This window comes from Hypomesus nipponensis, chromosome 13 (assembly GCF_054491055.1).
Source record: "Hypomesus nipponensis isolate SF chromosome 13, ASM5449105v1, whole genome shotgun sequence".
Lineage (NCBI taxonomy): Eukaryota > Metazoa > Chordata > Actinopteri > Osmeriformes > Osmeridae > Hypomesus > Hypomesus nipponensis.
In genome coordinates, this window is record NC_140373.1 from 5,396,381 (window position 1) to 5,465,690 (window position 69,310).

The following is a 69,310-nucleotide window of genomic DNA, read 5'->3' on the forward strand; positions in this document are numbered from 1 at the left end:
TTAATCTTCTCACCTAACTCAATAAAACAGCATGGAATAAAAAGGGCTTACTGGGTTGAGATAGTGGGCAGGATCATTTACACAGTGTACACAGGCAGGTCAAAGCCCAGGTAAGGTCTCAAAGCCCTGCCCTGCACAGTAGAATAATAATTACACACAGCACATTGGGAGGTATTGAGTTCACATAATGATGTGGACCTCAGTGTTGACCACCAATAGAGCCAGATGAGTGATGGACATCTTTGAGGTAAAAACTGAAACGTACTAACGGTAGAAAATATCAAATATTACAGCAGATATTACAGCTGTGATAGTTTGGGGAAAGCAATCAAATCCAGGGTTTCAGTAAGACTTTGCAGTGGTGAAAAACATTAGGAAGTCATTATCGTGAAGACATCAACTACAGTAACTGCTATTGAGTTTTACAAAATGCTGTGGTTTGGTTGCCGTAACTCTGACGAGAGCCCCATTCCAGGGTGCTGATAGGCCGAGATCATGAGATGCATGGTTCCAGTCTGTCAGTGACAGGACTTCAATACCCCCTCCCCCATCTCCCCCAGTCATGCAATCGATGCTCAACACAGATACTGTGATAAAAGGAGCAAGCGAGTGAATAAAAAGAAACAAATGTTAGGTTGAGAGAGGGAGGGAGGGAGGGAGGGAGGGAGGGAGGGAGGGAGGGAGGGAGGGAGGGAGGGAGGGAGGGAGGGAGGGAGGGAGGGAGGGAGGGAGGGAGGGAGGGAGGGAGGGAGGGAGGGAGGGAGGGAGGGAGGGAGGGAGGGAGGGAGGGAGGGAGGGAAGGAGGGAAGGAGGAGGAGAGACGGAGGAAGAGAGTGATGATGGCATGCTGTTGGAATGAAGCATAGTCCCACTCTTCTTATCCATCCAGGGGGAGGAGAGAAGCGAATATCATGCTGAGACCAAACATAAAAATCAGATGGGAGACGGAGTGCAAAAAATCATCAACCCCCGAAAACAATTGAAACATGAACTGTCTGTCTTTATGGTTCAAGAACAATGTCCAGCATTTTTTTTTCTCTCTCCTAACCACAGAACTACAAGGCACTTACCCTGTCTCTCTCTATCTTTCTCTTTCCATTTTTTTCTTCCCTTTCTCACTCTTTCTTTCTCTCTCACACATACACACACACATACACACACACACATAAAACAACAACACACAGGCTCTTTTCTCCAAGGGCCAGTTGTGCATTAGACATGAAAGGATGCAGGGGGCCAGGCGAGTGTGTCTTTTTATCAGGTGGGGGAGCAGCAGGGAGGGGGTGGTGTAAGATTTATTTGCTGCTGTCGGAAAACTTTGACCCCAAAGTTGTAAATCTGTCAAAGGAGTCTAGCCAGCCCAACAGGAAACATGAAGAGGAAAGGAAGGGGGGGGCACACCCATGGCTCAACCATTTCAAAAGAGCCAGTTTGGTGTGGTGGTGAGGGGGTGTTTACAATCCTGCAACTGATCCCTCACAGCCAGAGAATCTTTCCCTCCTCTTCTACCTCCTCCTCCTCTTTCTCCTCCTCTTTCTCCTCCTCTTTCTCCTCCTCTTTCTCCTCCTCTTTCTCCTCCTTCTCCTACTCCTCTAGGACCATTCCAGGCATGTCTGTTTTCAGAGCTGTCCACTCCCACGACTGATTTATGACACACACATATACACACACATACACACACACACAAACATACAAGCACACACACAAACAGATGTCCATGGAAGTATGTACAAACATACAGTCAGATATATTACATACTTTTGTCAAAAGGATTCCAAAATAAGTCATGAACCAGAATACATGGCACAGACAACATTCAGAAAAGTTACCTCCATTTCCTTCTCTATTGACTAAACTTTGTTAACTAGCGACATTTTTACTAGCAACTAGCAAACTAGCAATTTTGTGTCAATCACTAGTAGCACAATAATCAACCCTCTACATTTGCTTCAAGTGCATTCAAACCTGCAGGTCAAGTGGACTCTCCTAATTAGTGTGAGGGTAAGCACCATCAGTATTTGAGAGTGAATGCCAGAGGGGCCTGGTGATTGGACACACTATTGGGGTATAAAGGGCCTTTTATTGGGTCCATGCCCTCAGAAACCCCCACCTTGGCATCGAGTGGCTTTCACAGGACTGCCCTGGTTACAGCTCAATTAGCCACCTCAGCAGTGACGCTTCAGCAAAGGACTCAAAAAAGGTTTCAACCTCAAACACAGGTGCACAGGATCATGAGGATGGTATATGGTTCTCTCATTTTGGAGCTGGTTCTTACACCTGTGAGAACCAGCTGAATGCTAAATGTGAATGCAAGACCAAATGTTGAGAGTCAAACCGCCTAACCTCCTTTTGGCAAGACCTTTGAATGAGACGTTATACTTCATCCATTGTTCTGCTGTAGTGAACTACACCCTTACACAAGCACATCTTTGTGTCCCAAATCACAGGAGTGGAGTAAACTATTGTGTAATGCAGAAATACAAAAGAGCTTTTCTCAATGTTGTCATTCCAAGTCTTTACCATCACTGTATCACTGATACCACATCGCACTGAAAGCTTTTTTCAGACCTTTCAAATAATTGAACACCTGTGGTGTGTCAAAGACTGACTATATGGGGCTTCTTACACTGAATAAAACCAAAGATGGTCATTTGTCATTTGTATGACGATCCTTTTAGTTTTGAATAAATGTATTTTTTTTACCCAAGCCAAGTAATAAAGTCCAACCACACTTAGTGAAGAGAAAAGAAACAAAGCTTTGAAATTTGAGTCATATTAAAAGGTCTATGCAACTAAAGGCCGATTTAAATGTCAAACAGGATCATTCGCCGCATGTCTTAATGTGCTATGTGTGTTACCTTCATTCATAGTAGGATGGACAGGATGTGTGAAGTTCGCCTGTCACACACACACACACACACCCACTCACTATGGTGTAAACTTCTCACATTACTGTGGGTGTGGGCTCCTTCATGCCTTGATCGACTTCAGGATAGAGATGTGTGAAGCCTCAGTCACGCAAGGCTACTGCGGCGGCTCTGTGTGTAGTGTGTGTGTGGGTAGTGTGTGCGTCGTGTTTATCATATATAGAGTGTGTGTGTGTGTGTGTATGTGTGTGTGCCGGAGGCCCTGCAGCTATATCACAGGGACCGGAAATGGGCCATCTGAAGTCAGTGTTGAGTGAAGTGTGTGAGAGTGTGTGATGTGCAGTCTGCATGAATTTGCGTGTGAGTGTGACACAACCTCCGAGGTTGTCGCTAGCCTATAACAGTTTAACATGACACTCACTCAAACCAAACAGAAAAATAAATGATCGTAGAAACCTAACAAGTTTACAAAGGGCAGCAACTCGTACAATGCAATATAGTGTACACTGATACAATTAAATCTAAAGCATTTTTAAATACCACAGCCATTTCTTTAATAGAATAGAAAGCCATGTATTAGCTTAACCAGGATACCAGTCATTCAGTTGGGTTGCACTAAAACCCAGTTCCTTAGGCATGCTGGGTGGTATAGACGAGTGGAGGGAAGGAGGACGAGGAATTGACAAGTTTGCAGAACTTGTTGTGGTGACAGATACATTGGTATCAAAAAAAAAGGGGGAAATGAAAGCTGGATGCCTCAGATGTTAAAGTTGCATCGATGTTGGTGATAGAAAGGAAATAAAGTGCTGGTAGATATCCTCTCTCTGTGTGAGTCACTGTTAGAACAACAGTCATGGACTGTTGGTATCACAAGTGTTGTAGTTTACAGCAGAGGAGATACTTTTGTTTAAGAACCAATGTATGTCGCTCTTCCAATTACCGTCCTTAATGCACTCAAATGTGTGACAAATTGAATGGCAAAAAGCCTCACTTTTACAGATTTGTTTTGAATTATTTACCATCATGGCTAAACACTTACACAGCATCCATTTTTAAAGAATGTAAAAATGTCATCGTTGCCTTCTAGTTTGGGGTTGAATTTCGTCAAGAAGGTCGAGGTTGTGTTTGGATGGGGCTCAAAACCCCCTGTTACCCCACCCCTCCCTCTCTCCTTCTCTCCCACTCTCCTTCTCGTCCCACTCTCCTTCTCTCCCTCTCTCCTTCTCTCCCTCTCTCCTTCTCTCCCTCTCTCCTTCTCGCCCTCTCTCCTTCTGTCCCTCTCTCCCTCTCTCCTTCTCTCCCTCTCTCCTTCTCGCCCTCTCTCCTTCTCTCCCTCTCTCCTTCTCTCCCTCTCTCCTTCTCGCCCTGTCTCCCTCTCTCCATCCCACCCCAGTCTCATAGACTCCCACTGTAAGCCCTAAGCTCCACTATGAAATCAACATTGGGTTTGCAGGAAATGAGAGATCTCCACAGGAGATAGCACAGGGAGGGCAGAAGGGGGGAGGAAGAGGAGGAGACAGGAGAAAATAACGGACAGAACAGGGCATTACTTTTCTGTGTGTTGGAACATAATCGTTGTCGCCCAAACGGCCTCTTGTTTCTCTCTCTATTCATGCGTTGGGCTTATTGTTTTTGGTACAACGACTGGTAAGGCCAGAATGTGGACGACAAAGCCATTTTACTAGAAGCTGTTTTTATTTTTACATGTTCAGCATAAACTCATTTGACCCTGCCAACTCATGCAACTTCACATAGTGTTCCACTGTGGGTCTATACTTTGCACACTGTGTACTATTTCCATAATGTCAATATTTCTTCCTAAATGTTTTCCCTAGAAATACACAATAACTTGTTGACAACCTTTTCCAAAGTTGCTGGTGAGGTACTTCGAAGGGCATTGTGTCACCTTGACAACAACATGCAGTGTTTCGACTCTCAACACACACACACACACACACACACACACTGCTGGTGTAGAAGGAGGGGTACCAATGAGGGGTTCAGTTAATAGCTTTTAAATTTCCACTGAGTGAGTGACTTACAACTGTGGAAGACTGCAGCTGTTTCTGATTTGAGTGAACAAAGAAGAGGGGAGGGAGCGATCTGAGGAACTGCTGCACCGGACCGGGCTTCACTCATTTAATGGGCCCAAATCTCTCAGGAATGACACAGATGTGTGTGTGTGTTTGTGTGTGTGTGTGTTTGTGTGTATGTTGAGGGGGTGGGGGTGGGGGGCAGCAACAGGATCCTGTGTTGGATGTGCACAGGCATAGGTTATGGCTGCAGAGAGAAAAAAGATGGAGAGGAATTACTGCTCCAGAGAGCTGAATGATAGCGAAGGTCAGCTCATTTGAGGATGAGGGGAGAGGAGGAGTTCAGGAGTTTCAGATTGCACTGATTTAATGCTGGGAGCAAGGGAAAGACGGATAAGACAAGAGCTCAATTCAGTCAATGAGGGTTTGGATCAAATCTCATGTTCAGCGAGGGAAATCAGTCTGCAGGCATCTGCCTTTTGTAACTCAGACTGTGGAAATTCAAGAGGCAAAGCAACACTACTGGATATCTTCTGATATATTGCATGGAGCCCCACCCCTGAAGCCCAACGTTTTATTTCCTGCTGCTATTGAACGCAGCCCTTCTCAGAGGCCCCTGCTGCACTGCAGCTTTGTTAAACATAGCAGGTCGGGATCACATGACCTGGGTCTGGGCCGGAGCGTCTGACTTAGCCAGGGTCTGGAGTGGGCCTCGTCTGGGGAGCACAGCAAGACCGGGGTGTCAGAGCACAGCTGAGCTGGGTGGGGTCATTGCTCTAGAAGAAATAGAAATGTGTGTGTTTGGGTGTGTGTGTGTGTGTGTGTGTTTGGGTGTGTGTGTGTGTGTGTGTGTGTGTGTGTGTTTGTGTGTGTGTGTGTGTGTGTGTGTGTGTGAGAGAGAGACAGATTGAGAGACAGACAGGGAGAAAAAAAAGAGAGCAAGAAAATGATAAAGAGAAGCAAAAAAAAAAAAGGGAACAAAAAGTCTGAGAAAACTAACTAAATAAGAAAAACAGAAAACAAAAGATTGTCTCTGGCTTGATACCTGTGATGTCCTTCTCCCAGTCTCTTCTCCAGCGTCCACACTGACTACCCCTCCCCCACATTCTCTGGTCCTTCCCCCATTTCATCCCTCCCTCGTTCCTTGACAGAGTAACCTCTTGTTTCTTGCAGGTCCGTGCTGCTCTGTCACCTCCGGTCAGCCTTGGAGGCTCTCCAGTGAGGACCTGTCTGCTGCTCCTGTCTGAGCGATGGGAGCTGACACACAGATGGAACACACTTATTCCTGTAGCCTTCAAAATGAGAGAGGGAACCAGCACAAACAACCTCCCTCATTCAGCCTTGCCATTTCCTCCGACCTGGTTGGCTTGAGTGGCCATCTCTCTCTCTCTCGCATTCTCTCTCTTACTCCTCACTTTGTGTCCTTATATTCTCTCTTTCCTCCGTCTCTCTCTCCTCACTTTGTGTCCTTATATTCTCTCTTTCCTCCGCCTCTCTCTCTCTCTCTCTCCATTTCCCTCTCTCTGAGATTGCTTGGCCCTCGCCCTATTTTTCCCAGTGGTTCCCAGGAGGTCTGTCTGGCTTTCTAGGAGGCCTGTCAGACTAATAGATTTCACTTTTTCTCTCTCATTCTCATCTGCGTGCAACACTCAAATGCCTCCCCCATTTAATTTGGGTGGTGCTTCTTGCAGCGAAGTTGTTTCAGGGGGGGGGGGGGGGGATGTGTCTGTCTGACGCTGGCCAGCTGTTCCACAGAGGCACAGTTGCACACTTCCACACATCAGTTTGCCTCAGCACAGTGGTGGAGGCTTCTAGACATCTAACCATGCTGTTGCTGTATTCAACACGTACACTGTACACGACACACTGTCCATATATGCACAAAACATGGAATATTCTATATGTGAGTGACAGTAATATTTGACTCAATATTGGGCTCAATACGAGTCAATACTGTCTGTCTGGCCTGTTTTCAGAGTGATCCCATAGGACCCTGGCCAGCCTGGCCCCTCCCTTTCCCTGCTCAGCCCTCATGTCACATCATATTTCCCAGAGATCCCTGGGAAAAGGGCAGAGGCACTCCGCATGACTCAGTACAGGTCGCTGACAGCCAAGCGGGACCACGCACTAAAGGTTACCCTGAGAGGGGGCCTAGGGGACAACGTGTCACACACACACACACACACACACACACACACACACGCACAATAATATGACAAGACATCCATTCCTTGCTTGTCATCTGCATATGCCATGAACTCTTTGAATGTTTAATAAGTATGAACAACCTCTAGGCATGTGGAGCCGTATACCTGGACAGCCTTTCTCTCTCAAACATACAAACACACACTCCATGTTCGTTATTGGCCTGCTTTACTTTCAACTCCAAGCCATACAATCCTTTGTTTTGAATCCAATACTTTCTAGAAGCCTCAAGCCCCCTTAAGGAGAAACAGGGCATGACCTAGCAACAGCGAAGTCAATGACGCCACCTAATGGTTGACATTCAGAGTCCTTCTGCAAAGTTGTGAACAGGTTAACAAAATGGTACAGGATTATCTGACTCCATGCTACAAAAAGAGTTAGATCATACATCCCCTGTATGCATAAAATATGAAAGTACCATACAGTAACAATCGTCTAGTGCATCATGTCCATTTAGTCATCTGCATGCAAAGGCTGGGTCTGCCCGAGACTCTTCCTCTTCTCCAACCTTAACTGCATATCAGATGTTCTTAATTCCACTCAGCTTTCTTCCCATGATGCTCCAGGATGATTTTGTACTTCACATGCTTCCTGATTTATTCGAGTTGCCCTCAGCCAGTAAATAGTCTCTTACACGTCCAGTTAAGCAGGGCACTCAGGACATTGTTTAATGGAGGGTGCAGGGCTGGGTGTGAGGAGGACTCCTACGAGCCCTCCAGGCCTGGAGCATGACCGCTGGTCTGGAGACCAGCCAACGCAGGGTCTTTCCCTCATTCTCTTAGGTTCTCAGTAGGTTGAACGGGATGGACCAGAGCAGAAATGAAGAAATCTGGTCCTGTCATACACTTGTCGACTGTTTTGTAGGTACTCTATTCAGTTAGGTTTGAATATATTTCAGACTTCAGACTGCAAACAGTGTGTCATCTTAAAACATCCTCATATTAAGTAGCTGTAATAAGAAAGTAGATCCCAAGAAAAACGGTGGCATTAAAAAGCAGCTATGTCACTGTCCTGTGAGCTAGCCAGAGTCAACCACTGGGACACTTTACACTTAAGCTTTACCCAAGCAAACGTCAAGGTACTGGTCAGATTACACAGATCACAAAGATTTTCCTACATTCAATTTAATAAGTACAAAATAATTTAATGTGACAGAAAACCAAACTACGATAAAACGGTCGATCTATGTAAAACAAATGGGCAGAAAAACCAACGTTATGCTGCATAAAAATGCATAATGAATCTTTCAACATTGTCTATACCCATGAGCAACATCCTATCAGGTCCTTGAATCGCACATTGCACTTGAAAAAACGACGTAATATAGAAAAATATAATGCTTTAGCGAAGACCTCTCGAAGCTCAGTGATCCACACCACTTCTGCATGGAGCACTCTCCCCCAGGACAGAGAGCACAGAACAGAGAGACGGACGAAGGGGGAGGGGTGGAGAAAGGAGGCGGGGGGGGGGGTGAAAGACTGAGAGGAGGAGAGGGTGGGGGGAGAGATAAAGAGGGTACATGGTGAGCTACAGAGCGATGGGACAGAGTGTGAGACGGTGAAGCAAAGAAGGAAGAAAAAAGGAATATAGGAGAGGGGAATATGGCGGAGCATACAGTCGATCATTTAATGGAAAGGTCAAGAGAGCGGGACTGCCTTCTACAACTCTGCTACAGGGATCCTACCCTTTACCAGCACATCTTCTGGTTATATTAGGTACCAGGCCAGGCTGACCTATTCATTCACTTCACTTTGTTTTTGAAGTGTTCTGCAGCGCTTGTTAGTTGCGGCCAATGTTGACCAATCTGGATTGATGTGATTTCAGATAATCACCCATACATTTTATTGTATTTGACTTCTATTTTGACCTATGACACATGTTTATATCTCTGGACTTTGTTTTTAACACGCAATAATATACTCCAGTCATGCTATTGTTCCAGGACTTAAATATCTTGGCTCGTCTCTTTTAATGCACACAGGAAAGCTGTCTGGTATTTTCGGTCCACGTTGGTAATTTACCTTCCATGTCACGTCCCAGTAGAACTGCTTGCTGTCAGGGACAGTGGTCAGAGGTCAAATTGTGACAACCTCTAATGTCAAATGACTTTTACCTTCATCTCCCTGTCACCTTCACTCAGTGTAAACCCACCCAGCGAGCCAGAACAAAAACAAGAAAAAAAACAAGAATGATCTGAGACAATGAGGGCTAAGTATGGATCTATATGATAGATTGCAATGCACAGTATACTCTATGGTGAACTTGGACAGGCAAAGAGGGAGGATAGGGTAAGATTTGGTGGGGTGGAGGACTATGGTGGTGATGGTGGAAGGGGGGTGGGGGTGGTTCTGTCTCCGAGCAGAAGATGTGGAGTGATAGAGGAAGGCAACCAATGGGAGGTGGGCGCGGCGGCGAGGAGGACGGTGGGTGGGCGAGAGCGGCTGTGCTGGTATTTCTGCCCTGTCACATCGCGTTAGCGTGCAGCCCAGCGCGACCGCCGAGCACACCGCACTGGACAGCTCTGCACACTGGGCTTGCCGCGTGCACACGCACCAACACACAAGGACACTTGAATGCACATCTGAAAACACACAAACACTCACAGCTTCAGTGCGCACACACACACACACACACACAGAGAGATGCTCCCATGTGTACTAGCAAGGACGTCTAAAGGATTGCAAGAGGCATCTTGACAGAAACCAGTGACAGTGTACACAATTTCAAACTCCCAAGTTACATTTTCTGCATCCTATGGGAAAACTTGTGGTTCATTAACCTTCGTTCACATGGCTTTACAGTAAACACAGAGTAGATAATGAGAGAAAAATATCTGGCCAAAGGGAGAATCGGACCAGAACAAATCCACATACTGACTGCATGATGCTAAAAGTGAACAACAACAATCTACACCAAACACATTATACGGAGCACAAAGGCTCCAGATGACGACCCTTGTGGCCAGGCCCAATCTCTCACAGGGACAGTCACATCATTGAAGATGGCAATGCTTTCGTGTTTGGAAGTCAGGCCTGCTCCTCGTCAAAGTACACAGCATGGCTTTGTAGTGGAGCCAAAAGGCTTGACACGACATCTTGTCTGAGAACCGTGAGTTAGCGAGTGGAGCGGGGCGGGGTGACGCCACATTCACATAGCTCATTCCTCCGGCTGGGAAAAGAGCGGAGGAGAGAAAGTGGGCTGAAAGTAAACAAGGGAGTTTGCCAGAGGAAGCTAAGTGACGATGCAACATTTACACAAAAGACCTTGGGTGGGAAGCGAGGGATGGAAGGGGACGGGATGGAACGCGGAAGGGAGTGGAGGGGATACAGTGGAGAGGTGTGATGTGCAGTGACCCGTACCCTTTGGTGACGCTATGGACCAGGGGCTACGCCTCACTGAGCCCCACTGAGCCGGGCCGAGCCGCCCTGGGCCGTGTTGCTCGCTGGCTGCCTGTGTGACTGGACAGGGTGAGGAAGGTCAGGCAGGAAGGCTGAGGCCACACTAGGCTCTGAAAATGTTTGCTGTGGTCACATTCAGCACCTGCGATGCACTGGCCCTCCACAGAATACATGCGAGTAACATACAAATGAACCAAGTCAAATGGGGCTTTCTGCGCCATCAAAGTCCAGTGCACCATAATGTTCTTTGCCTGTTTTACATGCTGTTTAGAAGAAAACTTCTGTTAAACAGTGTTTGGGCTGTGTTCTGTTAACTGATTTGATTTAGCTGAGGAACAATAACAAATTAATCCTTCCATTTCCAAAGCATACAGAAGAATATCGCCCATAGAAAGTACAGGACATACTTTTGAAGCAATGCCAGGGTCCTATTAAGGCCCTTTTTACAACAGTGGAAGGTGAAGTTAAACAAGACTGAAGATGTCCTTTGCATCCCGTTGTGAGGGCACTGTGTATACTTTGCACTTAAAAGGATGACCTTGCCAGCTAACACTAAAGCATGACATGACAGAACATGAGACACATGCAGAGCTGTGAGATGGATGTTAAACCGTGGCAACTGTCAGTCAGAATGCCTAGGGCCTTGGAGAGAGAACAGCGACACAGGTGTGATGGACTGGGCCCTGAGGTGTCTGTCCAGGGGCCAAGAGACCAAGGGAGGAAGGGAGATATGTTCACTCTCTCCTCTACTTCCCTTCAATTTGTGTAAAAAACTACACAGAACAGATGACCTACATTCAGTTGCACACACACACACACACACACACACACACACACACACCGCACAAACATAGGAGTCTCTGAGGATTCCAAACTGAGAGAGATGGGAGAGGGAGAGATAGAGTTATAGAAAGAGGGAGAAAGAGACGAACAGAGAGAAAAAGTTTGGACGGATAATCCCCATCTTTCCACTTCTCTCTCTCCAGTGAGGGAGTGGTTATATAAAAGACATCTATAATTCTGTTCCATGAACATCAAAGACCAGGCGCCGCCTTGCAATCTGCATATATGCTGCATCCAGGGAACACGAAGAAGAGGGGAGGGGAGAGGTGTGGAGGGGAAGAGAAGGAAGGAGAGATGTTGGAGGCAGAAATACTTTCGAGACAGAGAAACTTCGAAGGACTGACTGCATGCATTTACTTGAAATATCTGAGAAAAAACCCGGTACCATTTTACATGACAGTAGAACGCAGACCAGTGCAACGTATTCAATGCAATTCAACCAGTCCACTGGATAAATCTAAGCAATGTAGTTTTTGGTATTACATAAAACAGCTTGATTATTATACAACCAAAAGTTGAAGATGACAACTATGACCAAGTACAACATTTTAAGCAGCTAGAATACTTACTTAATCTACAAAACTGTTTTATTTTAATTTTATTTTTTATCATGATTAGGCTATGTTGTAAAGTGTTATGCTGTAAGTGTTGTAATGTTGTAAATAAACTATATTATAAGGCCAACCAACAGTAATGTTGCCAGGGTTATGAGACGCTATAAGACGTAACTTGGCTATGATAATGCTATTGCTCAACAAGGCAAATCCTGATAAAAGATGAGACAAGCTGTAACCATGAAGTATCACGGGCAGAGGGTATTTAAATAGAAGTAGGCCTGTGTGTATGCTTCATACATGCAGTAATGCCTAAGATATCAACCAGTGAGAGAACCCGTGTTCTACACTTTTGAGCCTTGTATTGAATAAATGGTGGAGGGATGCCCCCCTGTGGAAAGAATGGTCATAGTGAGAAGTGCGCATTACAGTGTCATATGTGGAAGCAAATCAGTCACATAATGTTTTTAAAAGGCATTGAATACTTAGTATTGAAATTCAAACTCCACCAAATTTGTTGGTTTAGAATTCACCTCTTTAAAACTGAAATGTTAATTTGTAAAAAAACAAAAAATCTGATCCAAAAATGCAAGGTTTGGAAATTCAGGTTGCTCAAATTTGAACAGTACAATTCTGATCCCAATTTTTATTTATTAAGCTTCAGAAATTCAAATGAACATTATTCAAGCTGCTGAAATTCGAATGGTGAAATTCAGATCTCAAAAAGCCGAGCCGAAAAGGTTTGAGGTTCTGAGGCTGATGCATTTCCTGGCAAGACACAATACAGGCCTGCCCAGAACTGCAGCCCCCGTGTAATTTCTGCTCTGTATATCCCAGCATCAAAAGATTCTTACTGTACATTGAAGGGACTAGTATGAGTAAACAGAGTACATTTCATGCATGTGGGACTTTCTTAGTCAGAGTTAGCAGGGGGTGCATTGCCTGTCAAGTCAAAATACTATGAAAGCAAAAAAGTTTTGAGCCCCCCAAAAATTTGGCAAAAATATTTGAGGCAAAGAACATTTTTTTAAATTTTTTATCCAACTTGTTATACATGATAATCACAGTAAAATACATTACCAGCATCACTGTATTGCTTTATAAATGGCCAGACTGTAATGTACAGGGGGGGAAACACTTTCCTTGGGCCTCCAGGGAAATCTGTTCCCCCTGTGTTCTCAGTGTAAAAGACTGATTTATAGATGAAGCTTGTTACACATAATGATCACAGTAACATACATCACTGTATTGGCTTCTAAATGTCCAGATTGTAATATACAGGGGGGATCCAATTTCCTCGGAACTCCAGGGAAATCTCTTCCTTTTACACTGTTTTCTCAGTGTAAAAAAAAGTCCCAGAATGCTGCAGCAGTACTGCGCAGCATGAGTGTCTATCAATATCAGGGTTGACGGGAGCACTGTGACCTTTCACACTGAGAGCACCTTACTGTTCTGGTATCGTGGGCTCTTTTGTCCCATCTTCCTGGAACTGCTGCTGCGCCCTCCCTCAGACATCGTCCTCATTCTCGGTTTCTCCTCCATCTCCACCTCTTCCTGTTTCAGGTTATGGGCGTTCTGACAGTGGCAAGCCCCCTTCTGTAACTGCGTGGTGGGACAGAACCACTTCACCGAGGCGTAGATCAACTCGGCGAGGCTGGAAACGGCCGAAACGACTCCGATGACAAAGTAGAAGCAGAGGAAGATGGTCTTCTCGGCGGGACGAGAAGTGAAGCAGTCCACGGTGTAGGGGCAGGGGAATCGGCTGCAGGGGAACTGGGCCTCCACCGTGAAGCCGTAGAGGTACCACTGGCCCAACAGCATCCCCAGCTCGGCCACCATGCGGAAGGCCACGTTGATGATGTAGAGCCTCCTCAGATGGAGATCCTCCTCCTGGGTGCTGCTGTTCTGCCCGGTGGGGTGAGGGCTGGTGGTCCTCTTGTTGTGGTGGTGCATGGCGTACATGAGGAAGAGTAGCGAAGGTGTGGAGATGAGAACGATGTGGAAGACCCAGAAGCGGTACTGGGAGATGGGGAAGGCCATGTCGTAACAGACTTGCTTGCAGCCCGGCTGAAGGGTGTTACAGGCAAACTCAGCCTGTTCGTCCTCGAAGAGGTCGCTGGCGACGGTGCCCAGGATGAGCATACGGAACACCAGCATGAGCAGGAGCCAGAAGCGCCCCAGCATGGGAGAGTGAACCTGGAGGGCGTCAAAGAGGCCCCCGAGGAAGCCCCACTCACCCATGGCGTGAGTAGCTGGGATCACCTCTGGGGTCAGGAAACCTCGGGCCGTCTGTCTGTTTCACAAGATGTTCTCTCTCTTAGTCCATTTCAGCTTATCCCCAAGAAACAGTTGGACACCACATGCCTGTTCAAAGCTAACTTGTCTCTCCCTAGATGATTGTACTTACTCTTAAACTAATTCAGGACAATTCTAAGATAGCATATTGCACAGTGTAAAACATCTATTTACACATTTCTAAACACGACATTTAACCAATTAGTTTATTTCTGCCCAATTATAAACATGACATTAAAGACAGAATATGATCAAATAAAAATGCTAGCGATGTAACTATTTAAAACCTTGTCCATTAATGATTACATACTTGTGAATACAGGAACGGTCATCCAAATCCATGTAACTCTTAGTACCCCTAGGCCAATCAATTGCCTCTTTTCCATCTATGTCCTTCAGTGACAGAAAACCACAAAGCTTTGACCATTACCGATCAACAAGACATGGTTACAACACACACCACATCGATACACAACCCATAACCTACTCAAGTAACTACCTAACCAGAGATACCTCTCAGCCAACAGGGCATGTCGATGCCTGCTAAACCAGTGGAGCTGGTTTATCTAGTCATAACTCAGCCAAAAATCATTTTACATCCCAAATATCTGATTCTAACACCACTGAGATAGACACTGCTGACAGCACGGTAAATCCATTTGTTTTTTCCCCTCCAACACCAAGATTTCTTCAGTCACAAGAAACGGGTCATCAGCTTGTCCGAGTGTCCATGCATGCCTGTGCACTCACTGGCTGCGTTTAGAGACTGGTCTTGGTGGGTCTAGGGTGGCAACAGCAAGGAAATTCCTACCATGTCCTAATCGGGGCTATCAAAGTCCCAGACAGAAGTCATGTTTACTCTAGCTGGCATGTTCTTGATGAGGTACTTGAAAGCGCTTCCCTAATGACAGGAAGGTTCTGTCTGTAAGTCAAAACTCCAATCAGACAATCAGGAAAAGCTCACATGGGAACACCCATGCGAACATAAAAACACAAGTAACTAAAAGAATCATAGGTGCATTGTATGTAGGTTGGCAGGGTCAGATAATTAGTGTTGCTCGCACAAAATAATTAGAAATATTCCATGTTAGTCAGACTAAATTGAATATAACCTCATTACAAAGGGTGTGTCTGCGATGTCATTACATGTATCCTCTCACAACTGATACTTATCAGCAGTTTGGCACCAGCTCAGTTTGATGAAGATATCTCACTGTAACTTAGACTAGATCATTACCTGGAGTTAGCAGTTTAGCAATTAATCACAATATACAACAAAAGGGTATGCATTTTGTTCCGCAAAAAAAACCTAAAAAACACAGGAGTTCAACATGTGTCAATCACATTTAAGGTCAGTTCTCTTTAAGCAAAAGTTCCTCTTCCCCATTATCTTATTGTTATTAAGCTTATTAGCTCATTAGCTTATATTCTTTATAGAACTTATACTTTATAGAATATAAGCTCATTAGCGTATATTCAACAGTTGTATCTATAAATGTGAACTGCACCCAGAAACACAGCTCATTAGAGGTTGTGTAACTAATCAACTATAATGTAATTTGCCCAAAAGTTAAATGTTAATACACTTTCCTTTCTTGAAAGTCAATGACACAAAGTAGTAATAAATCTTTGACAGAACTTGAGCTAGACAAACATACTTTATTTTTCAAACACAACATCCAATAAAATATTTACAAGACAACACGAATGACAAGCAAGAGAAGTTAGAAAGCCTTATAAAACTAGTCAGAACTCTCCACTGAAACTGGATAACATGGTAGAGATTCTATTTGTAAATAGCAGAGTGCCGTTTTCAAGATGTAAAAAACTATATTTAAAACTGAGGAAAAAAACTCAAACAGAACTTCCTTGTGGGGACACTGACCACACAAGACACTGATTGAGATGAGAGTAGCTCTCTAAAATCCAAACTCTTCGTCAGAATCTGAGTCAATTTTGTAGGTGGCTGGCTTCCTAGCACGAGCTGGCTTACTTCTGGGTGCAGCACTTGCAATTTCGATGTCTGAAACATGGAAGCTATCCTCATCCTCCCACGTCTTGGCTTTCTGAAGAAGGAAACAGAGTATTATTCAATATTATTAGTAGTCAAGTAAACAAATATTGTTTGTTTGTCTGAGATTAGATCTTTTTAGAAGATAAAAACAGTTCTTAGGGGTTGATATTGACAGACTAATAATCAGATTGTCTGTACATACCAGGACAAAGTGAATATGAATCAACGTCTAAAACTGAAATATTAGTGTGGTCTCCCTGACTGACCTTGCTTGTGGTGGTCTTTTTGGCCTTGAGGCGAGACATGAGGTCGCCCGAGCTGCTGTCAGAGTTGTCGCTGTCCTGTTTGCGTTTCCGGGCAGCCGCCTGGGGCTTGGCCTCTTCCTCAGAGTCACTCGTGTCCAGAGAGGGGGCCTTCTTGGCGGCAGTCTTCGACATAGGCTTGGCCTTTGAAAGAGCATCCAGGATGGACGGCTGCTTGGCGCCTGTAAGGAAGACGGGACAAGCAAGACGCCAGGATCAGGAGGAGTTACTGGCTTCACTCCTCCATGAACTCCAAACACGACGAGTACACACGAGAGCAGGGCTTAGTTGGTGGCTCCATCGCTTAGTGCTGCTCAACGTAGGGAACGCATTTGGATATTTATTGCGAAACGCTCATCCAAACAAATCTACGCGTGGCACTGCATGTGCCCTAAGACCGGATGACTTTAAACATCATCCAGTGCCCGGTTCTCAAGATATGTCAGGCCACAGACACACACACACACACACACACACACACACACGAGATGCCGATAAACAACATCTAGAACATAAACAGAATGGTATGTGCCAGATCCCATCAAAAAAGTAACTGTGATACTGGAGCAGAATGTTGTTGTACCTGTGGTCTTCTTCCTGGGTGCAGCAGTCTTTTTGGCAGCCGCTGCAGGCTTCTTTGGGGCAGCCTCTTTGTCCTTGGGAGCTGCCTTGGGCTTGGATGGAAGCTTGGATGGAGGCTTGGACACCACCGGGGCCTCATCTGACTGGGCTACAACACACAACAGTATCATGAGCTAGGCTAGTCTCCTAAAATAACACCAAGCAAACACTGCAACACAGAGCAGTATCATGAGCTAGACTAGTCTCCTAAGATAATACCAAGCAAACCACGTCATGTAGGTTCATTTGAGCAGTAACTTACAGTTGGAGTTACTTTCAGCTTCCTTGACTGTTGACTTCACCACTTTCTTCCTGTAAAAGAGATCATGAAGTGAATGCATTTTTGCACTACTAGTAAATGTGTACATAAAAAAAGGGATATTTAATGCTGAACCACTTTTTTTCCCCCCAGGTTGCACTACTCATTCCCATGCGCCAGGTAAGCTCAGGTCTGCTTTGAACCAGGTGTGTTGGAGAGACTCACGTTGGTTTAGGTGCTTTGAGGTGAGGGGCTGGGGAGTCCACATCACTGTCAAAGGCTGCACTGGGCTCTGGGACAAAACTGTCATCATCATCATCATCCCTGATGGCAGCTGCCTTCCTCTTGGGGGCGCTGTCAAACTCATCCTCACTGCTGGACAGGCTGTACTTCACTGCACCTTGGGGAGTTGAGGGGTAAATGGTTATGTCTGCGCCATCTGAGTCCAATTCAAAATGAAATGCATAAAAATAGCTGGTGGAGGAAATAGGAAAAGTCAACAAGGTCAGTAATCAAGCTATTTGTGATCCGAGACGAAGATTAATGGGAGGGAAGGAAATTGGTCAGGAAAGGATGGCTGGCTTCATCTGCCGTTTCACAAGTCCTGTGTAACAGAGGTTTTCTAGTGAAGCAGGATATAGGACCAAAAGGCCAAAGCAGACAGCGTTTCAATCAGCCGATGTGGTCTGAGATGGTGAGACTCACTTTTGGTTTTGCGCTCGACCTTCTCCCTGGGAGCGAGGACGGGCCTCGCTCCTGCCTCGTCCTCCATCTCTGAGGCCGAGTCATCAGACCAGGGGTTCTTCTTCACCTTGCTCTCCGTGGGTTTGAACTGCAGAGTCGTCTGTTTACCCGACTTTGCGGCTGCTGGCCAGAGGACCATATTGACATTAACGCAGGGTTCAGTTGCTTCAAGACAAGATCCACTTCATGACTACAGGCAAATCGGTTTGTTTTTGGCAATCCTCATATTGTATAGAGCTATATTTTATGACAGTTTTGAAGCATGCATTGTCATTATGAATGAATACAATGTATTTAAAAAAATATAGAAAAAAACATCCAACGTTTTATAAAATGTCAGGAGACTCGGGGTGGGGCCATCTCTGTAAGACAGAAGAACCCAGACGTGGCCTAACCTTTCTCCTTGGCAGGAGCCTTGGGCTTCTTGGTGATCCTTGTCGCCAGGCTGGCCTCCTCCCCGTTCTCCTCTCCCTCGTCCATGAACTCCATCTTCTTCACCACCTCCTCCTAGACACAGGACATGCAACATCCTTCAAGTCTTCCCGTTCAACAATTTGAAAGAATTTGATCCAAACATGAGCCATTTTTTAAATAAAACATATATTGTTAAGTTGTGTTTACATATATTGTATTCATTTGAATCGTGACATCCAATACTATGCATCATGATGAAGCCCTGTTGGTCTGACATAAAAATGGCCGCCCGACTGACCTTGATCTTCTTCCCTTTGGCCTTCTTGCTGGCGTCGGCCTTCATGGCGCTGGTGATGCGTGGGATGACCCGGCGTCCCTGTGGCGTGGGCAGAGTCTCCTGCTTCACCTTCACTCCCTTGCCCCGGCCCGTCTTGCCCTTAGTTTGGAGCACGGGGCCAGTGTCCTTCTCGCTTTCCTCCACGCGCTGAAGATAAACATGACAAAACACAAATTAAATCAGCGATGACTAGAGCAGTGTCATGGAGGGGGCTGTGTCGTGGAGGGGGGAGGCTGTGTCTTGGAGGGGGGGGGGGTCGTGGAGGGAGGGGCTTTGTCATGGAGGAGGGGGCTGTGTCGAGGAGGGGGGGCTGTGTCGTGGAGGGGGGGGCTGTGTCGTGGAGGGAGGGGCTTTGTCATGGAGGAGGGGGCTGTGTCGAGGAGGGGGGGCTGTGTCGTGGAGGGGGGGGCTGTGTCGTGGAGGGAGGGGCTTTGTCATGGAGGAAGGGGCTGTGTCGAGGAGGAGGGGGGGCTGTGTTGTGGAGGAGGGGCTGTGCTGTGGAGGAGGGGCTGTGTTGTGGAGGAGGGGCTGTGCTGTGGAGGAGGGGGCTGTGTCACCTCCATCTCCTCAGTAAAGAGCGTGAGATCCTCCTTCCACAGGTCAGCTGGGTTCTTCTTCTTAAGTGTGTTTAGCTCAGTCATCTACAGAGAAAACAAACACAAACAGGACATACAGAGCCAAATGAGCTCTCTCTTTCAAACTATTCAGAAGAGCTCCAAAATATCAGGGACAGTGATCTCAAACAAATACAAAAACAGCAGATTGAACCAAGCCAGCACCGATGGCAAACAGAAATGTGTGGATGTATTAGGAAGTTAAGGAGATATTAGGAAGCCGGTTAGCTAGGAAGGCCACCCCGATGGAGAGCTAGAGGGCCACACCTTGCTGTCTCTCTGCTTGCACAGCTCCTCCTTCTTCTCCTTAGTGAGGTACCACATGGGCATGTTCAGTAGGTAGTTGTAGTCTGGCCCAGTGCTGTCCTCCTTCTCCTCCTCCTCCTCTTCTTCCAAGTTCTCCTCCTCAGGCTTTAACAGCCCGGGGAAAAGAGGGTCAATGGTCACTTGAGCCCGAAATACTTTTCTGTCAACTGCTACTGCCGTACCAAGTCTACAAGCAGTTAACAAGGCCTGGCATCGGATGAGAACCAGCCCAGCGTTCCTCACCTTCTCCTGAGCCTGCTTCCAGGCCTTGACAGGGTCTGAGTCGTAGCCCATCTGCTGCAGCATGCGGATCAGCTCCTTCTTAGGTTTGTTCTCTGGAGCGAGAGGAAAGGGTAAGGTTTGTTGAAGTCAAAGTAGAAATGGGATTGAACAGCCTGAGACATTCCCTTGCACCTTCCACTGAACCCTATCTGTCCCCTGGCACCCGGGGGCGGGCACTCACCAATGACCAGCTTGCCCTCGATCTTCTCCAGGATGAAGCGGGCCTGGTTGGTGAGCCTGGCAGCCTCGGCTCCCAGCATGCCGAGCAGCCAGTCCTTCCGGAGAACGTAGTACTTCATCCTCAGCTCGAAGAAGTCCTTCAGGATCTCCTGCACGGACTCGTACTTCTTCAGACTGCCCACATGGTCAAACAACACCTGGGTGGGACATTTGAAATGTTCCAATTAGTGTTAGCTTAATACTAGCTGTCGTCTTCAGAATCACAACTCGGTTTATTTGCCATGTAGGTTTACACAAACAGGGAATTTACTGTGGCAGGAAGGTGAAAACAATAAACATATACAGATCTTAAATTAAGTAAAAAAAAAAAAAAGTACAACAATAGTCTAACTAAATCTAAGAACGAAACAATCTAAGAAATAAAATCATGGTTATAATGGTATAGAAGGTTATATAGAGCCAGGTTTCTCTAAACCATGTGGAGAACGCTGCAGAACAGCAGGTGCAGGGGAGGCTGGTTACCATGGAGTTACAGGTGAAGGGGTTCTGCAGCTTGAAGACCTTGTGCAGCCCCGCTGCCTCTGCCTCCCTCAGCCTCTCCTCGGTCATCTTGACCACGAAGCGCACCGTGGTGTCCGTGTGGTACTCCTTGTAGTCAGTGATCAGGGGGGCCACCTTCTCAGTGCCGTTCAACATGGCCTCCAGAACGTTCTCCTTGTAGGTCTACCAGCACCGCCAGGGAAAGGCACAGATCACAATCACTTTTTTTTCTACCTGTGACAGGAAGCTATGCTGCCAACACAGGCGAAGGCGATATCATAAAGACATGGCTGATGTACTAACCTGTGTCCAGGTCTTCACAGGCAGCTCAGAGATCTCGATGGTGGTGGAGTCTATGATGGCCACCTCTCCACTAATCATGTACTGGTTTGACGCCAGATGTTCAATGGTGCCTTTGAAGCCCTTGAAGCTGGGAATCTGGAAACAAAAAACACACCTCTTAGCTTAGCGACAACCAATCCCTGGCACTGATCACGGGGTCACCGCGGCAACCTGACTGACCATGGGCAGGGGCTCCTCCCCGTCGATCATGCGGTGGATGTTGCTGACGATCTCCCGGACGTTGTAGTTGAGGATGCGAGTGGCCCAGCCCGTGCCGATCCCGTCCACGCCGTTCACCAGCACGGTGGGGATGATGGGCATGTACCACTCGGGCTCCACGCGGAGGTTGTCGTCGTAGTTGTACTTGAGCAGGTTGTCGTCGACGGGGGGGAAGAGGAGACGGGTCAAAGAGCTGCAAAAGAAAATATGACATGTGGTTAAGTCCCTAAAACTATTAACAGTATGTGTATGGTCACTCCACATGGCTATACAGTGTATATCTAGATTTTCTCTGGATGTTTCTTGTATGTGTGTGTGTGTGTTGACAGGTACTGACCTGAGCATGGTGAAGATGTATCGAGGGCTGGCAGAGTCCTTGCCCCCGTGCAGACGGGTCCCAAACTGGCCCAGCGGCTGCAGCAGGTTCAGGTTGTTGCTGCCCACAAAGTTCTGGGCCAGACCAATGATGGTCATCATCAAGGACATCTAACGGCAGGGAGAGAGAGAGAGATCACAGGACATGAGATACATGGAGGGATGGAATCAAAGATTTGTTTTTGTGTGTGTGTGTGTGTGTGTGACTGGGATGTTGCTACTTGTTACGTAGCATACGTAGTATGTTCATCTATGACCTAGTCTCACTGGAAGGGTGTGGATGTCACCACTGAGGTATCCAGTGTGGTAGTCTCACCTCTCCGTGGTGGTAGGCTGACATCTCGGCCACAGAGCCAGCCAGCTGGGCCACCTTGACCTCCCGCTTGTCGTTCCTCTTCAGGCAGCAGAACATCACCTTCCTCTGGCCCGGCTTCAGACCTGACACACACACACACACACATTTCCAGATTCATTCATAGCACTCAATTTGCCTTCGAAAGAAAATAATACTAGAAAAGAATACTAGCTTGTGAAAGTGCAAACATGGCCCGAGAGGACAAGGGGGGGAGGGGGGGGGGCCAAAGCATGTTTTAGAGGGATCAGTGGCTTTGTGTGTCCCACTCACCGTCAACCAGACAGGGGATGGACCTCTCGTTGTCAGAGTTGGAGAAGAGCACCAGCTCCTTCATGACAAAGTCGTTGTAGGACAGAGACTTGGTGGTCTTACCATACAGGTATTCCTGATGACGAGGGACACCAAAAAGAAAAAAGGTTACCAAGTCCTAAATAATGACATTCGATTGTTTGGGGTGACTGAGGGACTTCCGGGTGACGTGACAACACTGGAGGTTGTGGATCGGTCGTACCTCAGGTAGATTGTGCTCTTTGCGCTGGCGTCGGTTGACCATGAAGTTGGTGAGCCACTCTTTACGCTCTTCAATCTTCTTCTTGCTAAAGGCCTGGGGAAGGAAAGGGAGGTTTTAGAACAAGATAGAGAATGTACTTCTGCAAACTAGCTTTCATGATCATGGAAAATACACTTAAGAATCCTTGTCAGGAAAATGTTCCTGTCAATAATTCAGATAGTGGACAGACAATACAAACCCCACAAAGGAGCATGAGTTTTCAAAACATTTGAGTAAAAGGAGGTGTCTTTTCCCCCTGAATATTAAAGCCCTTTACCAGGGTAATAGCCTCATCGTCTTGAGGCCCGGCGTACTTGAAAGGGATGCGGTGTCTCTGCATGTCAGAGAAGTACTCCTTGGCCTCTTTCGAAGTGCTGGTACCCAAACCTGCGCACACACACGTGAAACGTACAGACACACAGGGTGAGTATGAGGGTCCAGGCTCACTGGACACTAACGTATTCATGCTCAGATAAGTAGACCAGGTATGAAACAGCTGCTTACATGTTGAGCTTCACTACCACACAGGGGTTCGAGACAAACCTTTGTAGTATTTGACTTTCCAAGATTTGATGTTTGACTGGGCATCCTTCCACTCCTCAAACTCGGGGATGCTGTAGAAGGACAGCTCCTCCTTCTTGTGAGTGGCCTGAGGAAAGGAAGGGGGGGTTGTGTTTACAAATTCAACTCTAGTAGTGCCTGTTACTATAGCTTGCCTATAGATTCATGTTATGATATGTGGGGGTGTAAAACAAATGAGACAAGTGAGAGTAGACTGGTCGAATCACAGCCCCCAGTGTCAGACTGTACCACTTACCTTGATGATGGGGGTGATGAACTCCTCGAGGAAGTTGTGGCGCAGCAAAGAGGGCCAGTTGTGGTGGATGAAGTTGATCAGAAGCCCCTTGATGTGAGACCCATCCTGGTCCTGTCCACATTGAAATGACGACAACAATTAAGGGCAGTTAATGACAGTACAAAGCTCCTTACCAGCAACACAACAGACAAATTATATTTCTATTCTATTTCCTAAGTATGTAAATGTAAGTGTCCCCAGGTTAGAAGTGTACAGCTCTGAGGTGGTGCAGACCTGATCTGTCATGATCATGAGCCGGCCGTAGCGCAGGGTCTTCAGCGAATCAGGGTCGCTGTAGTTCTTCTTGTACTGAAGCCCGAGGATTTTGATGATGCTGTTGATCTCTGCATTCTCCATGATCTGAGGACAGACATGCATTTACTCTCTCCGCTACAGGAGGGACAAATCTCCATGCCTTTGACCATCGCAAACTGGGCATTGGCCTAGATTCTTAAAATGGCCCATAGTGTATTTATTGTGGTGGTATGCATGCTGTTGAAGAGGGTCTGACCTGTTTGTGCGTGGCCTCCCGGACGTTGAGAAGTTTCCCCCTGAGAGGGAAGACCCCGTAGTGGTCTCTGCCCACCACGCCAAGCCCGGACACGGCCAGGGTCTTGGCCGAGTCTCCCTCAGTCAGGATCAAGGTGCAGGAGGAGGAGTTTTTACCACCTGGGTGGGAGGACAGGAGACACTGCTGCTTTAAACTGCATATTTCCATGATGGAACAAATACAGGAAATCTGTTAAATTGGTTTTTCTAAATGAAATCCACTTCAGGAAAGCTGTGGAAGTTCTCTAAATGAGACAGAACGGGACGATCTCTTCAGTATTGAAAAAAACCTGACAGTTAGACAGGCAAATGTTCTTGAAATGGGATTATATTTAGTGGCAATGCACATGGCCAGAGCTAAGATACTGATGAGGATGAAGAGTGGAAGATGTACCTGCGCTATTGGCGTCATCCAGCTTGGGAACTCCCTTAATCTTAGTGTGTTTGACAGCGGAGCACTTCTGGTTGAGCTGGGTCTGAGCTTTGAACTTCACCCAGTTCATGATGCTCTCCACGATCCCACTAGAGGCAGCCTGGATGAAGGGAAGAGGACCACACATGAGATTAGCCCCAATTATAGAAAAGTTGTGTACTTACAAAGTTTAGGTTCTTTAGGGGAGAACAGAGAGCAAAGAGAAGCGAACCAAGCGTGTTTTGTGAAAGCAAAGCAGTGCTATATAGAGGTAGAATTGTTGTTTTCTGACCTGCTTGAAAAACTTGTCACTGAGTGGGCATGTGGAGCCGAAGCTTTTCTGCTGTAGGGTCATGTTCTCCTTGGTCTGGGAGTCAAAGCTTGGGTTCTCAATCAGGCAGTTAATAAACAGCCACATGTGGTTCTTCACCTGGTGGATTAAGAAGATTCACATTATAAATCCTTAAGTATCAGAAGACATGGCTCATCATACTACTACTACTACTACTACTACTACCACCACCACTACCACTACTACCACTACTACCACTACTACCACGTGAGTTGAAACAGTGGGTCAAATTCTGTACCTGGAAAGGCTTCACGATCACCCCAACCTTGTTCTTCTTCTTAACCACCTCTATCAGCTTGGACACGATCTGCTCTGACACATACTCAGTGTGCCGTCCTCCCTGGGGACAAAAGAGACAATTACACACTGAACATGTCTGATGAATGCTCTGAAATGGACAGAGGAAAAAAAACAACCCAAACAAATCCAAAGTTTCAGCCGTTAGCGGTGACCGAGTTACCTTGGTAGTGGCGATGCTGTTGACAAAGCTGACTTGCTGGAAGCCCTTCTCACTCATGGTGAGACAGACCTCCCAGCGATCGTTGACCGCCTCATGGATCACAGTCAAAGGGGTGCCCTGCTCATCTACCTTGTCCTTCAGGTACATGTCCACGTAGTTACGGAAAGTGGTCACCTGGACGAGGACAGCATGGAGAGATGGCAGTTGGGGATCACTTTGGAAGTCCAACCAATTGTGCCAACTTTCTTCACAAAGAGATTTCGATCCTTGATTTAGTTTTTTTTTTTTTTTTTCTCAATTTTTTTTCCTCGACACAAAATCTCTGTCACTGCACAAGAGCTTGTAGGAGTGTCAGGAGGATGTAAACTGCACTTACAGGAAGCCTCTTGCCATTGAGGAACACACGGACCCCCTTGGAGGAGCCAGCGATGTCATAGGCACGGCGGGTCAGCAGGGCCACTGTGTCCTTGTCCAGGACCTGCATCTTGAACTTGGACAAGTCCGGTTGGAAGGTTATGCAGGTGTACTCCTCCCCGTCAAAGGGTTGGATCTTAGAATCCCCAGTCCGGCCCATGTTGTCATACCATGTCTGGGAAACAACGTCATGTGTCAGGATAAACAAAACAGGCATCTTATAGACACGGAGGACAAGATTTTTATAAGGTCATCTTGGTTAAGGTTGTCACCCCACCTGCTTAAAGCACTTCTTGGATTCCTTGCAGGCAGTCTCCACAGTGAACTTGGTGCTGAAGATGTTGCACAGCTTAGCACCATAACCGTTACGTCCACCTGAAGTTGAAAGGTATCAATTAAATACATGAATCTTAAAAAAAAAAAAAGAAAAAAAAAAAGTCAATTTTGCAGTGTAATTTGACATGAAGAATAAAATCTTCCTTAAGCCTTACCGGTGACCTTCTTTTGATCATCGTCATAGTTACTGGAAGTGAGTAGCTGTCCAAAGATGAGGGCAGGAACAAAGACTTTCTCAACCTTGTGCAGCACCACAGGGATGCCCTTTCCATTGTTCCACACGCTGATGATGTTGTTCTCACTTAAAAACAACACACACAACACTCACAATTTAAAAAGAAGGCAACGTTTGCTGGAGAAAGGTTTTTCCTCTCTACATTAGGTTGGAGAGATAAAGCATCATGAAGTGATACTTACGGGTCTAGAGTGACCTTGATGCAAGTCATTGATTTATCCCTCTGCTTGTTATCTGCAGCATTTACTGTGGTAGAAAGAAAACAGGAAATGGTCACTGACTATTATAGTCATTTATTATATTCTTATATTATAGTCATTTATAGTCACTGTAATGTGTACCACAACTATAATAGTTGTGGTACACATAACAGTTTCTCATTCCAGATGTTTTCAGTCCAATAAAGGATACATTTCTGAACGCTTTTGTGACATGGTTGTTGTTTTGTGGTGCTCACCAAGGATCTCGTCAAAGATCTTGTAGAGACCTGGCACATAGGTCACAGAACGACAGTTCAGTCCAACATCTTCATCGAACACCCACAATTGCTGATGAGAAGATGCAAACGAGACATTAATAACATTTTACGGTAGCATTTCTGAATGTTTTTTTTATTGACATTGAGAGAAATAACCTTGAATGATGATTCTTTCTAATTTCATTCCTATATCTCCTTATCAAGCACTGAGTGTAGTGTGTAAAATACCCATGTGGCAACAAGTCTCAAATTTCGAGCCTCGATGCAAACTAGTTATGTTTTATGATGCAGGGAAACCCTGTGATGGGTACTACAGACTGCTTTTCAAATGACCTGCGTGACAGGCTCCACGGAGCCTATATAGGTATCTGGACGGAGGAGGATGTGCTCCAACTGGGTTTTCTTCTGGTAGATCCTCTCCACTGAGAGACGGTTGGGATCCTTTGTTTTCTTCTCCGCTATTTTGTTCTCAGACTGGATCTGGAAAACACTCTGGGAAAGAGGCGTGGTGTCAGTTCAGTCGTTGACCAGTAGGTCTAGTGTTATTTATACTACATTTGTCCCAAGGGACTAGCATTAGCAGTACTCCGGTAGCACCATAACAGTAGGTAACTAGTTTGCCAGTAGAGTTCATTGATCAGAAAGGCAACAGAATGATCTTGCAATCTACTTGCAAGGAGCTGTGCATGACTGGTTGCAATGTAACACATGCTAGATAACTGAATAATCTGAATAATTAATTTGCAAATACACGCAACGCTGTAAAATTACAGGAAAGGCCATGTGTATAGATAGCTCATTATCTAACCTATATACCTTTTAGATAGCACTAACTAACAAATCACACTATTTACGTGAACATTGATGTCGTTTGCGCTAGCGTATGAGATTGAAATTGAATTTAAAACGACAGAAAATCACTAGATAGTCAGTAGTTGCAAGTTTGATTAATATAGCTAAGCTAATGCTGTTGCTAAACTTTTTAAGTAGTAGCGCTAGTAGTCTTTTAATGTTAAGACTACAGCAGGCTGGCCAGCTCTGGCTTAGCTAGCTCTAGCTTTAGTCTACGAACTTACCTTCAGTGGTTCGGACATGTTGGAGCTGTTTTATCCTGTATCTATCAAATATAAGACTCACTATCTTGCTACCCGATCCCAGTAAGGTTAGACTAGCAACAGCACTGCGCCCTTCGTTGTTGGTGTTTCGAATATTTTTCCTTTCGTCCCGCCAACTAGCGCAACCAATTACACAGAAGAGAACGTCATCGTAACTAATCTTAACCAATGATATTACAGATATACCGCCATCGTTACAGCAAATCCGTGAGGCAGGAAGGAACGATACAGCCCACCAACTTCGTATTTTTGGCCGCTAGTAGTAACATCAAAAACATTTAATTGACGTCCTTCTTCTTTGGTAACACCCCGCGTAAAAACACAAGACAGAACATAATCTATATATTATTTTATTTTTGATCTGTCATCACATACAAGCATAGTATTTGAAACATTCAAATTAAGAATGCCAATTCTCAACATAAACCATGTATTTTACTTTGGATTAATTCAGTTTTTGCGAAATAAGAAGTGTGTAAAAGTCCAAGACGATGTCATTCCTACCTACAATGCTTTGATGAGTATATTGTATTAAAAACATGAGTATATAAAATATCAATTTGACCAGAAGATGGAGCTCCTCCACTGTCCTCGAGCTTAGAGAACGTATCTACGAGTTGTTGACTTAATGAGCTGCACGGTTGAAGGCTTCTCAATAGCAAATGGGTTTATCTCCACCCCAGTCTGGGTGGTAATGGTATTATACCCCTGGCCCAGTGTTTCTCCTGCTAAGCATTATGAAGACTTCTTGCAGCTTAATTATTACTGTGTTGTCAGGCAACACTGTAGCTACATATCTGATATCAGCTGCTACTGGTCAAGTGCTGGGTGATGTCTAATATCGATGGTACAAGATGAACAGACCATGATAGTATAATTACATTGTGGGAGTTGGCACCAGCACAGACCTAATTGGGATGACGGTACTAAAGCTGTTATGAACTGACTGCACAACTTCTATGCTCAAAAGTTAATGCCAGGAGGCAGGAGTGTGAGAGAGATTTTTGAGTTTGGAAAAGCAAGATGGTGGCCGTTTTTATTCAAGTAATCAAGAGGAAAGGGTCAACCTGACTATCCATCTTGTAACACTTGGGATGACACAACAATTCCAGCTCACTCTCTTACATACACACACAAACACACTATTTTTACATCTCTCATTCACTCATTTTTACACACACACGCCAAGATACACACACACACATAAGTATCTGAAAATAGTAACCTATTTGATGTTGTTGAAGGACATTAGTGATGTAGTGAGACGGACACTCACTCACTGCCTGCCTTCCTGTTCATTTATTAATGGCATGTTAGCGAGGTCTTGATGCAGTCTGACTGTTGTGGCAGCAGGGGAGACGGAAACTGGATTTGTTGCAGAACTGCGGATAGCTGTCTAGCAGGGCTCTCTGGACTGGTTTGATGTTCCATATCAGCTAAGGATAGCGGTGGACTGAGGATAGAAGTTCACAAGCATAAAAATAATTTCCCAGAGCAATTGACAAAAGATTGTTCAGGTTGTGTAACTCCATTCGTCTGAGCTCCAGGTCTCTTACAGGTCTCTTTTCAAAAGTCAAGGAACAAGAGACATCCAACATATTTGTGTGTGAAATCCCAACATGTCAATGTTCATGAATGAACTTCCATGAACTGTGATATGCTTCTAAACCTGTGGCCTAGTTTACCAAAATACATTTGGAATTTAAATTCAAGTCACATAAATAAACCACAAACATTTGACACATCAAAAATGTTACACTGTACAGTTTTTTGAAGGGATCACTAAACTGTTGTGTACAACTACTCTTCTGACATGACCTTTGTCAAAGTCGCGAGAGTCCAAACCTATCCCTTTTTTCCTTTGTGACTGTACGGAAAGGCACAATGAAATTGAGAAATATTAATCTTTCTAAAAGGGCAGTAGGAAATAGGGTCAGGCATACCTTTCCTGTGATGCAGGGCAATAACTTGATAGATTAACATTTGAGGTACAGCACGCTTTTGAAACATCAGTGAGGCCACATTTTCCTACCTGGCTGTATAAAAACATACAGCACTGCTAACTAAAAAGGATCAAGTCACCATGAATATGAAATCTCAGCTTTGAACTAAATTTACATCAAAAGTGTTTTTCTAACCAATTTCGACAGGCTTTCTTTATTTCTGACTGATTGATACACAAATTACTACTGAGGCACAAAGGGGACTGAGAACCTTAGAATGTGTGTTTATTGTGAATCAATATGTATGTGTAAACTGAACATCTTCGAAAAACCATTAGACTCCACTTCATCCATAAATAGTCTTGAGGCACAATCACAACTGTCTTGCTGGGACCATTAACACAGGCAGCAATGTGATAAACAGCCAGGTAGTAACATCTCTGTGCCATAATCTGTTTAAGTCAATAGGGATTTCTTCCATCAATATTAAGACATGGCAACTATAAATACAGTTTCTGCTAACATTATTCGCAGTATTCCCAACAGATGTTGTCTTCCTGGGGTGGTGTTAGGGAATTTCTTTTATACCTTCTTTTGTCATTTTTGATTAAAAAATTTAATCAGGCATATAAATAAATAAATAAATGGGGCATAAAGTCATATTCACAAAGAGAAGACTGCCTTTGATCTTGCACAGTGACTAGCAAGGGTTGGCAGTGAGCAGCTAAGAAAGTAAGGGAGAGAGAGAAAGAGAGCGAGAGAAATGTGGATAGGACCGGTTCTCATTAACAGCCCTGTTTTGGTTTCTGTGCCATTGCAGCTATGGCAGATTCCGACCCACACTCCAATGTCGTTGACGCAACTTTGGAGCAACATCCCTGTCGTCATATTTGACACTTTGTCTCCCCAGTTTAGACCTAACACTAGCTGGCAGGTACGTCCATGTGAGTATGTCAGCGTTATAGATCCAAGCCTTTGTGGACTGGGAGGAGGGAGAGAGAGGATCTTTGATGAGCTTTGAGTGCAGTCTCTATGTTGAGTATCCTGATAATGCACATTGTATCCTTCCTTCCATCCATCCGCCCACATCTGCTGAGTTTAAGGCGTAATCTGATGCTACAGGAGCCTATGACTGACGCCAGAGCACTCTCTCTCCCTCAGTCCACGAGACGCTAATCACATTTTCTGCCGTTTCATCTTTACATGCTCCATTTCGTATCGCTGCAACTAATTGACATTGAAATCTACATAAATCCACCCATCACTGGGCTGTAATTATGTGGCATATAGCATCCAAGTGACATATTTAATCCCAGAGCAGAAACACACTGTACATTCAGATATACACTGCCTGGCATTGATTTGCAGGTTTTGGGGGCCTGAGGCAAACGTCAAGGTGGAGTTCTTTATTGATTTCAATTCCATTAATACCTTTTGACTGCTTGCTTGGCAGGCACTCCCTGTGCCCATATCTGTTATCACAGTGGGTTTGATTGGGCTTCTTTATCGGTTGGCAGCAGGCAGGAAGAGGACCGGAAGATAGCCAAAGATCCACAGCACTGTACTGATATAACAACCTGCAGATCAAACTTGATTAGTCAAACACACATTCTTCTAGAGAACTGCATTTTTTGTTTAAGTGTGTGTTCAGGTGTGTGTTTGTATGGATGTAGGTACCTGTGTGCATTCTTTTATGTTCTGCATGTTATGTGTGTGTGCACGTTGTATCGACTGTGTGTTTGTTCCATCTCCCCAGTTGAATATTATAAGGCCCCACCTCAGAATGAATAAGATAACGACACACGTATCTATTTACTTGTGCAAGCTTAGCATAGCATTAATCAAATTACGTTATAATTGAGTTACACTAATGTAATCTCACAATATCTCAGATCGTATAAAATTGGAAGAAACAACATAAATATATCCTTTGTACATAAGCATAAAACACATTATCTGCACCTTAGCTTTCATCATAACATTTGTAATAAAACATTGAGATTAAGCTTCAATAGGCCTAGCCTCTCGTCGTGTCTCTGCCAATTTCTGATAGCTCCAGCATGTTGCTTAGTTTTCTGGTTGCGTGGAAACTAAAAAGGCTGCACTGAGCGAGCACTCAACTGAATGTGCATTCACAGTGGAGCGACGCTGTCATTGTGGCTCCGCGCGCAAATTGAGCGAGCCTGCTGTAGGACCTAATGGAATCAACCCAAAATATTTACCGATTTGTATTTTTCACTAAATTTTAATCTGTTGTGGACATTTCTAAGGTGCATTTAACTAAAAGAGGATCCTGTTGAACCCGTCATGAAAATGAGAGGAAGAGCGGTAAAGATGTAAGTGAGCTTTCTACATGTTGCTGATCCTAATGCATGCTTTTCAGAGTGAAGTAGCCATTATTGCGTACTTTTAACTGACAGAAAGACTGTAAAAAACGAAACATTTCTGAAGATATCAGTCCATTCTACTCAGTAATGAATAACACAGACTAAAACAAGATAGCCTAAGCAAGACAAACTTATTAAGGATCAGTCTGCGTTGTCTGCGTGGAGTTTATTTTCTTAATCTTGGGTCATGGACAAATGAAAATTGAAGGAAAAGTAGGTGCATACCAAGCTTACGTTTACAAGTGCCGGTCTAATTATTCTGTCTATTATATAGAGTATTTGACGCACAGTGTCCACATAATCTGAAACTAAGATAATCTAAATGTGTTATTATTAGATAAAGTTGAACAATAAGCCACAATGAACAAGTTACAAATTCATGTGTATTGTATTTGTAACAGCTATGAACTGGGCTATTGAAATACATCCGTTTTAATCAGATAATAATTCTGTTGGAAGTTAAGCATTCGACAAAATCAAATAGATTAGGTATTTTTATGGAAATCAGGCATACAAAATTATCCGGTTCTTGTAAGAAAGGCACCTTTCCTGTTAATTAGGGTAGACAATTCCACAAGAGGGATATAACATGCATGCATGACCATGCATGGTCATTTGGTTACTTGTGCATTTACAATGAATTATATACTTTCCCTCAGTTTGTTCTTTTCTCCAAATCACTCTTATTCACATCTGATTGCAAACAGTAGCAACTGAAGAAGCCATACTTGGCTGGCCAGGGGGCCACAGTCACAGATGCAAAGGCAACCAACAGTAAGCAAAGGCAACCAGCAGTAAGCCAAGACTAATCATTCACCGCTGTACAGTATACAGATACACCTAAAATATGACATATTTTTCCTTTCTGTCTGAGATTTTTTAAAGGCTAGCTAACACATTTCCATTATCTTGGCGCTTACGGGCTGGTTGGGGTGAGCCATAAAGCACATTTAGGACATGTCTAAATTATTGCTCTTGTGCATTTGCTGCCTAAGATCTACGATCTACAGTATTGACTGCAGTAAATTTATGAAGTGCCAAACAGACCTCTGCAGGCTTGTGCTCTGTGTGTCAGGTGTAGATTAAACCAGGGGAATTTATTCTGTCATTGAGGTAGGTGATAGCTTAATATCCACAGAAATGATGGGTCTATATCTGATTTATTGATCTATTGATTTAAAATATCAGCGCTCCACCCTGTGTTCCCTCTGTCCCACGTAAATGTAATCCTCCCTCACATCTCTCTCTTCACAAACCACCTCCCTTAAATCTCCCCCTCCCTGCTCTCTCACCCTTTCTGCTTTCATTTACATCTGTCCTCCTCACCCCATGACATTAGAATATTTCCTTCTCTCCTCAATAGCTCATTAATCTCTCTCATGATCGTCGTTCCACAGTGTGTCTGCTTTGTCACTGTAATGTTACCCCCTATTCACCCCCTCCCCTCCCTCCCTTGATCTCTCTCTCCTTCTCTCACGACTCTGTTCTCGTGTCCAATTTCCCCTTCCTTCTTCACACATCCTCCTTCATCGCTCTCTAAAATGTCAGACCAGTGTGTCATGTGATGAGAAAAGTACCGCTTTTAAACAAGATCTCATTGTTGACCATTCAAGTTAGGGAGCCCATTTTTTCCATCCGTTTCAATGAAGGCCTTGTCTGACATAGCATGCCACGCCGCTCTCCTACCGCCATAGCCAGGACTCCCATCTCTCTCGGTAAACAAAAAATACAGCCTAAAAATATTCATGGAGGAGCGTTTGTTTTGTTTGATAAGGAATGGAGGATAAACATCTTGGTGTGTCTTGTAAGAGCAGCCTGAGCCAAGGCCTCTCTGATAGGGCTGTCTCGACCTGTGTTCAGACTCACAGCTCCCATCTCTGTCAATGGCTCATTATGGGGGCTATATCCCTGAAAGTCTTCAACTGGCGGAGCACAATGAGTATTATTAGCTGCATTCCTTGGACGACTCACCACACACACACACACCCACACACACACACACACACACCCACAAACACACCCACACACACCCACACACACACATATGCATGAAAGCAGACACATACCACCCCACCTCAGAGCCCTCCACCACCCCGTCATGTGATACAGTACTTAGAGATCGATTTCAATTTTAATCTGGGTAAGTGGATCTTGCCTGGGTCTTCAGCCATTTTAAAGATGCGCAGAAGTCATTTGCTGTTCTATTGTTTTTTTTTTCTTATTCCAGGAGTGGACTGATGGCACATAACAAGGCTGATTTGGTGCCGTTTATAGCATTAGCATCTTGTCCAACAATAAGATTGGATGGACAACATGACTGGCACATTGACGCAAGGAGTTTTTCCTGAGAGGATTAGTAATGGGAGAGCAAGGCAGAGTTGATCAGGTATTAATGAACTGTGTTAGGGTGGGAAGACCAGCTATTTTTAGAGGCTAACATGTAAAATAAAAAGTGTCAATTACAGAAAACACAGTGTTACTTGCACTGAGCAAATTACTGTACAACAGCAGTTTAGGGATTACTGACCACAGAGGGCGTGATCAAAATGGTGTTCATGGTGTAGCTCAATGGTGTGAACAATTTAATAAAGGGCAATTTTGATCAAAGAAGTCAACTTGAAGATTGAAACTTTCTTACTTTGTTATTTGACTAAATTGTTGAGAAACTCAGATAGTATACTAATGTATGTGTAATATAATCCCTGTCTCACTGTGGAATACATGGATTATGTTAATGCCATCTGCTCTGCACTGAAATAGGACAGCACTGCAGGGATGTCAATTATAAAGGAGTCACGGTGACACCAAAGCTCTCTTTACGAGTTTCATCGTCTGTATGAAAGGACGTTTTGATCCTTAGACTTTGCTAAAGCTCTTCAAACACATGTTTTTGTTGTTCAACCACGATGAAGCAAAAGTGTGAGGTCCCCTGTGCCTCCTCACTGCAATTAGACTAGTTACCCTCCATCATGTATCAAATGACACACTGTTGTTTATCCAGACCATCTCCTGCCAATCACACACGTTTTCAACAGCGAAATTGCCCCCTTTTGACAGAGTAATTTGTACCTCTCCAATAAACTGGCTGTCTCCCACCGCCAATCTCCCTTCCTGCTTTCTCTCTAGGCTTGACAGCTATTGGGGAGGTTGACGTTGGCCACGCCCCCCCTACGCCCAGGTGGTCGGTCTTGGAGCATGCCCATATCCCATCATGCCCCTGCTGGCAGGCTGGCTACTGCGCCACTCGGTGGTCATGTGTCTGCTGCTGCACAGCCTGGTGCTGATGACCTGCTGCTTCCACCACGCCGCCACCAGCTGCTCCCAGAGCTGCTACTGCACCGAGAGCGAGACCGGGGGAAAGACCGTGCGCTGCAGCAACCTGCGCCTCACCGAGGTGCCCCAGGACCTGCCCAACGACACGCGACGAGTCTACCTGGACAACAACCTCATCACCAGTGTTCCCAGTGACGCCTTCAGCGACCTGCCCCTCCTCACTGAGCTGGACCTGTCCCACAACGAGCTGGCCCAGCTGGAGGCGGGGGCCTTCCGAGGGCTGGGACAATCCCTGCACTTCCTGGACCTGTCCTCCAACAAGCTGGTGACCTTCGACCCCGAGGCCTTTGAGGGCCTGCGAGCACGCGCCAACCTGACTAACAACCCCTGGCACTGTGACTGCAACCTGCAGATGGCCATGCCCCACATAGACCTGGAGCCCATGTCGCTGACGGGCATCGTGTGCCAGACCTCGGAACCTCCAGACATGGGTGCCGAGGGCGTGCCCTTCCTGCTGGCCAAAGACCTGGACCTCTGTGTGGTGATGAAGAAGACCACAGACGTGGCCATGCTGGTCACCATGTTTGGCTGGTTCACCATGGTTATCTCCTACCTGGTCTACTATGTCAGGCACAACACGGAGGACGCCAGACGCCACCTGGAGTACCTCAAGTCTCTGCCTGGGAAGCAGGGAAAGTCCGAGGAGTCTTCCACCATCAGCACTGTGGTGTAGGTGCTGAGGGAATGCATGGGGGGTGGCACATATTCCTACTGTATTTGATTGGATTCTGTGACTGGGGTGTGACACAGCCAGTGGCCAAGACAGGTGGTAATGGATGCATAGGACTTCCAGCTGCACCTTGTTCCCTAAGGCAGCCCTAAATAGTTTGGTCTTTCTGTTATGTTTAAGCCACGGTGGCAGAACTTGTGCCTGTGCTGGAAGTCCAGGCAAAACCAATCTAACCCAGATTAATAATTCAGACCGAAGTGGGCCATTAAAGACTATGCCATGGTGAGTAAAAGCAGAAGACTGTGTTGGAGAGTTCCAAAAATGGTCTTTAAATGGGATGTATTCAGTGGGGCATGCACCTTGATTCACTTCCCCACAGAGACACCACTCAGGATGCCTATGTAGGGATTCTTTGGCCACAAAACAGCAATAAATGAAAACAACAGGACAGAGCGACACACGCGTTATGCTCTCTTCAGTCAAGTCCTTATTCATTAAAGAACTGTTGTCCATGCTGCATCCATACAGTAAAGATATTCATTAGTATATTATAAACAGTGAAATGTTGTTCTTTTTGATTAAAACGTCTTATATGGGTTTCGTTTTTGGAATGATTGTTGCTTTAAATACAATGTTTTATGGAACGCTTTACAACCTTGGGAAATCCAAACTCAGCAAATACGGTCCATGCATGTTTAAATCAAATCTTCCTTTGAAGCCAGCCATCCTGTATTTGGCATGCAGGTCACTGAACAAGATTATTGCGCATATAATCAATGCAACGCCCATAAAGTGTTCTCAAATCAGATTATTACATCAAGCACAGCTCTGGCAGCGAAGTGCACCGCAATTCAAATAATTTATTTTACCTACAGTACAAACTGTGCTTCTATTCTGTCTTCTGTAAGGGGTTTAGACAGAGAACCCCCCCCTTCCCGCCAAGTACTTGGCTCAATTTTCAACCCTTAAATTTTTTTGCCTGTGTGAGGAAAAACACCCTTGTCATATTCTGAAACTCAATGACCCTGCATACACAATGCCAAAAGTGAGGAATATTGCATGTTTTGTCAGTTCCTTAGGTCCTGCCCACCACGGTTGCTGTAAGCTGTAACCACAAATAGGTCAGTTGGGAGTTCCATTGCGTTTCTGACCGTCCGTGACATGGTGGAACGCACACTTGGCAAAGAGGGAACCCCCCCCGGCTGACGTTTCACCCAGGGAGGTGAAGGACACAGTGACGCAGCCACGCCAGTCCACCTGATAGTTACCATGGGCAAACTTCACACGGTAGTGTTGCTTGTGTCCTTGTCAGAAACCAGACACCCCCCCCCTCTCTCTCTCTCTGCAAAGGCTAAAGCCATAATTCTTATTTGTAGATGTATCGCTGTGTTACTGGTTTAGTCCTCTAATTCATAACCTCAAATAAGTGTCCCATTTGAATAATGTTTCTCCATGTTACTTTCAGTAATATAGCGCACTGTAGCCTGTACTAACAAAGACTCATATCACCAAGATGTGACCGTTTCATTCCTAGTGCACAGTACTTACTGTTGGCAGTAGCAGTTAAGACCGATCTGATTGGTTGTCTTCTTGGCTGTCGTCTTTAAGAGCCTTGGGGGTCACGCTGGAAGCCACGCCGTCTGGTGCCGTCATTCCCATGGGGCTTCCCAAACAGCATCGCAGGGGCCATGACCTGACAGTCCATTTGCTGTTCTAGATATAAACCACCTAATACACCAGGCTGACTCAGTAATGCATCTCCATTTCCTGACAGAGTAATCTTGCTTTGAGTGACCAGAGAAGAAAAAAGGAGGAGTGAGGGCAGAGTAGCATCGTGGGTAGTATACTGTAAATCAACATTGATCAGGCATTTAAGTGCACGGGTGCATCCACTAACCTAATTTTATGGCCACTAGCGTGATTGTTCTACACAATAGCTTACTTGGTGATGGACACAAAACCAGTATTTTCTTATAAATTAAAGAAAAGGACATCATAAAGAAACTGCCTCTTTGACCTTTGCGCTCAACCTGGTAAGATTAGTCCACGTCATCATGAATAATGAAACTGCTGTTCGAGGTTTCCTAGCAGGTACGAGGATTGTCAACATGGGTATCCCTACATCAAAAACATGGAAAGCCTGTTGAGCAGAGCACAAGGCAATAAACTATGTATGACAGCCATAAGAAAAGATGAGGGAAAGTCTTGAGATGGCATCCATCATGTTGGGTGACCCAGTTTTTGGGGCAAGAGAGAGCCATGGGGGACCACCTGCCCTCCCCACCCCGCCACCCCCCATATATGCTGCTTAGCGATGGGCTGTCCCAGCTGGTTGGAGCTCTATCAGGGTGCCCTTGAGCTGACCAGTGGAGTGGAAGAGGAGCCACTCATCTCCAAAGGGCTGACATTGTTACATCTGCCTCACATGTACTAACTCCCCAATGCCACACCTCAGCTTTAAGTGTTCCTTTTAAACCCTCCATGGTAGTGCTTAGTTCCATTTTCTTCTTGTCCTGACTTAGGGCCAGACTCAAGGACAGTTTTTCTGTTCTGCGAATTAGCACTTATTTGTATGGCTCCTTTCTTTCTCAACTTTCGCAACTCACGTATACTTTTCTTACAACTCCAATCTCCTTTACAAGGTAACATTTATGCATTTCTCATGGCTGAGCTTCCTTTACAGGGCTGTGTTATTGATCTTGACAGAGATCATCTTGAGGGAAGCCCAAATACCATGCTAGCGTGACGATTGGGAGGTTCAACAGCACTGAAATATAGATGGTAAGTCTCCCTACCTGACATTTCCTGCCACACACACTCCCAGCCTTCCTAGGGAGCATGTTCACCCCCACTCACCGACCAGCACTGAGTACTGAGTACACAAACACAAACAAAGCCTTTGTGTGTCGAACTTCATTGTTTGAAACTGTGTGAGCCTAGACTCTGTGTGTCTGGTCACGTGAAAGTACATGGGTGGATGTATGTGCGCATTTGCAAGTGTGATCCTCTTTGTGTGGGCTTGTGTATAAGTGCGTGCTGTGTGAAGGTGGCAGGTGGAGGGCGGTGGGGGTAGGGGCCGGTGGGTAGGGGGTAGGGGCTGGGGGTAGGGGGGTGGGGGTAGGGGCTGGGGGTAGGGGGGTGGGGGTAGGGGGTGGGGGTAGTGGCTGGGGGAAGGGGCTGGGGGGTTGTACACAGGTAATGTAACACTCTATTCCCCAGCACAGAGCTGTCGCTGGGGTTAATTTAAATTTCAGCCCAGCTCACCATGCCCCGCCCGCTACCCCGGACACGTTACACTGGCGTGAGCATTACAACTGCAGGGTAATGGGACACAAAGTGCAGGATAGAGTGACGCATCCAATCCTGCAGAGCGCAGCCCCACATGGCATTGGGTTGCAGATGAAAATGTTTCCAGGGCCTCGATCACATGGGGAGTTCACAGCGATGACCCTAGGTGGACTGTTTCCTCTTCCTGTCACACAGTGACACAGTACCCAGGTGAGGAGGACCCCTTATTCAGGGTGTGTCAATAGAGACCTCTTTCCTAGCTCCCTCCTTCTTGGTGTGATACTTAGAAACACACATGTATGTATAAGAAGATGTTTCCTGATGTACTTTCACACTTGTACCTCGAAAAGAAAGGAAATATTTCATTGGCTAGGTAGACTCTTTCACCCATTTCCCTGTATTTCCCTTCTATCTGAGTAAGTACAGCGCCCCCTGTCTGTAAAATTGGTATAGTACTGGTTTTAGTTGTAAACTTCTCTTTTTTACTGAAAATATTGTGTTCAAGGAATTGACATGTTAACACACTGTAATATTTGACTGGAAATCTTGCACAGACATTTCCACAACATGGAAACTGTAAATAAGGTTGCCGGTAAGTGTGATTATGTTATGCATACCTAAGTGTTGTACCAGAATCCGTTTTCTCGGGAGACAATATAATTGTGACGCATTACAAAAAAACACACCCCCTGCCGTCATGGCAACTGAGGAGCTGTAACTTTGAGCACAGAATCCTCTAGTTGCCAGTATTACCGCATCCAAACAGATTTACGGTAAGAGGATAACTCTGCGTTTCTGCTTCCAGATACTGAATCACAGTCATAAATCAATGTAAAACCTTTCCAAACTATGCAGAACCTAACATTCCCTCTTGACTGTCTTGTATAGCCCTTGAAGTGAATACAAATAAAGCATGGTATACAAACATATCATGCCTGAACCCTAAACTTAATCCTAGAGTTAGGTTAACCTTGACCCAGGGGTCAAAGTTAGCAGGCCTAGGCAGATCAGCTGGGTTGGGTTCATTTACATTTAGCAGACGCTCTTATCCAGAGCAACTTACAGTAAGTACAGGGACATTCCCCCTGAGGCAAGTAGGGTGAAGTGCCTTACCCAACGGTCATTTGGCACAGGCCAGGGAATCAAACTGGCGACCTTCAGATTATTAGCCCGACTCCCTCACCGCTAAGCCACCTGACTCCTGACAATATTAGGTCAGCAAAGATAACAGAGTTTTAGCAGTGAATAATGACCTGAAGGTTTGATGGACAATAAGAGAAGTGTGGATTTCAAGGATCACATTTGTGGCTCTAGTTCAGAAGACACCCAGTGACCATGATCCACCAGGTATGATAGACAAACACATGCACTGAGGACCAGTGGGCATACTCAAAGTCTCTGCCTAAACAGTGTCATATTTAGTAAAACAGCTGTACAAAACACCAGGGATTGCACACATGGATAATAGCATACGCTGCAACAACATAGTGGATTTACTATTTTCTTTGTTAGGGTTTAAGCGACGGTCTGAAGAATACCAAAGTAGAACTTCAAAGGTTCAAGAAACAATAAAGCAGCTTCTCTTTATCACCCGGGATATCCATTGTTAACAAACTCACCATTTACCCCCTTGTTTGATGTCACATGCCACCAGATGGCCCTCTTGCAGAGCCTAAACGGTGAAGTTGTACAATTTCAACAGGTGATCACTTCTAAGACCCTTATTACACATAATTGCACTATGTAGATCAACACTTTCAATGGTTTCTAAAGTAAACACTTATATTTTTCAGATTCTATACCTCAGTCAATTGTGAAAATTGTGAAACTGTCGCTGGAAGTTCCAGATCATTATTCAGATAACTTCCTAGATTATTCCGATATAGGCTTTTACTAGTGTTAATTAATTTTAGGTAATTAATTACAAAAAACAAGATAATTACCTCATTAGCCAATGTTCCCTGGTATGTAATTATTAGTGAAATCCATATACTCTGTAAACTTGGAATAACATACATTTTGGGTAACATGCAACACACACCAACATCTAAAGTATTTCTCTTTGAACTTACACATCTTTTTACATATGTGATAGATCATATGTAAAATGTCAAAATGTATGTAATGTCACAAGGAGCATTAAACAATTTTTCAGATTCTATACCTCAGTCAATTGTGAAAATTGTGAAACTGTCTCTGGAAGTTCCAGATCATTATTCAGATAACTTCCTAGATTATTCCGATATAGGCTTTTACTAGTGTTAATTAATTTTAGGTAATTAATTACAAAAAACAAGATAATTACCTCATTAGCCAATGTTCCCTGGTATGTAATTATTAGTGAAATCCATATACTCTGTAAACTTGGAATAACATACATTTTGGGTAACATGCAACACACACCAACATCTAAAGTATTTCTCTTTGAACTTACACATCTTTTTACATATGTGATAGATCATATGTAAAATGTCAAAATGTATGTAATGTCACAAGGAGCATTAAACAATTTCAGTTCCCATGGATAAAGACATAGATGGTCATAATAAGATTTGGAATAAAATAAGTAAATCAAAAATTGTTGGGGGATTCAACTGGCCAGTTTAAATAAAATAATTATTTAGAACTAGACGCAATACTGGATGCCAATACAACTAGATTTTGGATTCATTCATCATCAGAATGAAAGTGTAAGAAAGCCTCTGGGATTTACATGTTTACGACATCCATTCCCTACGTGTAGTATGTGGAAGCCTATAAATATCTACTAGATATCTACTTTATCAATGAAGTGTTCAGAGGTCATTTGTAGTAAAACCTCCGTTGGTGTGAAATCGGCTAAAACAAGATGAACATCCTGATTGGTGAGTAGCAGTGTGATGAAGTTAAACTTCCGCAATCGAACTTGTTGAAGTTACTAGAGAACAGGCAAGATAGGCTCATAGGTATGAACTGTATGAATTTATTAATATTAAATTGCGTTCATTTAGCATTCATATATGATCCTGTCTCCCTTTGGAATGCAGATTATTTTCTTGTGTTTGTTTAACAATCAAGTATAAAGTTATATGAAAAGTCAAAATATATATATATATTTTAAATAACGTTGATATATTGGTAGGCTATGATAGGTCTATGACTACTTTGTCACGTTAACGTATCTTTATATATATTATTTTTTGTTGTTGTTTAGTTTTTTGTTTAGTTTGTTTGTTGTTGCTATTATTATTATAATTAAGTTGAACTTGCAATATCCAACACGTATTATGATTACTATTTCTAATTTGTCAGACTATATTCTGGTCATGTTTAAGTAAAGAACTCCAGTCTAAAAATAGCACAAATCAGACACCAGCCCCTTTTTGCAGTGGTCATTTGAATCCGTGTTTCGTTTGCAGCTGTCTTTATTATTGGTTTTTCCTCCAGCAGTTTTAGCGATTCACTGCTACATGGCCACTTCAGCCCTTAGCGCTCCTCTTGAGGGATATTCTGGCGATACTTCCATGGCTGAGAACGGTCTACTTGTCGAAGATCCTCAATTCTATGACATTGGACAGAAAAGCCGGGCTTTGATCGATAAAGTGATTCTTGCAATACCGGAGACACACAAGTCTTGCATTCATGCAGAAGTAAGTGATAATGTCTGTGTATTAATATGTTCCTCTAAGCAGGCTTGTTATCGTGATTGTGTAAAGGCAGTTGATGTCTGAACAGTTTGCAAATGGGTAGCGATCGAAGCAACTAATTATTCGACAACTGATAGGAACGTTGTTTCCCACTGTGAAGCATGATGGGATCACGGCTGACCTTAGGCGTCGGGCAGGCCTTATCTACTGTAGTCTCTCCCAGACCCAATGCTTTTGTAAATATGTCTCACCAGTTTGGCTATATTCATCGAATAGTATGTTATTTACCATGGATTAGTCTACTATTTTATAATAAGGTATTTAGTGATACATAATTATAAATACATTGTTATCTAAATTCTACTCAATACATCATTACACATTGATATCAACTGTAAATAAATCAAATTATTGACATGAATGTCTCAATTCGCTCTTTCAGACTCTGACGCTAAACTCGACCGATGAGCACAAACTGCAGTTCATGGCGACCAAGATTGGCATTCCCTCTGCTCCCACTCTTAAAGCTGTGTCAAATGACTTTCCATTGGTAAGTCATTGGGTTTGCCAGCACGGATTCCTCTGCTGCCCTGTCTCATATTAGAGAGGAAAGGAGAGGCATGGCTAGACTAACATTGTGCTTGTCTTCTCCAGGAAAGTGTCCTGAGACACATGTTGCAGGGTCTGCAACAGCAAAAGGACTTAATGCTGGCCGCCACACAGCATCTGGCTGCGACAGAGAGAGTGACTGAGATGCAGGTTGATCTCAGAGACCTTCTCATAAAAATCAGAAAGGTGATTACAGACATCCCAACATCCTACTCTTCACACTTTTACAGTTTAGGATCATAATGGAACTTAGCTACAGTAGAATACGTATTGTTAAGGGTTCATGTATTAAAGCAAATCAGACCCCATATCTGAAATGTGATGCTATAAGTAAATTCTCTTTTGTGTTGCAGATGCTGAAAATTGTTCAGAAAGAGTCCAAACAGGAGCCACCTTCTGCCCACCTGGTTCTGAAAGTCAGTGGACAATATGAGGCTCAGGTGGCGATGCACCTGACCATGGTCCAGCTCCAAGCCTTCGGACAAGACATTGTACGCAGTCTAAGGAACATACTCCAGCCCAGTGAGGCGTTAGACGCACTGTAGACATACAGTACTCATTGTCCGAAACGTACCTTACGCCCATTGTGTTAGGAGGTGTTTATTAATTTATACCAAACCTATTTATATATTTATCATTTATTTATTTTAATATAATTGATTAATCTTTATTTATATTGCAGTATACAAATTATGCAGATTTTTTCTACAGTGTTTCAATATCACCAATACAGCACGAGGTAGTTTATTTTATTTAATACATTAAAATAACCAGTGTAAGCTTTATAAGCTAAATTTGAATGAGGTTGCATAGACTAAATATTTTGTTCAGTAAATGTGTGCTCTTGTATTGCAATCATTTTATTTTTGATAAAAAAAGTAAATATATGTATTTTATATTTATGTTAAATTTATGTTGTTATTTATGTCCCATTCATGATGAATAAAGACTTTCAATGAGTATGGCCATTGCAAATAAATCCCTCTTTAAAATCTATAAATCTTTGTACTAAAAGATACATACTGTATTTCCAGCCCAAATGTCATAATCCCACAAGTAATTATTGATAGACTTGATCAGGATCAAGTCGCATGAAAGATGTGAGGAAAAATCCTTTAAACACAAATTGAGATGGTCATCACATACTCTTAAGTAGGGGCTTTCTACATTTACATTCAGTCTTTTAGCAGACACTCTTTTCCAAAGCGACTTTCAGTAGGTACACGGACATTCCTCCGAGGCAAGTAGGGTGAAGGGCACAACTCCATTTGGCACTCCCGGGAATCGAACCAGCAACCTTCTGATTAATAGCCGATTCCCTAACCACTCAGCCATCTGACTCCCTTCCTAGTAAATCTTTAAATATGTACACAAATTCGAATTGCATGCATCACAGTCAGGCAAAGATTTAGGAAGAGTTCCTTATATACGAGATGCATTTCTTAAAGAAAATGTTACCTGTTTAAACCATTTTGACTCTCATTTTTTACATCAGTGGGCAAGTTAAGACACAAATGAGGGCCAGTAAAACGGAATTTGAATTATTACAAAGAATGGGTAGATACACACAATAACAGGCAGTTTACTTGGAAGTCTGGTAAAGATAAAACTCTGACTCCTGTCTACAGTGACTTTGCAGTACATTTTCCAAGAACCAAAAGCAAAGTGTATTACAACATCTGACTGTCAGACAGATTTCCTTTAGGAAGTGAATCAACTGTATGACTAACAAAGGCATGAGATCTTGAGGTTTAAGCAAAAAATGATATTATCCACCGAGCAAGTACAGTTAAATTTTTTTATCAGTCATGTTGCTCAAAAGGGGGCATGGATTACTACTACTAATCTCTTAATACAATCAAAAGGAAAATAAGGCCCCCAAAAAATCATAAGATCGTTCTGACAACGGTAGATGTCTGGCATGCAAAGCAGGTCCTCTTAGTAGGAATAGAAACTAAATTTGACCTCCTTTACAAGAAACACTTATTGAAAGAAAACCTCAGAGAACTTATCTTCAGACACATACATAGCAGAGTAAAGGGGATATACTTTCCTCATGGTTTTGCTTTATTACAAAAAAAGGCTGTTTACATTGTTTACTTTTAACAGACTTATAACTGAACAATAATTGAATTGGTTTTACAAACATAGTAAAAATAACCTAAAAGACTGATGGGTACAACAAACACGGTTTTTGAAAAAAAGAATGCACCTGGTCCATTGAAATGGCAGGTGAATGTATGTCAGTGTACATCTGGGAGGCATGGTGGAGACTGGTCCTAGAGGGCAGAGATAGCCTTGGCAGCTACTCTTCTCCCTAGAGGCAGGGTCAGGTCTGTGATGGCCAGAACCACCTTGGGCTTGGCCAGAGCAGGCAGCTTTACTAGCTCTGATACCTGGGGGCAAACAGTACCACAGACACATGAACCTTTCAAACCCCCTGTGTCATGGTACGATGAGCTCCTCTCCAAATCAGTCTGAACATTCCTCTTTTCAAATGTTTTTTTTTAAATCTCAACTATTACCAAATATTTACACCGCCCAAATACTTCCAAGCAAGATGAGTAAAACCCTAACCTGTGATCTGTGTTCACACAACCCAGCCCTATGCATCACTCCTGACAACTTCCAGCCTTCCCACACTTCCACTCACCATGGTGAAAGGCATGAACTGTAGGATGCTTCCACGACTTCCCTGCTCCAGGCACTCCACACACTCCTCCATGAAGCTCTGGACAAACTGGGTGTGTGGTCCTGCGGTCTTGGAGCCCAGGATGGAGGAGATAAGCAGGAACAGATTGGCTGAGGAGACAGAGAAAGGGAGGGGCTGGCGTCAGAAAAGGAGTACTGGCTGCTCTCCCATCTCCTACGCTGTGATGGCTAAACAGTGACAAAGAAGGAAAACCTAGATCCACGTAAGATGTAGTGGGATCAGTGATCCCACCAAGCCAGAATAAGCTGATCTTACTCAGATCTTAGCTAGTGAATCTAAACATAGAAAATTGGTACTGGAGATAGCTTTAAAGCAACAGTAGAAGTTATTAAAGAAGTTCTGTCCGTTTAATATCACAGCTTAGATTGTTGTACTCCATCCCTTTATGAAAATACATCTGGACAAACGTTTCTTGGTGACAACACACGGTCCTAGCAGGATAAGAACAAAGTGTCTGCAAGGCAAAATGCCAAGTGACGGGCGCTACAGACGCTGCTGTTCGGAGGCAGAGCTAACCTAGGACACGGTTGAGAGGGTCCCTCATGTTGACGGTGTGCAGCTGGGAGGCAGACAGGGAGCTGCTCATGGAGCGGTCACCTACGGAGGAGGGCAAGGGTCACACAGAGCCAGGGGAAAATGGACACAGTTTGCCGGATGGCAGACAAATCAGTCAGATACTTACTCTGATGTGTCATTGCTATGTCACATGGGTTACAAGGAACGCGTTATGTTGACAGGGGTACCCCCCCCAAAGGAAACATTTTAGGGAAGCAATGTCACATTATGAAATCATGGGTGGTGATCAAGTGTTGTTGCACAAGTGTTAAGGGATTCCTTGCATATGATGTAATGGGTTTCATCAAAACTTTTTTTATACCATCGTTTTTCTGTGGTTAAATGTACTATATATAGCTACTGAATATGTTCTACAAAAGTTTACAATAAGAAAACGAAACAAAAACCAAAGTTTATCAAATAAACATATCAAAAATGCATTAATATGTGAGGAAAATATGACAAGGAATGTTTAATCTATTCTAGATGACAAATTTGTCTGACATACTAAAAAACTATGTAATCATCATTATCATATCATTATTCCAGCTCCGTTTCAATATCCCGTTTCTAAGTCCCATCCGGCAGACTAAACACAGGATTAAATTGCTTTCCAAAATAATGCAACTCACTATTTGATACTGAGAACTTCCTGGAGACCTGAATAACCAAGATTGCTCAAATGAAAAGCGTATACATTTTGGAATTATAGCTATGCCTAAATTGAGATAGATATCAAGAATAAACACCTAGTATTTTAACAATGTTTCGAAATGTATTTGATATAAAATATACTTTTACTATTGGGAAATGTATTTCATTTAAAGCAACAACGTTTTAGTGAGCCATGTAACAACTAGATGACAGGCAATGTTACATGTGAAGACAGTGCTCGATAAAGTCACACAAGCTTCCCAGCTACGGATGCCAAACTAATGTGGCAGACAGAGCTTACAACAGACAACTTGCTGTGGAGTCAGTCAGGTCGAAACCTTGCCTGACATTGTCAATTTTTTTTGTGAGCGGGGCTAAGTTGGGCTGGCAGCCAGGCTAGTCTAAACCAGCATCTGCAATGAATTACAGCAATATGTGTTTTCCAAATAAAGCACACACATTGATAAAACCACATATTGCTCCTTAGATGGGGTATTCTAACTGCACCTCTATTCATCATCACAGCATGATGCATCTTGACTTCCTCAGAGTTCAGTGTAAAAAAAAAAGAAAAAAAGAGGTTCCTGTTGTTTTACATCGCTGATTTCCAAACATGGTCAAACAACATGATGTAAATCAACAATAAACTACATGTACAGTACCAGTCAAAAGTTTGGACACAATTTCCCATTCAATTGAATGTTCATTGATTTAGCAGTGAAGTTCCACCCTGACTGGCTGTTGTTCTTGGTGTGAAGAGGGCGTGTGTTCAGCGTGTGTTCAGCGTGTGTTCAGCAGACCCACCTGGACTGGAGAGGACCACCGGCTCGTCCTCATTGGAGCTGAGGAGACGCATCAGTTTGGAGGGCTGTGTGTCATCCAGAGGATACAGGCTGCTGTAGTCCTGCCGTCAAACACAAACAATACTGGATGAGTAACTGTACTGGATGCCCCCACCCCCCCCTCCCTCACTTAATGCCCAGTACGTGTGTCTACCTACCTTGAGCACTTTACATTTCCAACTCAAAAATGAAGTACTCTTAACATTTTTAACAGTCCGTCACGAGCAAAGCATGCTTCTGTCGAGGTGTGTGTGTGTGTATTATGCTTCTGCGTTGGTGTGTGTGTGTGTGTATTATGCTTCTGCGTTGGGGTGTGTGTATTATGCTTCTGCGTTGGTGTGTGTATTATGCTTTTGCGTTGGTGTGTGTATTATGCTTTTGCGTTGGTGTATGTGTGTGTGTGTATTATGCTTCAGCGTTGGTGTATGTGTGTGTGTGTATTATGCTTCAGCGTTGGTGTATGTGTGTGTGTGTATTATGCTTCTGCGTTGGTGTATGTGTGTGTGTGTGTATTATGCTTCTGCGTTGGTGTGTGTGTGTGTGTATTATGCTTCTGCGTTGGTGTGTGTGTGTGTGTGTATTATGCTTCTGCGTTGGTGTGTGTGTGTGTGTATTATGCTTCTGCGTTGGTGTGTGTGTGTGTGTATTATGCTTCTGCGTTGGTGTGTGTGTGTGTGTATTATGCTTCTGCGTTGGTGTGTGTGTGTGTATTATGCTTCTGCGTTGGTGTGTGTGTGTGTGTGTATTATGCTTCTGCGTTGGTGTGTGTGTGTGTATTATGCTTCTGCGTTGGTGTGTGTGTGTATTATGCTTCTGCGTTGGTGTGTGTGTGTATTATGCTTCTGCGTTGGTGTGTGTGCTACCTCAATGTCCTCCCTCTGCCTCTTTCGTTGCCTGGCAGAGGCCTGTCCTTTGTGGCTGGAGGAGTAGGAGCTGAGGGCACACCACACTGACAGCCTGGAGGACAACGCCACATGATCAATGGGCTGGCAACAGAACATGTCACTTCCCATAGTTCACCCATAGTCTCCAGTAGTTTAAACTCTCCCAAAGGCTTCATTCCTTGAGACATTTCTGGCCTAACTAGGATAGGATTACTAACAACTGTGTAGTAGGGCAAACCGTCCTATTCATCTGATGTCTGAGATTGTGGGCCGTCACCCATCCATGCTGAGTTCTTACTTGGCTAAAGCTTTGCCAGGTGGGTCCGCCAGGCTGTGCCAGTGGGCAGAGTCTGTGAGCAGGTTTGGCAGGATGTGGCCCAGCAGAGTAAGGGTAATCTGCTGGGTGTCCAAGCAGAAGATACTGTAGAGAAGTTCCACCACACGGTTAGCCCACTCCTGCCGAGTCTCCTTCAGAAGTTCCTGGAGAAGAACAACATGCATCTGCGTTCTTTATTGAGAACAAACACATGGACACCTACACACCGAGTTCAATGCAAAAAACAACAACATTGTAGTCTAGTGGCATCACAGCAGTTTTGTATTTCCTCAGGTTTTCTAGTCTACCTTGACCAGGTTGTTGGTGAACCAGAAAACCCCTCCCATGTGCAGCAGGCTCTCAAACAGGTGCAGTGCCCGGCTGTCCACCCAGCCCTTCCACAGCACGGTGCGGAACTGCTTGCTGAGGGCCTCGTGGATGGGCTCCTTGGCCGGGAGCAGGTTCCGGTAGGGGATGGGTTCCTGGCCCTCGATGGGGGGCCTCAGGGCCAGGCCCGTCTGCTGGAATACGTCAGCACACATGTGCTCCAGGATGGAGCTCATGATCACCACTCTGACGTAGAAGAGAGCGGGGGGGGGGGGGGGGGGGGTATTATGACTGAATGAATTTAAGGCGCAAGAACGTCCAGTGTGCTGATAGGAAAACATCCCTTTCTCGAAGACCTTTTCTAAATGTGATGCTTGGCAATGTTTATATACTGCTTTCACAACAATGCAGGGTGAACTAAAGGATATAGGAAAGAAGGTGTGTGTGTGTGTTTACCGTTCGTTGTAGAACTGCAGAGTGTTTTCTCCATACAGGGGGTTCATGAGCTGGCGGATCATGGTCTGAGGCTTCTCCCTCTCATCCAGCCCCAGCATCCTAACATGGGCCACCAGCCAGGCCACAGCACAGATAGCCATGCTGCACACCTTCCCCTTGATGTTGTCTGTGATCTTCTGCACTCAGGACAGAGCCCCGAGACAGTGGACAGGAAAGAGAGAGCTCAAATGGGAGAGAATGAGAGGTTGAGAGGAAGGAAAGAAAAATCCATAGATGGGGGGAGGAAGGAAGTGAAAGGAGATTGTGAACTCTGACTTTGCAAAACGTCAGAGTTTGTCAGACGTCACAGAAAACACGCATCATGCAATGATACAATTTCCATTACATTCCATACTAGAGAAGCTGGAAGAAAAATAGAGAAGTGACAGAACGAGAGAGAGAGAGAGAGAGAGAGAGAGTAGGATGAACTAACCTGCACCGCCTCTACTGAAAGTACTCCGTTTTCCCATGCGTTCAGAACTTCTAAAATGGCGGCAGGCGTGCTGAGGCAAATTTCATGCCACTTCATCTGACTGGAAAACCAGGAAAATCATTATGAGACTGGCATAACATCAACAACCAGCATTCAAAAGGTCATGGGAGAAAGAGCTGGTGAAAAAGTCTGTGAAACTTCCAAAATAAATCCTTTTCGAAGGATAAAGCCTTTTCTTTCACTCGAAACTAGATAAGAATACATTGTGGTTATGACAGGAGGGTGGAGAAGTTCCTCACACTAGCTTCATCTCAGAGGAGTTGTTAAGCAGGGCCACCAGACTCTCCACCTTGCCAGACTCTGGCCTGAAGCAGGGATGGTCAGGGTTCAGAGTCTTGCCCTCCTCTGGCATGCACGTCTGCAGCCACGTCTCAAAGAACGGGGTCTCCCCGGAGGGGCTCGGCTCGGACAAGATCACCTGTGTCAGCGGGCCAATACAATACAGGTCAAACGATCAGGCTCGCTATCACAATCAATGACTACAATACAATTTAATCGCAGTCAATGACTAAAAATGACTAAATGTAAATGCATGAGTTTCAAGAGCTGATACATATGAAAGGCAGGGTAACTTCAGTTGGCTCTTAATATTCCACTAACGGTCAGTAATCGCTTTAGGCGTTGGTGTGGTCATGTGGCGCAAGTGTTGGATGAATGCAAAAATCCTCAGCGGAACCACACAGATGTGTTAAGAACAGGAGTTCTTTTCTTTCGTGTTGTGTGATATGATAACACCTTGACCCACCTCTGAGCCGTAGGTCTGCACCACGTGACAGAGCATGAGGAAGGAGATGTCAAACAGCAGAGCTCGGACCGAAGCAGATTTGGCTGCAAGACAGCAGCAAATAAGCCACTTAAGATAACTCGACAGCACTCGGAAACACTCCCACATGTAACAACTGAGTCAAGTGAAATGATATATTTATAATAGTTAAACGTCGCTGAAGTACTCACATCCTTCTCCACTAATGTGCTTGGGAAACTCATTTAGCCTGGAGGCACAAAGACAGACTGGGAGTTAATCTTCACAGAGAATCACATACCTCTCCCTCCTTTACAAACTCTTTAAAAAAACAGTCATGATTTCCAGCAAGAAATGACGATGTTGTCTGACATGTGAAGAAATCAGGTCAACAGTCATCCATGCTGCATGATGAGTATAGGGTTAGGGTGTGCCAGACCACTGTTTAATCCCAAGGCGCGAGTCTCACTTAATGAATTTTCTCGCGAATGACTTGAGTTTCCCTGTAGCAGCAGCCGCCGCAAGCAGGAGGTCCAGACTCTTCCCGGACAGCATGTGTCCCAGAACCCCCAGCAGACCCTCAGGAGACTTGGAATGGTCTGCATCCACTGTCTACCACAACAAGGGGGAGACAGACAGCCAGTGAGAACATGCTAGCTAGAGAACGTCCGAAACGCTTTTTGGAGACAGCTTTACAAATATGTTATCGGACATCCATGTTTATTTTTATTTATATTTACAGTCGACAATGTCGACTGATGCAAAGAGTTGAAGCATACACAACTCTGACACGGCATTCGGTTCTGGGGAGTCATGTTTAAGTTGTGTGTGACAGATGCGGAGTGAGAAAGGAATGAGATTGCCTTGAGGATGTTGGTGACTGTAGGCTCGGCTCGAAGGATGAGGCCTGGGTTGGGCTGGATGTTGGCGTTTTCCGCTGTCTTTAGCCTTGGGAAGTACTCCCTATCCTCAGCCCTGAAGAAAACGTTGGGCAGGAGAGGTAGAGAGAGGTAGAGAGAGAGAGGTAGAGAGAGAGAGAGAGAGAGAGAGAGAGAGAGAGAGAGAGAGAGAGAGAGAGAGAGAGAGAGACACACACACACACAAAGATCGATAGACCACATAGAAAGGTAGATAGGGATAGAAAGTTGTGGAATTGAAGAAGGGAGTGCAGGAGATGGAGTAAAGAGGAAGAAGAAAGATGAAATGGATTAGTGCTGGCTTTGAGTGGCATGACCTGGAACAGCACAACCTTCTCCTTGAAACCAGAGTTCATCTTCAGTCCAATTGGAGGCCAAACGCGCTACTAAAGACAGTTGCTAACCCCCATTCCAATTCATTGAACAATTGTAGAAATTAGTAGAATCCCATACCGTTTAGAGGTGAGGTTGGTCGTGTTGGAGTCTGACAGGAGACCAAGCTTATTGCACTCCTGCAGCAGCATATTGAGACAGTCACAACTGGGAACAGTGGGACGAGAGGGAAAGACGCAAAAAGCCAATACATTCCCTGTTAATACACACACTTTATTCGCAGAACTGTTTGAAGTTATTTACAGAATATTAGCTTTGTGTTCTGAGGTCCCTTACTTGCATCGCTGGTCAGCCTTATCCAGCAGAGGAGTGAGTTTCAGCAGGTACTCAAAGGCAATGTTTACATCCTCCATGAAGTCCTGACAATGTGGATATGCCATGTTTAAAATAGCCAATGTCACATCAACACTCATAAACCATCAACAGATATCATCAACGTGTGTTGTGGTGTCAAAAAATATTCGGTCATGGTTCTGTACCTGTCCCTTCTCCCCTTGAGGGTACTTCTTAAGTCTGAGGAGAACCTGAGGGATCTAGGATAGAGGTGGAGGTCATTGGTGAAGAGCAGTGTGTAGGTGTCTGAGCTTGGTGGAGTGTACGTGTAAGAGAGAGAGAGAGACATGGAGAGAAAGAGAGAGAGACATGGAGGGGAAGAGACAGGGAGAGAGACAGGGAGAGAGGACAGACACCAACCTTGAGGAACGTAAAGGCTGTCCACTTGAGCTCCTCGGTGCCCTCTGGAGATTCGATGAGGCCAGTGAAGCAGGCCTTCCAGATCTCCAACACAAACAGAGGAGCAGGGATACGCTGCGCAGGACACGGCCAATCACAGCATGTCAAGATCAAAAATCCTGAAGAACATACGGACCAAGAGTGCTGTCCAAACTGAGGGGGGTGACAAACGCTCACCTGCATTCTCTTGATCATCATCAGCTGCTCCACCAATGGCTGGATCTCCCCTGTGAGGTTCATGGTGCCTTCCAACATGACGAAGGCGTGGACAGATGGGAAGGACGTGTGGAGTGGAGGCTTGCTTTGTACTGACAGCATCTGAGGAATACTGGTAGAGAGAAGGAAACATTCACACAGCAATACTTCCAATTTAATTTGCCATTAAGTTGAAGTCATCTTGATTCACTGAGGCTCGGCATGTCACTGAAAGGGGATTGTTTGATCAAAGAATTTGAGACAATATTATCAGAGGAGGATTTGGCTCATCGAACCTTTTCACCAATGACACACACTCCTCCAGCTTGGTTCTCAGTGTCTGATTGGTCAGACTACTGAGGCTGTCTGTGACTCGGACCACTGCTTGCTCCACATTGGTCCAAGAGGCTGTGGGAGTGGACCCAGAGAGACAATCTGTATAAAACTGGACAGACATGCACGACCACCGAGGTCTACACACAGTACGAGACACACACACACACACCTTGTTCCTCCAGACGGGCGATGTGAATGAGGGCCCTGTTCTTGGTACTACCCATCAGATTGGCCAGCCTCTCCTCACAGGCTCTCAGACTGGCCTCTGTGCTGGTGGATGGCCCCAGATCCCTCAGCCTCTCACAGTAGAAGGCAGAGCCCTGCAGCAGCCACACCACCACACCCAGCAGGGCCCGGCACAGCCCGATACACTCTTCGGCTTTTCCGTGGCAGCTGCGCACAGCGTGGAGAAAGGAGAGCGGAGGGTTGAGATGGTGAAATGAGTCGATGGCCCCTTTAACTCCCAATTGGAAAGCGACGGTAGGATATGATACCACTTTATACCTGAGGCGATGGCAGAACATGTCCATGATCTCGAGCAGAGACTTGACGCAGAGTTCTCGAGAGAAGTCGTCAAACTGAGGAGTAAAAATAACAACGACGTAATTCAAACATGAGTTTGAATTAAGAGCCTGCAGGATGTGTGAGACGACTGAAGTGGATGAATAAGTATGTTTGAATCATCATCGTCAGTGTGAGAGTGGAATATTGATCTCACCTTGCTGATGGCTGTGAGGACAGTTGAATAAGACACCATCTGCGGCCAAGGCAATAATACAGTAACATTAACAGCAGTAAAGTGACAAAGGTTGAGCATAATCACTGTACATTAGGTCATAGACCAGCCTTACAACCGAATCCTTGTCATGACATGATAAATAAATAAGGTCTCATCAAGTTTACCTGAGAGCTGATGGCGTACTTGAGGTAAGACAGGATAAGTGGGTTGGGTGAGGGGCCTATCATTGCTTGCTCCATAAGAGCTTCTGAAATACACATGACACAACATTGCCCTGGAATGTTTTACCATGCACAAGTATTGAATGATTGAATGGTACACCAACAAAACTATGTAAGTACAACAATATTAAGTCCTGACAATGTATGATACGTATAATGATATTCTCATGAGTTTTGGTTTGACTTACCTGCAAGATTTAGATAGTCCCATGTGGCGCCCTTTGGAAAGTTTTTTTTAATGTTTATGGCCCACTGGTAGTCACTCCAGCGCTCCTTCCAAGCCTGCAGTATCGCTTGTTTCAAATTAACCACCTTCATCCTGACAGGAGAATATCGTACTCTCAAGAGCTACATAACAATAAAATAAATGTTGTGTCAGATTTAATACACATCTACTCATATATTGGTCTCAAGGCTCAATGATGTCTAACTTGGTGCTGATGTGCAGGGCAAACAAAAAAACATGAGAAATATCCTTCATTCAACCTTTACTAAGTCTAGGTAGACTACTTTAGGAAGTTTACCCTCTCATGTCTTCGCGCTGCTATAAAGCTGACTGCTACAGTAGCTAAATAGTATTGTCTATACAGTAATCAATATGCTGTAGTTAGTTAATTTAGTTGCTAAATAATATGAACGGTACTTTTGGTCTTGACGCGTTTACTACTAGACTACAGTAGTATGTTTAATAGCTTGGGTTGGGGAGTACTCTACGAGACTAGTCTGACTAGACTAGCTAACTGGCAAAACAACTGACGTGCTAAATTAAGGTAATTTCAGAACCACAATTAACTCAGCATTCAAAGAAGAGTGAAAGTATTTAATCAAGCAAACCATTACTGACCTGCAACGCCCGTAAAATATTAATTTAACAGATAATTACAGCAAAATCTTCAGATTGACAAAGAAATAGACGCCATCTTTGTCTGTAACATTGTAAACGCTGATTGGTCAACATATACGACGATGAGTGAACATCAATCTCATTGGTTAGCTGACGATGTCTCAAGTACATTTGGTACCACATCTTATTCACCAGTAGGTGTCACTGCCACCAAAGACTTTCACCGATCTTTGGAGGAACCGATGCTTGGAAAGAGGTTTTGGTCGAAATGGCACAAATCTCTCTGCACAGTGCACACAGTTAAGTTTCAACAAGAGTTTGGCAAAATACCTTATTGATGCAGTAGGCCTTCAGGGAAGGCCGGGTGTGTTCTAGCTTAGGAAACCAACGTTTCCTTGTATCTAAGTGTCATTTGTGTATAAATGTTTCAGGGATTCCTAGCGAAGGCCTTCACGAAACAACGTCTGTCTTAGCATATCTACACGTTTACTTCAGTCAGTTTATTATTGGTGGCATTTTGTAAATAAACTCCTGGAATTATTCACGTGTTCTGCTACAACGTGCACAGGAATTTTGAAGGGCAGTTGCTCTGGCCTGAAAAAAGCCCCCCCTCCTCCTCCCCCCCCCCCTCCTCCCCCCCCCCCCCCCCCCCCCACCTTGACTCGAGGAGGGCAAACGGGCAGTTGCCCGGGCAACCTGCCACAGACTGTGCACTTAACGTTTCGTTCATCCACAGAGCAAACCACTGGAGCTCAAGCATCACTTTGAGCACAGAATAAGTCATGATCTCCTGTTTTAATGTTACAACTAATTCACAACTTGTTTGACAAAACTACAAACTGTAACTAATAACCAGGATCCAGTTCCTATGGTGTGTGTTTACCTTCTGGGATGGCTGTTCGTTTAACAGACCGGTAAGACATTAAACACAGCTAGAGAGCATATGCTAAGCATATATCTACAAAATGAGTACATTTTACAAGCTCAAACAAACTCTCTCTCTTATACCCCTCCCCCTCACACACACATACACATACGTTGAATAGATAATTTGTATTTGGTTGAATTGTCAGCGCCATGTGTCAAATATTTTCTTCTGCAAGTCAGAGCAATTATTAATAACAACAACAAAAACACTAATAATAATATCATTAATGAAACACCCCCATTCCCCCGACCCATACAACCCCCCCCCCCCCCCTCCCCCTTTGACCCCCTGATGTGGGTCACTCTTGCCTGTATTCAAAACTTGAGGGGGCCTGGGACTATTTGAGCTTTACATTTTGTGAAGAGCCTTCTATTAGCGTATGTCTAAGTGATATGGAAATCCAATCAGCCATGACAAGAGATTGAGATATTCATGATCTTTTATTGAATTGGCTTGCAACAGAAATTTGTCAGATCCTTGACAATATGCAGTGTTGATGTAAGGTGATCCATCAATGTAACCTGATCTTCCTAATTTATAGTGTGTAGCCAACAACCACGTCAGGTTGTCAGGGGCACTGTCTCCCCCTACCACCAGCACCACACGCCTCCCTGACAGCCTTTGTGTGTGAATGTCTCATCTCCAACAATGGCCTCCATTCTGCCTGACACAGGAGAGTCTGTCTAGTGGCCAGGAACCGTGTCCTGGGACATGGTGATGTCACTAAGACAGAGACGAGAGAGCGGGCATGGCGTTGGAGGAATAGGGAGAGAGAGAGAGGGGTGGAGGAGTCCTGTCTGCACTTTCCTCGCTGAGGTCCATTAGAGAAGGGTGCTGACAGATTTGAGTCGATTCCCAGGCAGACCAAACAGTCTTTGGAAGGAACATTTGTTTTGTTTTCTCATGACTTCAGAAAGTAGCACCATGGAACCTAAGGAGATATCAGGTGACTCAGAGTACCACTGACACGTGATGCCCTTCATGAAAAGCAATGGATGAGGTATCAAGTGGATTATGATGATACAAAGGAAACAATGTATCATGGTCAGCTACAAATGCTAAATGATATAGATGTTTTACTGTTGACTTACATGTGTTCTCAGTCTCGGTCTCTTTCTCTCTGTCTACCTTTATCTCTCTCTCTCTCTCTCTCTCTCTCTCTCTCTCTCTCTCTCTCTCTCTCTCTCTCTCTCTCTCTCTCTCTCTCTCTCTCTCTACCCCTCTCACTCACTTACTCACTCTCTTTCTCTCTACCCCTCTCACTCTCTCTCTCTCTCTCTCTCTACCCCACTCACTCTCTCTCTCTCTCTCTCTCTCTACCCCACTCACTCACTCTCTCTCTCTCTACCCCACTCACTCACTCTCTCTCTCTCTACCCCTCTCACTCACTCACTCTCTCTTTCTGTTACTCTAATACACAGTGAGAGCCGATGGGCACATGCAGGTAATTATCCAGGTTGAGAACCAGGAAATGAGTGTGGCCCCCTCACGTCCCCTCAGGTTGTCCTCCTTGTTGTCTCATGAATCAGAGCTGAGTAAGTCCAGTTACAACAGAGACTAGATAAATGGTGGTATGGTGTCAGAAAGTTCAAGTTATGCTCAATCATAACAAGCTTGCGGAATACATTTCTATTTAAGATATGTATTATGTGTAGGCTGGGATTAAGGAAATAATGCTCATGCTTAAACCTAATAATTGTCTTGTAACATCCCGGTCTAATTGCAGCGTTCTGTAGAGGTTGTGTGTTTGCTGGTTGTATGGCTAATCGAATCATTTGCCATAATTCCCTGAGTAAAAACCTCAGAACAAAATGTCTGTCTCAGTAAGTGAAGTCGTCACGCTAACTAATAGAGAGTACTTTGAGCAATGAAATAGGCCTGAGAGCTGCACAGCTTGACACCACAGTGCTTTTTATAGCCCCTTCAACATGACTGCCCATCGTTTTACTGTCACCCACGGCCCCTGCTATGGGAAGTGTGATCCGGGGCAAATTCACCAGATACATGGTATGGCCTGGCTGCCAGAGAGGATGGGGTGCTGGGCCTCATTGTCTGGCTCTAATAGTCACTGGCATTTTCAATGAAACGTCTCTAGTTTCAAAACATGTGAATCAAAAGACCCAGCTGGCCTGGGTGTGTGGGCATGCTCACTTGGAAGCACAGAAGGGGATGTTCCCAAGGGAATGGAGGTACCATCCTGGCCTTTTTTCTCAATTTAGGCAAAAAATACAAAAACACTACTTGGTTCGAAAATCAAAGAGGAAAACGATGTTACGTTTTCTCATTGCTTTAAAAGCATCCTGTCGTGCCTTAAAACAGGACAGAGAAGGAAAAACAAGTGAGAAATGTAGACAAGGCAAGTATTGGTGCGTTGGTCCCAGTGTTTGGGTTGTTTTTGGTTGGTTTAGCCAGCTGCAGGCTATTTTTCCCTGGTCGGCAGACCATGTGACTGCTGCCTCCGTATGGTAATTAATAGGTTTGATTTGCAGGGGCCGTGGGTGTGAAGGGAGAGGACGGAGCTGTGGTGACACTCACAGCCCTGGGCTGTGGACTACTACTAATACTCCATTACTGAATGTCAGCTTGTTCTACCCCACCAATGAGGTACAGTCGCTAGGAAAGCATGGTGTTGGGGGGGAAAACTGTCTCTCCTACAGTGTGTGTGTATATTTACGACCTTGTTTCTAAGCACAAAAAAAGAAACAAAACACCTGTGTTTCTCTCCAGGTAATACTTGTGCTGCCCTGCTTTCTACCAGTTTCCATTCGTCTTTACCCGACAGCTATTCCCATGATCTGTCTTTGAGAACCAGCTTTTGGATTAAATTAAACTCCCACCTCATCACCTTAGTTTCCTCAATCTCTGGGAGGAGCTCTATGTGGAGCTCTATGTGTTTATTCATGACGTGATGAGACAACAGATGATTTCATCCTATCAGTCTACCCTCGCCATGCAGATATATGGTAAATCATGCTATTGGTTCCTAGGAACTATGAAATCTGAATTTAGGACCTACTTTGAGTCAGATGGCTGAGCGGAAGGGAATCGGGCTATTACTGAGAAGGTTGCCAGTTCGATTCCCGGCTGTGCAAAATGACGTTGTGTCCTTGGGCAAGGCACTTCACCCTACTTGCCTCGGGGAGAATGTCCCTGTACTTACTGTAACTCGCTCTGGATGAGAGCATCTGCTAAATGACTGTAAATGTACTTTTAAGATTGACTTATGATCACACATTCACACAGACAACCCAGACCAGACATATTACATAACTGATGGTCAGCTGCTTCCACTGTGGCTTCAATGATCCCTGTGTCACTCACTCCTGTGACCTAAACCCTGAGTTTACAGCTGCCCTGCCTAGGTAATCCTACATCTGTCCTTCAACAAGGTGAATTTAATCACTCCAACTTAAATTATTCAGATTACTTAATGCTTGGGGATCTCATGCGAGTACAGGATTGTTCATCACTCGGTGAACACTTGTCATTGATGCCAATGATGTGCTATGGTGCAGTAGCTAATGCCCAGTTGTTGTGCTGAACTTTCGCTGTATTAAAACATTATGAGTGGTACTCAAAGAATGTACTGTTTCAAAGCAAAATGAAGGATGACGCACTATTTTCTCAATTCATCAGTCCACTGATCTGATCCGAGACTAGGCTTCCGCTCATAGACTCTGGTACTGGAATCTGTGTGTCAAAGTGATGACATTTATCAGCTTTTTTGAATAATTGGGCAGAGACCATAGAATGATCTGACTGTGGTGACATCAATCTCTGTCTTGGTGCTCCATCATGCTGTGAAGTATAGTTTGAGACATTTGTTAGGAAGTCCTTCTCATGACCTGGATCTAGAAACAATCGTAAATTTGCCAAGGGGGCGGGGGGGGGTAGAACATAATTATTTTCAATTCACAATCACTTGTAAAATCTGCAAAATTCTAAATGTTTCACAATGGTAGCCACAATATATTGATTTGTGAACAAAAGTAGATCTCAACAAATGTGGTTTACATTTAGGTTTTTAATTTGATAATTTAATTGACTATCCATCAAAATAAAAAGCCCACTAGACATGTCTTTATCTGGGCTAGGAAGACTTCTACAGAGGTCAAAAGTTGTCCAATAATCCCTTTAAGAGAAATACCTGTTTATTCATGAGCTTCTGTGCTGAAATTAAACAAAAATCCAATATTTTAAAACGGAGACAAGAACCAGATTTTCTTTTGATTTCTGTGATACAAAAATGGATACATATTGTTTACTTAGCTCTACTGTATTTCAAGGAAATACTGAGATGTTATAAATAACTTAATACAAAAATAGATGTGCTGATTTGAGTATATATTTATCTGTGTCCATTAAGTCTACTTTTTGTACCTTTGGTACGTCTTTAGGGCTAGTGCAGTTTCTGTTATGTTACTGTAATAGGATTGGGTAACATAAAAAATCTCTTCTATAAAATAAGGGAAAAACGTAAACGAGTGATGGAACTATGCATTTTCATGACACATACAAGAGCATAGAAGCTGATGATGCTCTATAATGTTCACCACCAAAACATTGCAAGTAGGTAAAAAGGTTTCACACATAGGGGGGGGTACCAGAGCCTTCCCAGAAGGCAATGCACTTAAAGTCAAGGAATTGGACAAGAAGGCTTCATTCATGATCCAAAAAACCTATGTATGTATGTTACTGCATCCTAAAAGCTCTACAAAACAGATATGTTTTTAGAAATATTTAGAGAATCACATACCTGTGGAGTAAAAGGACCACTAGGAAAATATTAGTCATTGTAGCCAGCTTAATGACCATTTGACGGTTTCTCTTTTTGTTTTCATGACTTACAAATCTAATTTTAATATAAGGGCATAAGAGAAATAGACAAAAGGCATCTCTTTGGGAATAGGATCTCCACTCAATGGGGAAAGAATAATTGTACAGTATATTATTACACAGCATGTACATTGTGTTCAGTTTTGTGTAGCAGTAAATTCAGGGTATAGGCATAATACATTTAAGGAGAAGATTTTAAATGCTGCTGTACATGCCAAAAATAGTCATGCATCTTAATTGTCTCGCTAGATACTGTTAAATTAGCAACTACTCAGTCTACAGTAACTAACAGAAAATGATTTCTTCATATTCAAAATATGTATTTTTTTGTTTTAAATTTAGATTAATTACTTGTTACTTTCTTTGCTTGTTACTGTGCCGGAAACTTTTGTGCTAATACTTAATTTCATGTAATGGCTTTCTTGCAAAGAACTTTGAATACATTATAACCAATACAATACAATTTAACCCATCCCAAATGTTTACAGTTTCTTTCATGTGTCTTTGCTAGTAATAATGGTCCTCATTACTTATGTAATATTTAACAGGACCTACTAGCTCTTGAACATGTTGTTTGTTTTGAAGAGCACTACAGGAATTGAAGGATCTGAGGTCTGTGCATGTTTTGGTGAAAAGCGTCATTGTTAGAGACAGTGAAAGTGCACAGAGGGTGCATCACCACAAATGAATCGATAGACAATCAGATTCCACAAACTCGGCCATGTTTTCTTTATAAATATGAAGGTGCATTTCAGTTTTATTGCTTAAGATGTAATCTCACTGTCTTTTCATTTAAGATATTGCCTCAAATTTTGAGGGGACTTAAATGCTGCTAAATAAAGGACATATTTTGACACACAGTGTATTTTTAAATAAATAGTTATGATTCACAAAACATGATATGACCATGTGTACACTGGATGTAACCTATGGTTTTCTGGGTTGTTTTACTGTTGCACATGCACAATCTGTTGAGACGCTAATAGTTCATGTAATTAAAGATTTAATTTAATAAAAAGCTTAATCTCTCTTAACTATGTATCATTCCTCCCCCATGCATGTCAAACTATAATATATACCTATATAGCCAAGTTGCTGAATGCATTGTTAAATTTGTGCAATTTGGTTTTCTATTCTATCAAAATAGAACAATGCCTGCTCTGTATTGAGAGGGGAAGCTGTATATGAAAGCCTTTCATTCTTAATGAATTTAGGAAACTCTTTCATCTCAGATTGTTTCAACCTGTTCTTTTTGTGGAAACATGCGATGGTAACAGATTACATAATTACATATTCCACAGAACTCCACTGAACCCTCCTTCGTCACCTGATATTCATAACATCTATGTGCATAGATTTATTTTCATAGAGAATAATAGACGTAAATGGACTAGAGTGATATTATCCCCATGATGTTTTGTTTCAATCTTGGTTTTCAAAGGTGTCATTCAGATTTTTTAGGGGAATTCAATGTAATATTTAGCAGGGTAACATTATCCTTTATCTGTCACAACATGGTATGTTTTAAGCAAATGGTTTTAGAATATTTGTGATATCAAAAATACTTTTAGTTCATTACTCCCATTCTAAATCAATCTGCAACATATACAGTATTTGTCTATTCTGTTAATAGTGCAAATGATGCATGTACACATCACAACTGATTTTAACGATTTGATTTAAGATTACACTGATATTAAACCCAAGTTGTTCTCAACATCATGTGGGCAGCTGTCCTATCAATGCCAATGGCTTTCAAATGCTGCAGAGTACAGGAATCAGGAGTCATTCACAACTCAGTTCCAGCAAATACAATTACAGCAATGTTGGAGCTTGCAGGAAGCTTCTATTCTGTAACACTATAATTTGACAAATTAAAAATAAAAAAGTCATTTTTTAAAGATGTTTTTTTGTTGAAAAATTATACTCCACACGCAACATAACTTATCTAAGCAATGTATTTACACCTACATTTTGATTACTAGGTTTTCGTCCTTATAGCTTTTTCGATGAACTATCATTGAACACGCTCAAATCAAATTAAACATTATGAAAAAAAGATTCAAGTTTGAAGGAAGAAGGTCCTTCACTGGCCTTTTCCTTTGTTGTGGACATTCGGTACCACAGTTTAGTGAGCTGTGTACTTCTGCTTGCACTTCCAATAAAGTCCCTCTTTCCACCAACTGTCTCCTCACATCCTCATCACAGTAGTCAGCTTTTCCTATGGCACTTTGCATTGTTCTGCATTCTCACCCTTGGAAATAAAACGGTATCAAAAGTCGACCCCATAGTAGAGGTCAAAGGTTAGAGGTCATATCTCAGACTCTCTCCGGTACGATCTCTGATCCAATACCCTGGGGGTCTGTAGCCTCTCAAACTCGTGTCGACTGTTCCGGTCTGGACTCAGGCTGGCCAGAGCTCTGATGCCACTACCTCCCACCTCATCTTCCTCCTCCTCCTCCCGGCTGAGGAAAGCCAGCTCGTTCTCGTAGCAGAAGGCATTGGAGCTGGGGACCAGAAACTTGTTCTCCACCATGTCCTTGGCACTGCAGCGGGGGGTGGATGGTACCTCGTAGGTTTTGTGGAAGTGAGAGTAATCCACCTTGTACAGGTTTTTCTCCTCGAAGAGGACTGGCTCAAACCGGTGGCCCCACAGGACCTCAGTTGCCAGGTAGGAGCTGCGAGCCTGTGTTGTCATGGCGGTGGCCTCCACCATCCCCTCCAGGATGACAACAATCTCAAAGTCTGCCGTCTCCAAGTCCTGTTTGCCGATCCCGAACAGGGGACTCTCCTCATCGATCTCGTGGAGGATGGTTATGGGCGAAACCAAGAAAATCCTGTCAAGGCCTTTGTCAAAGCCCACGTCGATATCTATTTGGTCTAGAGGGATGTACTCTCCTTCATCTGTGATCCGAGCTTTGATGAGCTGGGCTCTGACGTGGGCCTCCACTATGTGGCTCTTGCGGAGGTTCCCCACCCTCCACATGAGGCACAGCTTCCCATCCCGCATGGCGATGACGGCGTTGTGACTGAACAGCAGCGTCTGCGCCCGCTTCTTGGGCCGTGCCATCTTGGCCATGATAGCGCCAATCATAAAGCAGTCGATGATGCAGCCCACAATGGACTGGAAGACCACCATGAAGACGGCCACAGGACACTCCTCTGTGACGCAGCGATAGCCATAGCCAATGGTGGACTGCGTCTCGATGGAGAACAGGAAAGCCGCCACAAAACCGTTGACTTGAAGGACGCAGGGTGTGAAGTTATCGTCCCCAGCCGGGTTGTCCAGGTCTCCGTGCAACAGGGCGATAACCCAGAAGGCCAGCCCGAAGATTAGCCAGGAGACCACAAACACCAGCGTGAAGACCACCAGCATCCAGCGCCAGCGGATGTCCACGCACGTGGTGAAGATATCGGCCATGTAGCGCTGCGACTTCTCCTCCATGTTTGAGAATTGCACGTTGCACTGCCCATTTTTCTTGACGAAGCGGTTGCGGCACTTGCGGCGCGTGTGGATCTTGCCGTTGCCAAAGCCGTTCATGCCGTGCATGGTGGTGAGGCGGAGGGCCTCCTCCTCGGATGACACAATGCTGTAGCGATTGGTCCGCCCCACGCTCATGCTACCGGCCGCACTTCCGGCTGCAGGGGTGGAGAGCCAGAGAAGGCCCGGACTGCGACGTGCGTTTCGAGGCCCCTTGTGGTGGTACTACCAACCAAGCCTCATGTCAGTCTGTCGACGCCAGGGAGAAGGCTGGATTGGGGGTTTGTGCTTCGATCCAACCAGTCTTTAGGAAGAGGAGAAAAAGGAAAGATGTTAGTCTCTACAGTCATAGCACATCATGAATCCAGTAATTTGCTAACTAATTGCACCATGTGTGTGAATACGTCTTAGTTTTTTTCCCCTCTTGTTTTTGGACTGATAATTTGTGTGTATGGTGGACCAAGCCCAATGCCGAGAAAAATATAACCCATTAATCCTTAGTATGTCACGTACAATACATTCAGTATGAATCATATCCGATTACACTACCTTCACCTCCCCAAAAATGCTCTCTGAGCTTTTCGCCGGCCTCTTTACATCCTTCTCTGGAGCAACATCACGACTCAATACGCCTCAACACGTGCATTCCAATTGGCTGTCTCCAAAGTGCTCTCATGTCTGTGCTGAGAGCTGGGCAAGTGGAGATGAGCTGGCTTCATGCAGAAACTCCTATTGCATGCCATTTCCTGTGCTCTTATCCTTTGCATTTTAAAGCATGTTGACAATGATGAAATGCCACCAGTCACAGACTACCAGGTGTTTGTGTGTTATTTCACTACCATAGCTGGATCGAAGAGTAGTCACTCGAGCATAGTTAGATGACATGCATAATTGATTGAAGAAGTCTTTCATAATGCCACACATGATCATCAGATCAGATTTCAGTCAAATAAGATGTAGGTTATTCATGCCCGAACATATATCAAATGAGGTATACTTTTGGGTAAGTTTGTGGTTGTCAGCACTAAATGTGTGATACCTTCAGGTGTGTGGGCATGTGTGTCCTGGTCTGAGTTCCTGTGTGTGCATGTGTATTTAATTTGAGACCCAGGGGACCAGTGTGCGTGCCACAGTTTCCATGGGTGCGCTATCCCAGATGCTTCGCACAGGGAGAGGGAGGGAGGAGGCAACTTGGCCTAAAAAATGAACATTTCTGTCACTACTTAGCCAGGTTTCAAGCTCTATTTATTTGACCTCATTCTGTACAGTTTGCAATAATATTAATCATGCTATGAGGATGTCATATAATTTATAGCATTTTCCCATGGCACCTGCTATGCTGGAGGTAGCTACACAACCTCCGAAGCTCTATCGCCTACTTTAAGATCCAAAGTCTAGAGTTAAAACTTATTTTACACACCAGGTAATAAGAAAAATCGGATGGGATTGATTTATGCATGCATGCACACACTCACATGTGTGCACACACGCAAACACATACACAAACAAACCAATCACAGGTATTGTAACTTCACACATAAAGTCATTTAAGGCAGAAATCCGTATCGGCCATCGTCTCATGCTGAAGTGTGTCAGCTCACTAGATTCCGATGAAGATGAAGAAGATAGGACTGGCTGGTGTGCTTCATGGACAGTGTTACAGGGTCAAAGAGTCCTTTCCTCTGGGTTTAGCTAGCTTTTTGATAGCTTTTATCACCTGATCACAATCTGGACACTGAAGACTTGAAGGCCTACTGACATCCACTCCCAGGTCCCCCCGGTCCCCCTGCCTAACACAGACTTTCACCACACTTACTCTCACTGTGAAACATTCCTTATGAGCGTAGCCATTTTATTACACATAAAGAACTTGGCTGTCTATCTTTACTGCATTTACCTTCTTTTGTCAAGCAACTTGTCTGTACTATTCCGTTTTGATTGTACAAGCTTGCGTTTCATTACTTTGGCGATGACTGACCTTGATACAGTCTGTTTTACCTCGGTGACATGGCTTATATAATCTCATTATCGTCCCTCAACAAGTAAACAGATCATACTCAACAAGCCCAAGTTGATTCCTGTCGTTGTTCAAACACTTAAGGCCTTGTGATAAGGGGCTATCTGTATAACTTGATGATTTCCGTGTCTGTCACGTACAGCCACAGTGTCTTGCTGAGTCAATGTATTTTCTTTAAAAAAAACGTTACATCACCTTTCACCTTCTTTGACTCTGCAGTATACTATATGCATGACCTGGCCAGACCTTTATGGTTCTCTGAGTCAACCTATCATTCTATAGTAGTGTATCGGGTGTTCCATGTATTGTTCAAATGAAAGTGAACCCCTTCGCCTGCTCAGAGTTGTTAGGTAAATGCCTCCAAGCCTCAGCTTGAGAGAAGAGAAACCTACGATATGAAAAGGTTTAGATGCACAAGGTTTTGCTTTGATTTTAAAACACCCTCAGGAGGTTCAGATGAATCACTTGGGTTTTGAGAAATGTCTTGTTTGAAAGCACATTCTCTCTTTGCTGTATTTGTGAAAGACACACGCTTATATGTGACACTGAAGACATGAGCAAAAAATGCACATGAACTGTAACTTTGTTGACATGCAGCATGATATCAGACATCCAGTATTTTAAAGAATTGTCTCTGACTTCAGGTGTGAGACTGTCACCTTCAGATCTACAGTGAATGAGAGACTGCCTCAAGCCTTGTTTGACATTTGATAAACAATTATTTTTATTCTCATGTCAGTTATGTAACAAAAAATTGCGATCATCTCTTCAGATCATCTCTGAAGGTGTTATAATGAACAACTGAGCCTTCGGCCTATCTCCACATCTATGATGTACGACATGCAGTGTGTCAGTTAAACAATAGAATATACTAGTATGATGTCTTCATAGATATCACATATGAGGGTATGTATGGACTGTGCTGACCACATTTGTTTTAAACGCATTCTGGTAGCTTATTAGTCACTTAGTAAGACACATTCTAAAAGAGCATCTCTCACAGATACAGTTCAAAAACAGGCAGCCTAAGGTACACTGAGGAGAGAAGGGGAACAGGAGAGATGAAGCTTTGGAATCAAGAGAACGCAGTTCGTGAGTTGAGTCAAGGACAATCAACATGGCTTCATTCCTTTGCCGTTGATTGGCAGTTATGTGTGTGTCAGCGAGTGACGTGTGTTTGTGTCTGTCAGTGTTTGTGAGTGTAGCAGAGGGGTGTTCTATCTTAAGGAAATGCAGGAAATTGAGCCTGAGGGCCAGAAACTGCTGCCACCACCGGCAGCTATTGTGGGAGGAGGGCTGAGGATCCGGTGTCCTGTGTTTTCCTATAGCTTACCCCTCCCCTCATGTCATCTCAAGTGACCCACAGGTATTTTCCTATGCTATAACACATCACCTAGGGGCTGGGATAAGACGTTTTGGAGGCCACTGTACCTGTAAATATGCCATGAGTATGAATACACTCAGAGAAAATGTACTTTTCAGCTTAAGAACATATCTACAAGTGTTCCTTGCCTGTGGGCTTGCCTTTCTGAAATGTTAATGCATGTCACTGTGCATACTGGTTTAATATGTGGAGTCAGACTTTGTAGGCAGAACCCCATTATCTGGATCAATTAAATGACTGCTTCTCTCCCACAAAGGAAGCATCTGCCAGGGTAGAAAAACGTTTTACTGCTATACACCTGTTTATTGATGGACAGGTGAATAACCTAATATAGTTAATCAGTGTCTTTCCATTAAAATGTATATATGGTCACAGTTTGCAAGTCTTCATTCTCTAGTCTGTACAAGTAAAAAGGTGAAATCTGACTTTGATGGAAATAAACTGCTTTATGTTCACGTCTTTACATAAAAGATATAATTTCACCATCTTTATCTTAATGTAACATGAGGGTAGGGTGTCCGGTTTTTGTGTGTGCTATTTGTGTTGAAGAAAAT

General features: G+C 44.2%; 6 protein-coding genes and 1 long non-coding RNA gene across 12 annotated transcripts; 2 read left to right on the forward strand and 5 right to left on the reverse strand.

The window, feature by feature from the left end:
* Positions 1 to 13,328: 13,328 nt before the first annotated feature.
* LOC146259645 (gap junction delta-3 protein-like) lies at positions 13,329 to 14,537 on the reverse strand. Its single transcript, XM_084670815.1, has 2 exons — positions 14,506 to 14,537; positions 13,329 to 14,193 (listed from the first exon to the last, which is right to left on the reverse strand). Exons 1-2 carry the CDS (start codon positions 14,535 to 14,537, stop codon positions 13,329 to 13,331), a joined length of 897 nt encoding a protein of 298 aa, XP_084526941.1.
* Positions 14,538 to 15,834: 1,297 nt separating this feature from the next.
* top2a (DNA topoisomerase II alpha) lies at positions 15,835 to 27,976 on the reverse strand. 2 transcript variants are annotated; one of them, XM_084670630.1, is made up of 35 exons: positions 27,818 to 27,976; positions 27,075 to 27,233; positions 26,721 to 26,811; positions 26,446 to 26,509; positions 26,184 to 26,329; positions 25,970 to 26,067; positions 25,655 to 25,867; positions 25,279 to 25,452; positions 25,057 to 25,158; positions 24,759 to 24,896; positions 24,449 to 24,587; positions 24,017 to 24,174; positions 23,740 to 23,865; positions 23,467 to 23,577; positions 23,193 to 23,298; positions 22,927 to 23,036; positions 22,611 to 22,703; positions 22,370 to 22,484; positions 22,061 to 22,182; positions 21,707 to 21,855; positions 21,331 to 21,562; positions 21,112 to 21,246; positions 20,791 to 20,991; positions 20,270 to 20,465; positions 20,050 to 20,141; positions 19,768 to 19,911; positions 19,444 to 19,527; positions 18,848 to 19,033; positions 18,531 to 18,642; positions 18,097 to 18,255; positions 17,617 to 17,791; positions 17,395 to 17,444; positions 17,095 to 17,241; positions 16,476 to 16,693; positions 15,835 to 16,261 (listed from the first exon to the last, which is right to left on the reverse strand). In XM_084670630.1, the coding sequence occupies exons 1-35, from the start codon at positions 27,833 to 27,835 to the stop codon at positions 16,115 to 16,117; spliced, it is 4,710 nt and encodes a 1,569-aa protein (XP_084526756.1). In that variant the 5' UTR covers positions 27,836 to 27,976; the 3' UTR covers positions 15,835 to 16,114. The 2 variants fall into 2 exon arrangements, with proteins under 2 accessions (XP_084526756.1, XP_084526755.1); XM_084670629.1 differs by having other exon boundaries at positions 18,097 to 18,258.
* Positions 27,977 to 29,094: 1,118 nt separating this feature from the next.
* On the reverse strand, positions 29,095 to 31,900 carry LOC146259647 (uncharacterized). 2 transcript variants are annotated; one of them, XR_014729631.1, is made up of 4 exons: positions 31,762 to 31,875; positions 31,477 to 31,576; positions 31,231 to 31,376; positions 29,095 to 29,309 (listed from the first exon to the last, which is right to left on the reverse strand). It is a non-coding gene; the product is annotated as an uncharacterized LOC146259647 (long non-coding RNA). The 2 variants fall into 2 exon arrangements; XR_014729632.1 differs by lacking the exon at positions 31,477 to 31,576 and having other exon boundaries at positions 31,762 to 31,900.
* A 51-nt stretch (positions 31,901 to 31,951) lies between these two features.
* On the forward strand, positions 31,952 to 36,771 carry lrrc3ca (leucine rich repeat containing 3Ca). Of its 2 annotated transcripts, XM_084670292.1 has the most exons (3): positions 31,952 to 32,135; positions 34,414 to 34,572; positions 35,313 to 36,771. In XM_084670292.1, the coding sequence occupies exon 3, from the start codon at positions 35,398 to 35,400 to the stop codon at positions 36,190 to 36,192; it is 795 nt and encodes a 264-aa protein (XP_084526418.1). In that variant the 5' UTR covers positions 31,952 to 32,135; positions 34,414 to 34,572; positions 35,313 to 35,397; the 3' UTR covers positions 36,193 to 36,771. The 2 variants fall into 2 exon arrangements, with proteins under 2 accessions (XP_084526418.1, XP_084526417.1); XM_084670291.1 differs by lacking the exon at positions 34,414 to 34,572.
* Positions 36,772 to 40,370: 3,599 nt separating this feature from the next.
* On the forward strand, positions 40,371 to 44,728 carry LOC146259649 (uncharacterized). The gene is made up of 4 exons (XM_084670604.1): positions 40,371 to 43,106; positions 43,546 to 43,653; positions 43,758 to 43,898; positions 44,066 to 44,728. The coding sequence occupies exons 1-4, from the start codon at positions 42,927 to 42,929 to the stop codon at positions 44,255 to 44,257; spliced, it is 621 nt and encodes a 206-aa protein (XP_084526730.1). The 5' UTR covers positions 40,371 to 42,926; the 3' UTR covers positions 44,258 to 44,728.
* A 1,030-nt stretch (positions 44,729 to 45,758) lies between these two features.
* On the reverse strand, positions 45,759 to 56,211 carry med24 (mediator complex subunit 24). 3 transcript variants are annotated; one of them, XM_084670602.1, is made up of 26 exons: positions 56,111 to 56,211; positions 55,455 to 55,614; positions 55,210 to 55,292; positions 55,025 to 55,063; positions 54,811 to 54,884; positions 54,476 to 54,699; positions 54,267 to 54,378; positions 53,953 to 54,103; positions 53,737 to 53,850; positions 53,523 to 53,576; positions 53,320 to 53,402; positions 53,104 to 53,190; positions 52,597 to 52,696; positions 52,203 to 52,345; positions 51,946 to 51,983; positions 51,737 to 51,819; positions 51,231 to 51,409; positions 50,932 to 51,031; positions 50,460 to 50,635; positions 49,985 to 50,249; positions 49,659 to 49,840; positions 49,340 to 49,433; positions 48,439 to 48,538; positions 46,942 to 47,022; positions 46,366 to 46,514; positions 45,759 to 46,108 (listed from the first exon to the last, which is right to left on the reverse strand). In XM_084670602.1, the coding sequence occupies exons 2-26, from the start codon at positions 55,582 to 55,584 to the stop codon at positions 45,992 to 45,994; spliced, it is 2,958 nt and encodes a 985-aa protein (XP_084526728.1). In that variant the 5' UTR covers positions 55,585 to 55,614; positions 56,111 to 56,211; the 3' UTR covers positions 45,759 to 45,991. The 3 variants fall into 3 exon arrangements, with proteins under 3 accessions (XP_084526728.1, XP_084526726.1, XP_084526727.1); XM_084670600.1 differs by having other exon boundaries at positions 52,597 to 52,708; XM_084670601.1 differs by having other exon boundaries at positions 52,597 to 52,708; positions 55,455 to 55,585; positions 56,111 to 56,199.
* A 7,974-nt stretch (positions 56,212 to 64,185) lies between these two features.
* Positions 64,186 to 65,493, reverse strand: kcnj12a (potassium inwardly rectifying channel subfamily J member 12a). The gene has a single exon (XM_084669802.1). It carries the CDS (start codon positions 65,491 to 65,493, stop codon positions 64,186 to 64,188), a length of 1,308 nt encoding a protein of 435 aa, XP_084525928.1.
* Positions 65,494 to 69,310: the final 3,817 nt, after the last annotated feature.

Excerpts from the sequence above, each read along its gene's own strand:
- LOC146259645 (XM_084670815.1), bottom strand. The coding sequence starts at position 14,537 with ATGGATTTGGATGACCGTTCCTGTATTCACAA. Across the intron at positions 14,194-14,505 it reads GACCGTTCCTGTATTCACAA|ACAGACGGCCCGAGGTTTCC; the intron begins GTATGTAATCAT and ends CTTGTGAAACAG.
- top2a (XM_084670629.1), bottom strand. Across the intron at positions 24,897-25,056 it reads TGATCGTGAAGCCTTTCCAG|GTGAAGAACCACATGTGGCT; the intron begins GTACAGAATTTG and ends TTAATCCACCAG. Across the intron at positions 16,694-17,094 it reads ACCCAGGAAGAAGACCACAG|GCGCCAAGCAGCCGTCCATC; the intron begins GTACAACAACAT and ends TCTTCCTTACAG.
- LOC146259649 (XM_084670604.1), top strand. The coding sequence starts at position 42,927 with ATGGCCACTTCAGCCCTTAGCGCTCCTCTTGAGGGATATTCTGGCGAT. Across the intron at positions 43,654-43,757 it reads TGTCAAATGACTTTCCATTG|GAAAGTGTCCTGAGACACAT; the intron begins GTAAGTCATTGG and ends TGTCTTCTCCAG. Across the intron at positions 43,899-44,065 it reads TTCTCATAAAAATCAGAAAG|ATGCTGAAAATTGTTCAGAA; the intron begins GTGATTACAGAC and ends TTTGTGTTGCAG.
- kcnj12a (XM_084669802.1), bottom strand. The coding sequence starts at position 65,493 with ATGAGCGTGGGGCGGACCAATCGCTACAGCATTGTGTCATCCGAGGAG.
- lrrc3ca (XM_084670292.1), top strand. The coding sequence starts at position 35,398 with ATGCCCCTGCTGGCAGGCTGGCTACTGCGCCACTCGGTGGTCATGTGT.
- med24 (XM_084670600.1), bottom strand. The coding sequence starts at position 55,584 with ATGAAGGTGGTTAATTTGAAACAAGCGATACTGCAGGCTTGGAAGGAG. Across the intron at positions 52,709-53,103 it reads ACCAACCTCACCTCTAAACG|GGCTGAGGATAGGGAGTACT; the intron begins GTATGGGATTCT and ends CGTTTTCTTCAG. Across the intron at positions 46,515-46,941 it reads CCCTCTCAACCGTGTCCTAG|CCAATCTGTTCCTGCTTATC; the intron begins GTTAGCTCTGCC and ends CTGTCTCCTCAG.